At 41.8% G+C, this 72,089-nt stretch overlaps 1 protein-coding gene across 7 annotated transcripts; it reads left to right on the top strand.

Annotated features, from left to right (window-relative positions):
* Positions 1-35,714: 35,714 nt before the first annotated feature.
* LOC124720321 lies at positions 35,715-69,338 on the top strand. Of its 7 annotated transcripts, XM_047245628.1 has the most exons (6): positions 35,733-35,843; positions 36,114-36,230; positions 37,768-37,854; positions 48,931-48,993; positions 58,020-58,112; positions 69,133-69,321. In XM_047245628.1, the coding sequence occupies exons 3-6, from the start codon at positions 37,786-37,788 to the stop codon at positions 69,223-69,225; spliced, it is 318 nt and encodes a 105-aa protein (XP_047101584.1). In that variant the 5' UTR covers positions 35,733-35,843; positions 36,114-36,230; positions 37,768-37,785; the 3' UTR covers positions 69,226-69,321. The 7 variants fall into 7 exon arrangements, with proteins under 7 accessions (XP_047101582.1, XP_047101586.1, XP_047101583.1 ...); XM_047245626.1 differs by lacking the exon at positions 36,114-36,230 and having other exon boundaries at positions 35,715-35,843; positions 69,133-69,318; XM_047245627.1 differs by lacking the exon at positions 36,114-36,230 and having other exon boundaries at positions 35,721-35,788; positions 69,133-69,320.
* The last annotated feature ends 2,751 nt before the right edge of the window (positions 69,339-72,089 follow it).

The raw sequence follows: 72,089 nt of genomic DNA, 5'->3' as shown, positions 1-72,089 counted from the left end.
TTACGTACGTTATTGAAATAATTCGTAAATGCAATGTTGTCAACCAGACTGACTAAGAATTTAAAGACTTCTTGGCCTTGTGTAAAATGAGCAAGGGGATCGAGACCATGAGTTGGGCTGCTCAGCACCGTACTGGTGTAGAAACTGAAGACGACGGGTAAAAGGCGAGACAGAGGGCTACCATCAACGATTCACTCGTTTCCAGAATTCGAATTTTTCCGCAGTATTAGATGTACGAATATGATTGCATGCCATTACGAATTCAGCGCCTTGCCAAAATGCCGACAAGGCAAGGGAAGACTTTTCGTGTGTTGTAACATGCGTGGTATTTGACCAAATGTGGCAGGTGCAAAAAACCGTGTAAGGGGTGGGGGGCTGAACGAGATTTTTGTACGCAGTCCACACAAGTCAACAGCACGCAAAAGCCACGAACTCCGAACGCCGCAGCAAAGTGTGTGGAAGACAGTGCGTCGGCGGTTACACTCCAAACCGTACCGTCCGGATCCCTTACAACAATGAAAAGCGGACTGTTACGGCCGGCGCCTTCAGATTTGAGCCAAATTGGAGGCAGCAACTGAGGATGGACATTTCGCCCCCACGCTGATATTCAGCGACAAAGCAACTAACACTTTTCTGAAAAAGTTTACCTCCGCAATGTGAGAGTGTGCCGTACTGAAAAACCTCAGGTAATTTCGGCGCATGAAGGAGATTCGCCGACGGTTAATGTATCCTGTGCAGTGTGACAGGCGAAGCTGAATGGGCCGTTTCAATACTGTGAGACAACTGTAGCGGGTACATCTTACCTCGATATGTTGCAGTTGTGGTTGTTTCGGCTACTCATTCCTTCAGGGAGCATCGATGTTTGTTGCTACCTAAACGACGAAATTTCGCATCGCTGGATTGGCCGTAGGCGGTTAACGCAAGTACTGACCAGCTTGCAAAAGCACTTAACAATGGATGTTTGAAAATCTGAAACTGGTCACGGGTTTGTGTAATTAAACTGTGTGTGTCGTAATTGCGGTTGTCTCCTACACTTTAGTCATAATGTTTATAATTGTACTACAGCCCTGTTTCTCTTAATGTTTATTTTCGAAAATCTAGCGATTAAAATAGGGTTTCATTGCACTGTGGCTGACTCAAATGAACTTGAAATATTAGCAGAAGGCCACTCCATCACTGACTACACAAAGTAGAGGCCATAATGGATGTTACCGAGAACTCGCGCCACAGGTATGTATGCACGATGATCTTCAGAGCCATTTTGTTTCTTTTTAGACCACTCGGCCAATGGGCTTGCGAAAATTTGAAAGGGCGCGAAACACAGGAACGTAGCAGTGAGACGCAGTACAAAAAACAGAAAAAAACACCGCGGGCGGGAGAGCGCGGTCTGCGCCCGTCCTGAGAGTGGGGGCTGCCGCTGTCTGCCGTGCTCACGTGTCGGCTGGCCGGCCGCACAGGCTGCACAGCTGTGGACCTGACCTGCCCCCACACCACGGGGCAGGCGGCGCCCAGCACCGAACCTGCCGATTCCAACTGTGCGTCACCAAAACGGACATACAACACTCTTCGAAAGCTAACATGCGTGAAGTACGTGCCACACAAAAATTGTTACTGTAACATTCAATTTCTTTGGCTCCGCCGAGTGACAACCATACTGTAACCTGACAACCTGTACCACAACTCTGGCCAAGCAACGGATCACTTTTCCACCACAACACTTTACAGAAAATAATATAGCAGCCACGCGTTCTGTTGTATCCGTGAGTGTGTGTGACGTCACGCAGCACACCATTACGCCACGGGTCTATGTCGACGGCCGCTATCAGCAGCTGCGAGCTGCTCCAGTTTAGGCAACCGCCTGTACTGGAAATACGGGTATTTGCAGAGCCTTGATGCTTTGAGAAAAGTTAAACACACGACGGAAGTCTGAGAAAACTGCAGATTTTTTTAACTGATTAACTACTGAATGGTGTATCACCAAATGGACCACCAAGGCGACAGCGAAATTTTCGCGAACCGTTTTTATTTCTTCATCTGACACACTGAAGTACCGGCTGCTCATAAGTAAAATGCAGCTACTGACCCAAGTCCACTGTGGTCTGTGAGTATGGTAAGGCAGCGAAACACTGTAGACATGCTATTGCGTTAACGAGAAACCAGTTTGCGCCGGAGGAAATCAATTCCAATGTTGGTTAGCAGGTGCGAATCTGTCACTGTGCAACACCTCGCGGAAGTCTCCGGTGCTCATACTGAACAAGTTCTGCAAGTGGCGGTTAACAATATCGACATTCTGCCTTTCTCACTTGTTTGTCCCTTCCTGTCCACATTCCGTTCCCAATGCATTAGATATGGGAACATTTCTTTCCAGTGTAAATCGGTTCCGCAAGGGCGCATTAGCATACCAGGTTTCGCCGCCATACACCAGTTACAGCCCACGATGGACCTCTGTGAGTGGCTCAACTTCAGATTACAAGCACACAGTGGTACAGCGAATGAGTGACATTTGCCACGCTGGACATTTGCCACACTTGCCCCTTCGCCAGGTAGCTTGACTAGCGGTCCCTCAGGTTAGGGACGCCCTTCCTCGTACTACTTCTGTCCGCTTTCAAACCGGCGTCTTCCCATCTTACTCGATGCAACCAGTACGTAAGGGGGAAATACAGACCTGCTTCTCCGAAATCGAAACATTTATAACATTTGGGAAACGAAAGCAATACCGACGACTAAGTCAGTATGTGATTAGTTGTGCCAAGTATAAATACAGATCCCTCTATCTGTACGGGCCGGCCGGTGTGGCCGTGCGGTTAAAGCGACACCCCCGGGATAACAAGGCCATCCAGCAGTGTTAGTGACGTCACACTAAGCGGCCCACAGCCGACGCAGCAGTCCACGGACACCTCCGTACAGACGCGCCTGATGCTAACGATCTTCTGTCCGTCATACAGAAAGGAGCGAACTGTAATTCGAACCAAAGACCAAATTATATATATTCTTGTAAACAGCATAAAGGTTCATAACGAAATACCGATTACATGTACGGGCAGGAATAGGTTCTAGAACTCCTCTGAAAAGTGTTTATTTTCAGGACCAGAATGAACATCAAATTGTCAGGTTTTCTAAATAGAAAAGCATTTTGTTAGTAACAGACAGCAATAATGAGACTTGCAGTTGGTGATTTCTACGTGGAAAAGGAAATAAGCTGTAGAGAGATTGAAAATGGTAAGTAAAGAGAGCCTCAGCCTTTTGCTCACATTCTTACATGTAATGCACTTGGTTGTTTTTCATTTCCTTACCTTTCATAACATTTTTAATATTGTTTCAAGAATTGTATCTTCAATAGCAGAGCGAACTTCAAATTGTCAGGCTTTTCTTAAAGGAAAGAGCAGTCCCTTAGTATCACAGTGCAAGACAGAATCTTGTGTTCAGTGATGTCTATGTTAAAAGGAGAATATTTGATATCTATCTTTTGTTTCCATTCTTTATTACTGGGGATACACTTGTAAAAATTCTTGAAAAGAGCTGTCACCATGAACATATGAGTAAATTCACAATAGTCATGTGTTTTATGAGATAAAGCGAACTCTTGTTACCTTATTGTAAACGAAAGTTGTGAGGGTTTTGCTATGTATGACAGTGTTTAAGATAATTTACTTTCAATGTAATAGCTTGAAAATGTTATGTCCTGCTGTCAGTTGGCATTTGTCACCACCTGTATGCGAGTTTTAAAGCTAAATAGTGTTCTGACAATTATAAAATAGTGGCAAAGTTCCTCAATCGATTAAACTTATTCCTGCCCGTACATGTAATCGGTATTTCGTTATGAACCTTTATGCTGTTTACAAGAATATATATAATTCGGTCTTTGGTTCGAGTTATAGTTCGCTCCTTTCTGTATGACGGACAGAAGATCGTTAGCATCAGGCGCGTCTGTACGGAGGAGTCCGTGGACTGCTGCGTCGGCTGTGGGCCGCTTAGTGTGACGTCACTAACACTGCTGGGCGGCCTTGTTATCCGTTAAAGGCGCTCCAGTCTGGAACCGCGTGACCGCTACGGTCGCAGGTTCGAATCCTGCCTCGGCTATGGATGTCCTTAGGTTAGTTAGGTTTAATTAGTTCTAAGTTCTAGTGGACTGATGACCACAAATGTTAAGTCCCATAGTGCTCAGAGCCATTTGAACCATTTTTTTTTGTCTGTACGGTAGCTTCCTTTCACGCTTACTTATTGAGATAGAAACAGTATTGCCATGGGAACAACAAGAACGGAAAGATGTAAAAGAGTGCGAATGTACGCTAATCATTTCGTTTTGATCACTGCAATGTGCCTACTTTAATTACTACAACTGCATGCCCAAAAGACAATAAGGGAAGAAGAATTGGGTAAGTGAACGTTTGAAAAGAAGAACGACATACTCCATATTAATTTACTCTCTAAAATCCGGTATCTCTTGCGGCGAAACATTAGTTAATAAAGTGTAGCGGGACAATGTTCAAAACATGACTGAAAATACGCTACTAAATAGAGATAAGAACTTCTATGATTGACGTGTCATCTAAAGTCTACGTACAATTTTAAAATGTTAGAGATAAGGAACTGTGGTAATACAGAATGCTATGCTTGTAACGTACGTTGTTCTACATTGTTTAGCTCTGGTATTTACAGAGTCACAGAGAAAACATGCTAGGTTTTGGAGGGAAAAACCGTAATTGTAATGATCTACACTAGAACAGAAACAAGAAGCACAACGTAAGGAAAAATAATGTAATGTGTGTTCCAACTCATAAGTGACATTGAAGCAGATAGTTCCTGTGACAGTGTGGGCAGAGGTTATATTCGACAACCTGAATAAATTAATAACTGGCTCCTTTTGCCGACCCCCAGTATCAGACGAAACAGTTGCTGAACAGTTGAAAGAAAACTTGAGTCTCATTACAAACAGGTACCCTACTCATACAGTTATAGTTGGCAGTGACTTCAATCTACCTTCCGTATGTTGAGAAAAATACATTTTCACACCCTATTGTAGATAGAAAACAACTTGTGTAATTGTTCTAAATGCTTTTTTAAAAAAAATTTTAAGAATTAGTGCACGAGGCCGTACAAATTGTAAATGGTTACGGAAACACACTTGACCTCTTCGCCACAAATAATCACGAGCATCACGACGGATAGAGGGTTACTGAACACACAGTCATAGCGAGCATCAATTCCGTAAAAAAGAAATTCACCAAAACTAAAGGCGAAATATATCTATTTATAAAAGCTGCTAAAAATTCGGTAGACTTCTTTCTAAGAGACACTCCCCAATCCTTCCAAACCATGTAAGTGAAGGCCATATGAGGCTTAAAGGTCAAAGAAATGTTATCAACAGCACTCGAGAGATTCGTACCAAATAAATTAATAAGAGACGGAACTGATACCCCATAAATGTGGCGGAAAATCCAAAGAGATTCTGGTCCTATGTTAAGTAAACCAGCGGAAAGGCTCAGTAAGTAGCTTTACTACGCGGCGGGTGAGGGGGAGGAGGAGGAGGGGGAGACAAGGGACCCAACCCTTCGGAGCAGCTAAAATCGTGGCGGATGTCCGCACACCGGCACAGCACGGTTCCTCCTGCACGCAGGCTACCCTCAGCCACGTGTCAGGGCGACACCTCGCCACCGTCTCCACGTTGAGTCACGTTTACTGCCGGCCCAAGTATCCTGTGAGACACCACAGTGAGAAATTTTATGCAACTATCACATATTTTACTGGTGGACGGAACACCTAATGAATTAAAATCACCCGGAAACACTGTACACATTCCTAAGCCACGAGTGACCTTACTCCCTTATTATTGGATATCTATGTGTGACCTAAAGAGCTGATTCCACACAATCGCGATTAAATGGAGGCCTTTTTAGGAAACTTTTGGCTGCCGCTACTGTTCATCCGTGAACGCCACACTTTTCTACAATTCAGCAAATCTTATCTCGCTACACACGACACGTTTCAAACAGGTCTTTAATACGGCGTGCATGAATTGCGTTGTACATTTTGTGATAGGCGAGTATAAATACGAAAAACACCACACATAGTTCCACGTCACGAAAGTGAAGGGCATTTACAGCACCGATTCCGGGTTACTTATACATAAAATCGCGCAACTTTTATCAAATCATCGTGTCCCTCACGTGTGACGACAGTCACTTTTCCGTGACGTCACGCGTTCTTTGCTGGCAGTGGATGAGGGGAGCACACTGAACAGTCGTCGTGTTGATCTACCTGTTTCCGAAGATAAAATTGTCAATTTTATGGTTTTGGTATTCAAATATGCGTTTTACGACGATGTGCAGTCTAACTGACACATGCCATTTTTGAACTCTTCAAGACGGGTCGTCTTCAGTACTTTGTCATGCCCAAGTGTCGGTAAATGCGACGTCAGTGGCCACCCACGATTCCGAAACTGTGACTTACCATCAATAACGGGTAAGGCTTCTGTAACAGTATCTGGCTAAACGAAATAATGTTTACTGTAGGTTTCTGTCAAACATAATTACCAAATGCCCCCACAAATGTTATAATTTTGACGTGATTCAGCCCTCTGACGGAAACTGAGAACAAATCTACCTCGACTCTCGCAATTGTTGCACTGGAAATGGCACAAATTAAATCTAGATTCTGCCGCCGTTACAGGCTGCACATAGAAATCTACACTGCACTTTAATCGTGTCATTTCAACGTCAAATAAAGAAGCTGGTAAGTGACGGCGTCAGAATCACCGACATTCATTCCTCCCTCACATAATACACGACTGAAGCGCAGGCCGCACAAAACACGGCGCGCCTCACAGATGGCTGACGCGTTGCTTTGTCGACACACCGGGCTCTCATCAGACAAATAGTAACACGAGAACAGCCAAACAAAGCGATGCAGCGTTGTAGAGTGCTAAAAAAAGTTTCATCAGCAAATCACAAACGAGGAGACGTGACAGAGCGATAAAAAATACGAAATGTTTATTTCGTGAAGCACAAACATTACGATAAATTCTCAAGAATTCGCCAACTACTACGCAAATGGTCGCCTCTGTGTAATGAGGGTGTTGGGGAAAGCTACAGATTGCTCGTTGACCATAACCTTAATTCCAGAACATTGTGAAAATACGGAAATGAACGCGAGTGCTGCGTCTCCTCGCCACAAGCGTGTCGGCGTGACGCCACGAGTTGTGATTCGCGAATGGAGTTCAGGATCCGCAACGCCCGCGCACGAGACAGCTTCCTACGTCTGATTATTTTGCAGATGAGTAACATGTGACGTCAAGCATCTAAGCGAGAAAGTTTACAAACGGTTTTAAATTGTTCTTAACGTGTGTTCGGAAGCAAGTGCTCATTCTGAAATACTGGGTGAATACAATCTGGCTAATTTGCGCTCCTTTTTAAAGAAAAGCCCGTCTATCGCGCGTCTAAATTTTTGACACGTCATGTCTACTGATGTGTGGGCCGTACGACGATGTAATTTTTGCAGATACCCTACGGGGTGTGGGGATACTGTCTGCAAACTGCGTCGCGAATAGCTAGGTACCGACAAACTACAACGATACGTCTGATGTCTAAGTTGACTCCATGAACAGCGACAACGTGGCCGGGGTAGGGGGGGGGGGGGGGTAGCGGAAAAATCTCTCCCGTTTTCGTAGTCTTGCGAGCAGTTTCTTGGAAGTCGGTAACTGCCCTCATTCTGAAATACTTTCTGACTAACGTTCGCGTATTTCGGCGCCCTTAGTCACGTTACCTCGCGACGCGCAATGTTTCCAACTGCGGTACTTCTCTTACTGTGTGACGACCGCAATTTAAGATTATACCTCTGAATGAGTACATCTTGACAACATTTCAGATGTCTGAATTCGGCCACATTACGCGAAACATTAAAAAATAAATTTCTGCCACGCCTGCAAACCGCTACACGCCTTGTCGCACTAAAACTCGCTTACTCCAAAAAGTTCTGCGTTTGATGGTTTTCGTAAAATTGCGTCCTGCGAACTTAAGAACGCGAGGTTTTCATTTTAAATGCCTGTTGTACGTGAATTCCGTGGAAATCTACACTGGCACATCGAAACACTAGCCGACTGAATGTGGCGTTATTTTCCATTCGTTCCACGTTATTCTCGGTCAAGTTTTCATAGACTGGAGCAAGGCCATAAGTAACGACCAATAAATCACTGAACACTTAAAACGGTAATTTAACACACTGTTAGCCTCCCCCTTTGTTCGTAGCGGTCGTAATTTTTCAAAGTAAGACAAAGTATTAGACAAGACCAGTAAGTGAGTTACGCGACAAAAACCACACAAAAGCGTGCAGAACATCCGCCGCTCCCATAAATTCCTGCCTTACCTTTCTGAGGTATTCCCGTGGAGATACAAGATACACGAGCTCTGTCTGGGCAGGCAGGACAACGTCGCACGCTGCTTCCCTCCAGGCTGCTGCGTCACAACTGGACCGCACAGACAGCCGGCTGCCCCCCCCCCCCCCCCAGCGCTGACGTCACGGGGCGGCGTTGCCAGCTCGCGCGGCAGGCGAGGGAACGGCTGCAGCAGGGCGTCTACGTCTGTGTCGGCACTGCCGGACCGCCTGCGTCCCACCCACGCCACAGTCAGTTATCTCGAGCCGCGCTATACAGCTGGCAACACACACCCCCTTCGCCTGGCGCCCCAAAAACCGGATTTCGTAAACCGATTTCCCAGTACCGCTTTTGGTGAACGCAAAGATGGAACAAAGACGCTGCATTTTGGTCACGGGATGAGGAGAGGTGTGAACACAACATCTTCCGTCATCGTGCTGAGTGCCAGTGACTTACGCGCGAGCTTCGCGATTCGTATCGATCATTTGCTACTCCAGAAACGACGGACGAGTGTGACAAGTTTTCGTTAAAGAAGGTTACAGGGATATCAATGCTGAGGTCATCGGTGCCTGGGCTCACGTACTACTTTAACTTAAAACAAGTTACACTGAGCACGACACACATTTACCCTCAACGTGTGGACCAACTGAAATCATTCTGTGATTTCGTTGATAATGGATATGGGAAAGTTCTAGGTAGTATTAAAACTAGATGGTTGTCATTGTTGCCAGGAGTTACGAAAGTTATTGAACCTTTGAAATCTTTTTTTCTATCTCAGAATAGGTGTCCCACGTTGCTGAAACAAATTTTCGGAAACCAACAGTCACTTCTTTGGCTTCATTTCACACAATGCCCATTGAAAATGTTTTTAAATTCAATCCAAAAGTTGGAAATAACCACGGTTTCCGCTTGCTTCAAGAAATAATCAATACCATTTTAATTAACTTGGAAAAGGAAGGTACTTACACTCGGTCAAAATACGAGCCTTTTACCAATTCTAAGACACTTCGACACTTTTGTGACTTGTTTGGAAAAGTAGAGTTCTCCACTTCAACCTCTGAAATCATTTCATTGGATAATACCAAAAAAAAATACTGTTTCTTGGGCTGAACTAAATTTTCTGATAATTCTTAAGGTAGTAGACTCATGTGCAACATTTCAGACGAGGAGGATGCGTGAACAGCATTGTATCCCAGAAACTTGAATTGGAAAAAGCTAATTTGGAAACAGATGAGAGACTATGCGATGTATTCAATACACTTAAAAGTACAGGTATTTCATGTAAAAATATAGACACGCTTGTGAGATTTGCTCCTGTTATACCAGACAAATATTGTCGTGGAAAGAATATTTTCAATTGTGAGTTCCCTTTGGAGGGTGGAATCTGTAGTACCAGAACCACTTCATTCCCACAGGTGTTAGTGTGTCTCATATTAGAGGCCAACACCGAGCATAAAATTCTTTGACAAGTACAGAGTAGAGGTGTTCTTATTCGGTAACCACTGTCTAATTATTGGATTTATAGTGAATTCTTGCAATGGGCCTTTGTCCTCAGAAGTTGACTGTCGAAAGTAGTTGCTCTCTGTCCCAGTGTACTTAAAAGCAGAACAAGCAAGCATTCTTCAAAACTATATAATGTATGGATGGTCAGTGTCTGCATCAAGTAAATCCTACCCCATATTTAGCAGATTGGGTTCCGCATTTGGAGGCTGCATTCGAGAGACACGTACCGTATGTAGAAGTTTAAGCACCATTTAATATTTTCGTGTGTTTTAATTCAGACATAAATGTCGAGTGGCTCTTTACGTAGCACGTCATAGAACCACTCTGCTTCCTAGTCAAGCTCCCTAAAATCTTTCAGTTCTTATCTTCCCTTAATAGCGATTAATCAATAAAATTGTAATATGTTGCCTTGTGTATCCAGTACGAGGATATTTCATTCCTTAGCTCATACAACAGCCTGACAGGTGGTGGTTTTCTCTGCTATTTTTCCAGTACATGAACGAATTTCAGCCAAATCTAAGTTTGTGTGTCTGGTGTGTGCTCAATGAAACGAAAATAACCTCTGTTTGCCTGGTGTCTGTTGGTATTTGAAGTCAGGAACAGGTTTCATTCGGAACACCGACTTTGCCATTAAATCTGAATTTTGCGGAGAACAGGTAGCCTTCATAATGGCGAGACCCTTTTGCACAGGATTTCGGTCACCCCAGGGATCTTATGTTGATGCTGTGACATTGTTAGGGTGTACTAACACGTAAATTTTATTTTCTACAGATCTCTCACAATTACTTCATTGTGGTTGATCAGCGTTGTTGCTTGCTTTATGAAAGTGTCGTCTTTGATGTCTGTTTTGAATTTTGTGTGAAGTGTGTTTATGGTACTTTGGGAGCTTTTCGTCGTAATCCTTTTCATTGGGGAGTTTTTTAAATGTAATTAATGCTCGTGTGACGATAATTTTGCGCTGGGAATTGCGTGTGAAGCTCATGTTCATTCTATTAGGTTGCTTGTGATGAATACTCTTGTTTAGCCAGTGTGATGAACTTAGTAAAAATTTAGCATGTTATTTAAGTGAATCTGTTTCATATAGTGTTTTTTCTGTATAAGATTTTCATTTGTGTTATTCGAAAATAATTACGTGTAGTCGCTCCAAAAGCAGTACGAGGAGAAAAGAAAAAAGGTGGTGAGTAGACGAAATGCCCAGAAAAGAGACTTCGAAGGTACAGAGAAGTGTAGGGACATATTCTCCCCACTTTTAGCGACGAAAATGTGCAAAATGAAACAGTAGGTTCCTCCGATGCGAGGCAAATGAGTGAGCCAGACTTCAGTGGTGCAGCGGAGATGTTTAGATTTAAAAGATGTGCACAGCCTGTTCCACTCACAGCTAGCAGTGTTTCAGGTCGAGTGCACAACTTACTGAGTGTGAGTGCGAGCGAGGCTGAAGCAACGATAAGTGAACAGAGGGCAGCAGTGCATGTAGCTCTGAGCAGAACATGACTGGCCAATTTGGCCACGCTGATAAAAAGAATAAGCACACAGCGAAGAGTTGAAGGCACACTTGCTGGCGTCACAGGAGGAGCTAAACTGAGATTTAGTTACCGAATATGGCACCTTAACGACTACAGTAGAATCACTGAGCTCAGAAATTGATGATATAGAAGAAACGTTCAGAACTTAGCAATCAAAATGAAGGACGACACTGCGCAATTTGAAGAAGCTACTAGGTCATCGGTCTCTAGACTTACACACTACTTAAACTAATGTAAACTAACTTATGCAAAGAACAACACACACACACACACACACACACACACACACACACACACACACACACACACACACAAGCCCGTGGGGGGACTCGAACCTCCGGCGGGAGGGGCCGCGCAATCCGTGACACGGCGCCTCAAACCTCGCGGCACTTTGAGAGGTAGGAAACCGGTTAAATGGGATAGAAGGCGAACAGAAAAGAGTGAGCGGGAAAGGCTGGTTGCCAGGTGGCTAGAACAGGAGCATGGGGGATGTGACTGATGGTGATCATAGGGAATTCTTTAATCTACTAAAACGAATGCCCATGTTCACTGGCAACATACAGGGTGGCGCACGAAATGTGTTACCATTTTGTTTTTGAATATGAACATTACTGTCAATACGATCTGAAAGGAACATATACTATAATCAAGAGTCGTCCATGGAGATTTGTTCTAACTCAGCGCATACTCAATATGTCCACCATTTCGTTTCCGACCTTCCTTCAAACGAATACTGAAGTTAGTGATTACCCTACGGCACATGTCTTCCGTAATTTCACTGCAAGCTTGAAGAATAAGTCTTCTGAGCTCCATTAAATCAAGTGGACGTTTCGGGGAAATTTTTTTCTTTAGGAACCCCCAAAGAAAAGAGTCACATGGATTGAGGTCTGGACTATTGGAGTTTTTACACGGGCATTTCGACGTGCGGATCATTTCACTCAGGTTTCCAGCTCGCTTCAATCACGGACAAAATTGGCCCCCCAATGGCAGACATATTGAGCATGTGCTCATTTAGAACAAATCTCCATGGACGGCTCCTCATTGTAGTATATGTTCCTTTCCGATTGTATTGACAATAAAGTTTATATTCAAAAACAAAATGGTAACACATTTCGTGCGCCATCCTGTATGTAAGCCAAGTACGGGCATTATCGAGACACTTGGGAGCGAATAAACAGCAGGAGTTTTGGAACTGGAAAGTACAGTTAAGGAAACGCTCGATGTTGCAAATACAGTACATGCACAGAAGCCTTAGGCAAATCATAACAAATACCTACAGGCAGTCCACTTAAACTGGAATCTTTAACATTTTATAGGAATCCACAGTACTTGCGAGCTGAAATGAGAACAACATTAGGTAATTTTGAAAGAGAAAATGGGAGCTCAACTTGGAATCGACCGAAGTACACGTAGGAACAACTGTGGATGAATAGGCCAGGTCGAGAAAGTGCAGAAGAAATCTACAGCAGAATTCCTGTGCCTGTGATGAAACGAAAATTAAGATACACTGCGATGAAAAAAGAAAATGACAACGAGAATTGCCCGAAACTACGGAAGACGCTGTGATAATTCGATGCTAAACAGCATCTTCTACATTTGCATCTGCATCTACGTCTATATGCTCTGCAAACGACCGTGGCAGAGAGTACGTCCCACAGTACCAGTTGTCAGGGTTTGTTCCTGTTACATTCACGTATGGAGCGCGGGAAGAATGACTGAATGCGTTTGTACGCTTAGTACTTATTGTAATCTTATCCTCACGATCCCTATGTGAGCGGTACGTAGAGGGTTGTAAGTATATTCGTAGCATCACCATCTAAAGCCGGTCCTTGAAACTTTGTTAATAGACTTCCTCGGGATAGTCTGGGTGTGTCTTTAAACAGTCTGGAAGTTCAGTTCCTTGCGTACTTCCGTTACACTCCTACGCGTCAAACAAATCCATGACAATTCGTGCTGCCCTTCTCTGTATATGTTCAGTATCCCTTGTTAGTCGTATTTGGTACTGGTCCCACACACTTGAGCAATATTCTAGAACCGATGGTACGAGTGATTTGTAAGCAAAGTCCTTTGTAGGCTGACTGCTCTCCACCAGTATTCTACCAGTAAACTGAAGTCTGTCACCTGCTTTACCCATAAATTCCATTTCATACCAGATACTTTTTATGTGTCTGCCGATTCCAACAGTGACTCCATGATATAGTCTTAGAGTACTATTTTTAATTTTCTGGAGGCACAGTTTTACATTTATGAACATTTAAATCAAGTTGCAGTCTTTCAACCGCTTTGAAATCTTATCAACATCTGAGTGAATATGCAGCTTCTTTCAGACAATACATCATAGATAACAGGATCATCTGAAAAAACTATGAGGTTAGTATTAATATTTCGTCTTCCGCAGACATAGCGATGTGGTGTGATCTTGCAGCTGTGTTAAGGGCAACCTACAGTTCTCAGGAGTTTCTGAAAACGTGACGTCATTCTGACGCCAGAAGTTTTGCATTCATGTGGACCAGGCTGTGGATAAGTGAGGGATTAAAACGTTGGCAAGAATTAGCTCTGAAACATACTGAAAAAGTTGTGCCAACTGCTTTTGCTAATACGCCTTCGTTAACATCAAAAGTGAGACCACTTACTGACTTACAAGCAAAAAGAATCTTAAGCCAGCCAGCACAGAATCCAATAACCCGCTTATTAACGTTTCTCAAGAAAAGTTACTTTTTTAAAAAAAATCTGAAAACTGACGTGTAGAGCTGGAGTCAGAAAAAAAAAGGGGGGGCAGCCATTCTAACAAGTGAGGTAAACCATCAGCTCACTCACCTTGCGTCCAGTAAGTAAAGCCGTTTCGAAACAACACAGCTAGCATCTCTCGAAAACACGTCACTATCTGCAGCATTTGGTATAATAAAATGAAGAAAAGCGTAATATAAGTGGTTGAAGAGGTACTTTAACGGGAGATTTTTGTCTGGGAAAGAAGTGGCCTAGAAAAACTAGCCCGTAAATTGTCTTTTGTACACTTCACATACGGCTACATTTTATGTATAGCTGAGACTACGCCACCTTTTTATTCTGTTGCAAATGTGTCAGTCAGTTCTATGCTTTTTATTTTGAATGGCAATTTGCTTTGCCAGATGATAAACGTGTGAATATTTATTACCATTTGCGAGTTTCACACTTAATACGTAGATTTGTAAATTGACAATGACAACCCAGAAATGATACGCACACCTCCAGAGAAAGGGAACTACTATATGTACACAATATCGAATATTTAAAAACTAACTGCAATTAACGTAATAAAGAAGTCCCAGAACCTTTACAAACGTGAAGGTGAGATGGTAGGACGCGAAGTCACCTCCATAGCTACCCTCTGCTCTGTAACTCAACGCTTACAATCGCTGCCTCACAATCAACCGCTGGAAGATCAGCCCCCGCACCTTAAACTGAATGTAATGAAGGATTTAGCAGCCGATACTTCCTTACATGACGTCTGATTATAAAACATCGGAAAGAAAGTGACGTTTTTACAAATCTTCCATATACCGTTGCCTTGAAACGGTGCTGTTTCATAATACGGAATTTAGGGCCTCATATCCAGTAGCGGCAATGACAAATGATTACTTTTTTTGATGCATAAACAATTATAACGGTCACGGGCAAATGTCGTCAACTCACGGGGTAACAGTGTGATAAGTTTCTTTTTTTTTAACCAGTCTTGACGGCCCACATGAAGTCTGGTCTTCCGCCATTTCCTTTTTTGTCTTCACAGGAACACAGCCGACCAAGCGAGCAGAACCGTTCTTCCAGCTCCAAGTACTGGAGACACTGTCCAATGCTCTTACTGCATGCCTGGACTGCACAGTTGCGAAGGACGTCTCCGTTTCGCAATACCTGTGTACCCTAAAATGTATCACAGAGTTTCGTGGTGTGCAAATGTCCACATTTCCTCCTCCTCCTCCTCTGTCGTGACGTGCTGTTCTGCAGTTCGCCATCGTTAGGCAGTGGCGCGTCACAAAGCTTCGCGCATTAGTTGCAGTACGTTTGACAGCGTAGTGTCTTGTTATTCTTCGCGACAAATCCCTTAACTCTGCTCCATATCAATTCTGTCGGGTTCAGACTGCAGTGTTACGACCACAACTCTAAAAATAATCCATTTGTACAGCGTGCTCGACGCCATCAAAATTGTCTTCCATCGTTCTGCGACATTTATCACTCTGGCTCATGTGATACCACATCTGTCCTACAAAACAATGGGCATATTCAAACAGTACTTTTTAATTTTTCTCCAAAAAATTTAATCACGTAATGTTTTATCTTCAACCATCTTTTGCAATCTTTTATAATATATCTGTAATTAAGAATGTATACTTGCAATGATCACCAGAAATTTTCGCGTGATACGTAATTGTAAACTACGGCATGTGCATTTTTCTTAAAATTGGTGATGCACAAGTTAATTGCCATATATGGCTCAAACCCATATCAACCAAAACCACTAAAAATAAACGCAAAATATATCTATTTAAAACAGCAGATAAAAATTCGCTTGATGCCTTCCTAAGAGAGTCTCCATTCCTCCCAAGCTAATTATGTAAGTGTAGACCAGATATGGCTCAAATTCAAAAACACAGTATCGACAGCAACAGATTCATACCATCCAAGTTAATAAGAGAGGGACTGATCCATCACGGTACACAAAACACATCAGGACACTGTTGCAGAAACAACGAAAAACGCATGCCAAATTCAGAAGAACGCAAAATCCCAAAACTGGCTAAGTTTCACGGAAGCTCAAAATTTAGTGCGGACGTCTATGCGAGATGCTATTAATAGTTTCCACAATGAAATATTGTCTCAAAGTATGGTAGAAAACCCAAAGAGATTCTGGTCGTGTGTAAAGTACACCAGTGGCAGAAAACAGTCAACACCGTCACTGCGCGATAGCGATGGAGAAGTTACCGACGATGGTGCCACTGAAAAACCACAGCAGCTGTTAGCATGAGTGGCATAAAAGTAGGTATCTTAGGTGTTGCGACACAACTCAAATCACTTAAGAAAGGCAATTCTTCCGGTCCAGATGGTATACCAATCAGGTTCCTTTCAGAGTATGCAGATACAATACCGCCTTTCTTGGCAATCACATACAACTGCTCACTTGACGAAAGGTCTGTTCCTGAAGACTGGAAAGCAGCACACGTCACACCAATATTCAAGAAATGAAATAGAAGTAATCCATTTAATTACCAACCCATATCACTGACCTCAATTTGCAGGAGGATTCTGGAGCACACAATGTACTGTAACATTATAAATCACCTTGAAGAAAATGACTTATTGATACATAACCAACACGGCTTCAGAAAATATCGTTCTTGTGCAACACAGCTGGCTCTTTATTCCGATGAAGTAATGAGTGCTGTCGACAAGGGATGTCAGATCGATTCCACATTCCTAGATTTCCAGAAGGCTTGATACCGTTCCTCACAAGCGAGTATTAATCAAATTGCGTGCATATGGAGTATCGTCTCAGTTGTGCGATTGGATTCGTGATTTCCTCTTCGGGAGAGGTCACAGTTCGTGGCGATAGACGGTAAATCATCGACTAGAACAGAAGTGATATAAGGCGTTCGCAAGGTAGTGTCATAGGCCCTCTGCTGTTCCTGATTTACCTACACGATCTAGGAGATATCTGAGCAGTCCCCTTAGATTGTTTGCAGATGACGCTGTAATTTACAGTCTAGTAAAGTCATTAGACGATCAATTCCAACTACAAAATGACCTAGGGAGAATTTCTGTATGGTGCGAAAAGTGGCAATTGGCACTAAGCAAAAGAAAAGTGCGAGGTCATCCACATGGGTACTAAAAGAAATCCGAGTAATTTTGGATATACGATAAATCGCACAAATCTTAGGGCTGTCAACTCGACTAAATACATAGGACTCACAATTACGAGCAACTTAAATTGGAATGACCTCATAGATAATATTGTGGAAAAGGCGAAACAAAGACTGCGCTTTGTTGGCAGAACACTAAAGAGACAGCCTACATCACACTTGTCCATCCTCTGCTGGAATATTGCTGCGCGGTATGGGATCCTTACCAGGTAGGATTGACGGAGGACATCGAAAAAGTTCAAGGAAGGGCAGCTCATTTCGTGTTATCGCGAAATAGGGGTGAGAGTGTAACTGATATGAGACGCGAGTTGGGCTGAGAGTCACTGAATCAAAGGCAGTCTTCATTGAGGAGAGATCTATTTACGAAATTTCAATCTCCAACTTTCTCTCCCAAATGTTTAAATATTTTGTCGACACCCAACTACGTAGGAAGAAACGATCATGATAATAAAATAAGAGAAATCAGAGCCCGAACGGAAAGATATAGATGTTCCTTTTTCCCACGCGCCATTCGGGGCGGAATGGTAGAGTAGTATGAAAATGGGTCGATGAATCCTCTGCCAGGCACTTAAATGTGAATTGCGGAGTAACCATATAGATGTATATGTAGATGTGATGAGTTTCATATTTATATGCTTTAGGTATTCAAACCTAACAAAGAAAATTACGCACCACGTGGAGTGTAGAACCACCGCCCGCTGGCACACACGATGGTCAGTCTACGACCCTGTCTATCACGCCACGCATGTAGTTAACACCTCCCTTATTTCTGATACATAGTCCTACTCGAGAAAGTCGAAAGCTGATTCTTGTCTGTAATCTTCTGAAGAACACTAACTACTTGTTTCTCGCCATTAACGGTGTTCCACGCGCCTGTTTCACTACGAAGCAGGAAGCAGTGTGGTCCGTTTTCGCGGTACGTATGAACAGCGAGACAATCAGAGCACAAGTACTGGTTACAGAGACACTGACTGTACACAATTTTTAAGATAAAAGTTACGTAGGTAAAGTACGATTAAGATAGACGTTGATGGCTGTTAATACGTCAGAATCTCTGAAAGTTTCTTCCACACTGACATAGTAATAAGCTATCGAACACTTAAGTTGGACCTCCTTCCAAGAGCGGAGCACCACCAATGGTTAGAGAGCTACGGCTGCTGACCAGTCAGCGCGCTTGCGTTTGTTTACATCTGGTTTGCTCTTATGATGAAGTACATGCTACATACGAACCCCGTAGCCCCACCCTTTATTTCGCATTCACTTTTATTCTCTTGTCCGTCTCTCAACCGTATCTGCTTATTGCACACCAACCTACACCTCTTGCTGTGCTACGGAGTACTGAAAGCTTGTTCCAACAAATAAGTAGGATTCTCAGCCACATATTAATTTTTCCACATAGACTGAAATACGCTGTTGTTCAACAACGGCATAACAAAGGGGGATAGGTCTGATGCTAACAACTACCACCCAGTCTTAGTTCTGACATCTTTATCCAAAATTCTTGAAAACTCATGTATTCAGGAGCAGAATCTCCTATCTGTAAAAATGACGTACTAATTAAATGTCAATTTGGTTTTCAGAAAGACTTTTCAACAGAAGATGCTATATATGTGCTTTCACTGATCGAATATTAAATGCACTGAATATCCGAACTTAATCCATTGGAATATTTTGTGACCTCTCAAAGGCTTTTGATGGTGTGAATCATGAATTTCTTCTAGACAAGCTTAAGTATTGTGGCATAAGTGGGACACTGCACAAATGGTTTAATTCATATTTAACTGGAAGATATCAGAAGGCTGAAATTAACAACACAAAGAGTCTGCGAAAACCAGCGGAGTCCTTTAACTGGGGAGTTATCAAGAACGGTGTCCCACAGAGTTCAGTCTGTTTCCTTATTGGTCTTAATATACATTAATGACTCGCCACTATATTCATGAAGATGCAAAGCTAGTTCTTTTTGCTAATGATACAAGTACAGTAATCACACACAAGGAAATTGTAAATAATGTCGTTCACTAAATTAATAAGTGCTTCTCTGCAAGTGGACACTTATTAAATTTTGAGGAAAAACAGTTAATATAATTCTGTGCAGTAAATGGCATAACAACACTGATAAATATAGGCTATGAACGCAAGTCTGTTGCTAGGGCAGGGTATTCAAAATTTGTGGATGTGTACACTTATGAGAAATTGAATTTGAAGAAACATTAATGATCTGCTGAAATGATTAGGTTGAGCTACTTACGCTACTGCGGTTATTGCAAAATATTGGTGATGAACATTATTAAATTAGCCTACTATGCCTATTTTCATTCACTGCTTATACATGGTATCATATTTGGCGGCAATTCGTCACTAAGAGGAAAAGTATTCATAGCACAGAGGGGTGTGATCAGGCTAACAGCTGGAGCCCACCGAAGATCACCTTGTGAACATTTATCTAACGAACTCGCGATATTCACAGTACCTTCGCAGTACATATATTCATTTATGACATTTGTCAATGACCCACCCCAGTTCAAAAATAACAGCAAAGTGCATAGCTACAACACTAGAAGAAACGAAGATCTTCACTACTCTGGATTAAATCTCACTTTGTCACAAAAGGGTGTGAATTATGCTGCCACAAAAATATTTGGTCATTTGCCAAATAGCATTAAAAATCCGGCAGATATCTAAACAAGATTTAAAAGAAAATAAAAGTATTCCTGAATGACAGCTCCTACTGAATAGATGAATCTTTAGACATGAAGTATTACCTATAAAAATTTTTACTATTTTGTATAAAGAAAACTTATGTTAAAGTGACACATCCCACATCATTACGAAATGTATTAATCCTCTATGCAACAAGGATCAATGTATGTATGTATGTATGCAGACCAATTTGTCAACACAACCCATATTTCAGGGAGGTGAGGAGGTGGCTATCGTATCAGCCCTTCTTTGTGGAAGTTTGTCTACAACCATCTGCATTGCTATTTTTCATTTACTTACACAAAAGACGATGAAATTACTCCCAACGTATTAATGTCAAGAGATCCGCTTGCTGTGATATAAACTGTGTATTCCTTTCTCTACGCAACAGCAACACACTTTATACTGTAGGCAACTACAGATTTAACAATGCGTTCTTAAAGCCACAACAGTTGAATAATTCTTTATTTGTCGTAATAAAGTATTACTCAGCAGCACCCGTTTGGTTTGACAAGAACACGTGTGTGAACCTTCAGTTTCTCCCAACTTATTTTTTGATGGAACAGTCCACAGGTGACCTGCCTGTTCGTAGTGTTCGACGTGCACGCTATGAACCGAAAGTACTGCTATGGACTGTTCCATCAAGAATATGTATAATAGTCGAGTTCTGCAGCGAGATTTGTAGCTGATACTCTATACTTTGATATCGTTCTGAGCAATGACAAACACTTGTCAGAAAGGATTCTGAGGATGGCTGGTTTTACTGCCAAAGTGTTTCAGTGCTGGTCCTTTACGTGGGGCACTGCTTCACGCATCCAGATACCCGCTTAGCAGAAAACCGACTACTTTTTTGGTAAGTGTACGGCACAGTCACTGCCTGGAGATGCACGATTATTAACAGAAGTGAAGACTAAGCCCCTAACGCCGGGAATTTTGACAACTTTTCTAGCAAGAGGATCAATTTTAGGTCAACGTAAGAATTCATTCATTTCAGCACTTACACATATAGAACAAAGACGAAATGGACGATAACATTATCTGTCTTACTGACTACCCGACAGACTACCTTGTCACCAAAAACATTACTTTAGAAAAGTGAAAATATCTAAATTCAATGGAACAGCGTTCTGTACTAAAACACATTTGCGTGACTTAACGTGCTGACGATTGCTAATGCAGGACTTGGGGAAAGACGCTAACAGATTAGTTGTGCTAAATTCGGCAGCTTTCGTGGAGCTGACTGCTTCGGGAAATACCGGATTCAGTGCTACGCTATCGAACTGTCAAAATGCGTCTAGCTTGGTTTGATTTCAAACCATTAGGAATAGGATCAGACTGTCCCAAGGTCTACGCAGTATCGTCACAGAAAGTAATTGTTTAATTCCTCAATAGTGGAAGTTGCCATAGCATCTTATCTACTTGCACATGCAGTGTTCCATCATTCTGTTGTGTTATTCCTAACACGCAGAATAATCCTTTTACGGATCACATGTGTATAAATACAAGCCTATATTTCGAGAAAAAAAATTCAAAAAATTGCGCGCATACGAGGAGAAATCTCGTCCGAGACACTATGCTTTTCACTCATGCCTAAAGTCCGTAAAACTGCAGAATTAATAGGAATGTCGGTACCAGAATTTGTAATACGAAATTCGCTAATATTCTGAGAGTGTAATAACCGAAAGCGGTTTGCTTTACTCGCGATAGTCTCCATAGTGAACCTGAATGAGACCTTACAGTTACCGTGGCTTTGCAAAAACAAACCAAAAGAAAACAAAGAAAATAATTCAAAACTGCGGGAACGCATGAAAACAGTCGTCCTTACCTTATTAAGGGTGTGGGTGTAGCAGAAGAAATTCTCGGTGCAGTAAGAGCAGCACGAAATCCCAACGCAGAACGTCGCACAGGACACGACTGGCTACAAATGCGACAGACGCCTGAAGCGGCAGGGCTGTGGCACGCAGTCAGTGCTGCCAACGGCTGCGAGGCCGGCAGGTACCAACTGCAGCCTGCTACGGGGGCCTCACAGGGGGCAGCGCTTCCAGGACCCCGCGCAGAACATGCGAATGTAATACGAAGGCTGTCGCCCTAATTTTGTTACTGCAGATAAATTGAAAAAAGAAAAAAGTAACATGTTTGTGAAAGTACTTTTAACGTAATGTAATCCAATTTTACGCACACTGTGAAACGACTGTGGCCACTGGAGTAGGCTACCTCGCAGAAAATTATTCCCGCACCGGAGTCAAGGGAACCAGGGTTTTTGTGATACCGACGCGCTACACTACTGTTTATTGTCAACACATGGCTGTTGCCCAGGCCTAAATTCGGCTCATTGCTTCTCATCCCCTGTCCGCGCCCATTCTACTCACTGTTGTGTCTAACAATCAAGCGTCACAGACAGTACGTTAGCGTCAGGTTCTAAAAAGCATTACACTCATCATCAGGTACCTAGTTCAACGTAATTTGGCCTTAAAGGGAAGCAGCGAGAAGCCCTATCAAGAAAATAATGGCAGTTTTCATGGTTTGATCGAATTGACAGCAGAATTTGACCCCGTTTTGCATGGACATTATAGGTGGTAAAGGCCCAAGAAAATCATGACCATTTTCTTGGAAAAAACATTCAAAATGAACTCATAAATTTGCTTGCCAACAAAGTAAAAAACAGCATTTTTACTTCTGTAAAAGAAAGTAATTATTTTTCTGACATGCTTGATTGTACTCCTGATACATGCCACAATGAACAAATGACATTGATTGTTAGGTCTGTAAGTTTATCAGAAGACGCAGCGACTGTAGAAGAACACTTCCTCGACTTCCTGAACGTCACTTCAACAACAGGAGAAAGTTTGACTGAAACCGTTTTGTCGAAATTAGATGAACTAGGGCTCGATATTCATGATTGCAGAGGTCAAAGTTATCGAATATGAAAGGTGATCGAACTGGTGTTCAAGCCAGAATATTAAGGTGCAAACCAAGAGCATTCTATAGGCCATGTGCCAGCCACAGTCTTAATCTTGTGTTATCAGATGCGGCGGAATCTACTGCAAAGGCAGCCACATTTTCTGGTGTAATTTAAAGAATATACGTTATTTTCAGTGCATCCACTCAGAGATGGGAAATCTTACTGCGCGGGGCAACAACTTTAACAGTGAAGAATCTTTCAGATAGTCGATGTCGAAGTATGGTGTAGAGTGTCAAAGCTGTTAAAGTGCCAGACGAGAGAAGTCAGAGGCGCCCTTCTTGAGGTCAGCAACAGCGCTGTTGAATCGAAAACAAAGAGCGGAGCTCACTCGCTTGCTGTGGACGATTTGAAAAGCTTCGAGTTTATTGTAGGCGTTGTCGTATAGTACGGCCTTCTCTTTGCCATTAGCGCAGCAATTAAGGCAGTTCAAGCAGCAAACGTTGACGTGAAAGTGGTAACTAAATCCGTTGAAAGTCTAGTTACGTTTATTGAGAATTTCTGCGGAGGACGTTTCGTTAATATGCAATTAACAGCGAAAGAGATACGTGAAAGTTCACAGACTTATGCAAAATTTGGAGAAAGGAGATCTGCCGAGAAGGCGAAGCAATTTGGTTATGGTGAGGACATGGTTTGCATAGCTCAACCTTCAGAGGAGAAATATACAATCGATTTTCTCTAGTCTGTCGTTGAGACAGTGTTAAAAATTTTGAAAGAAAGGTTTGGCCAACTGGCTAAAAATGGTTCAAATGGCTCTGAGTACTATAGGACTCAACTGCTGAGGTCATAAGTCCCCTAGAACTTAGAACTACTTAAACCTAACTAACCTAAGGACAACACATACATCCATGCCCGAGGCAGGATTTGAACCTCCGACCGTAGCGGTCGCGCGGTTCCAGACTGTAGCGCCAGAACCGCTCGGCCACCAGCGGCCGGCCAACTGGCTAAGTATTCCGAAATATTCGGCTTTTTTTTCCTCCAGACAGTTTAAAAATGCGTACAGGACGAAGAACTGAAAATGCTATCTAAAAACCTTGGGAAAAAGCTAAGTTTAAACACAAGTTGTGAATGTCCGAAAGACATTCTTGCACCATATTTCTTGTCAGACATTAATGTGCTCAGACAAACGGTGCCTGGTGACGTGGAAGCTCCTACGTTAATACTGAAGTACTCTAGTGACGCTGCATACCCGTTTCCCAGCATTTACATCGGCCACAGAATTTTGCAGGCGTGCCAGTAACTGTCGCCGTAGTTCCACAATTAAGTTCTGAACATATTATGCATGAACGTGCTCTTCAAAAAGCGTGGAAAAAAGTTCTGTGTAAAGTGTGAATACCATTAATGTTTATAACCTACAACTCATTTAATATCTTGTAAACACAGAGCACAGTGGAGTGATGAAATCATTGAAGCGTATATCTCAAACAAAATTTGTGAAGCTTATCTGATCCTGTAGTAACAGTTCAGATGGTTCAAATGGCTGTGAGCACCATGGGACTTAACATCTGAGGTTAGAACTACTTAAACCTAACTAACCTAACTGTTGTGTTGGCAGAAGAGCCAGCACCGTGTTACTAGACGAGGCCGAAATGCACGCGTTTTAGCTCACGCAGGCTGGCGTGAGGAGGGAAAGACTATACTGACGTGAGGTCTGGAACATGACAAGGAATGAGAATTCAGAAAGTGGGCGACATTAGTTTGATACTTAATTTTAACCCGTTAATGATGAACGTCGCTCTTGACGGTACATGATTCACAATATTATCTGTTCTTATAGTAACTCAATATGGCGCCTTGCTAGGACGTAGCAAATGACGTAGCTGAAGGCTATGCTAAACTGTCGTCTGTGCAAATGAGAACGTATGTAGACGGTGAACCATCGCTAGCAAAGTCGGTTGTACAACTGGGGCGAGTGCTAGGGAGTCTCTCTAGACCGGCCGTGTGGCGGCGATCGGTCTGCAATCACTGACAGTGGCGACACGCGGGTGCGACGTATACTAACGGACCGCAGCCGATTTTAAGGCTATCACCTAGCAAGTGTAGTGTCTGCCGGTGACACCACACTAAGGACATCACACACATCCACTCCCGAGGCAGGATTCGAACCTGCGACCGTACCGGTCGGCGCAGTAACCGTTTGGTGATGCATTGGTACTACGTTAATGACGGAAGTTAGAATTCTTTTGAACGTCACGGAGGTTTGTGACCTGTGTTGGAGGAGGGGCTGAGAGGTAGGGGGGGAGGGTGTGGGAGAGCCCCTCGCAGAACTTGGGCACACGTCCCCACGCCGGCTGAGCCCTTCTCACCCACTGCTGGCTCTGGAATTTTCTGTAAGCAGGCTTTCACGCAAACACTACTTTGTCTATTCGCATTACCCTTCTCTGTACACGTTCAATATTCCCTGTTATTTCTTTTTATAATGGGTCCCACGCACCCGAGCGATAGTCTAGGATGGACCACACGAGTGTTCCGTAAGCTGTCTCCCTTGTAGACTCACCGCATTCATCCAGTGTCTCGTCCACTCTGCCATCTAGTTTACCTACAACTGAGACTATGTGATACCTCCATTTTATATCACCTCAGTGTGCCACACCCATGTCTTTGTATTGGTTGACTGATTCCAAAAGTGACTCACTAATATTACAACAACCACAGAATACACGTTTCTGCGAGTTTTTAAGTGCACAATTTTGTACGTAATTTCTCTGCCAAACAGACTGAAGTGGATGGCAGGGTGTTCGTCTAGCCACCATCACAAGATTTTACATTTCTTCCCGCTTACAGCAATTTCTCAAAGCCTCCTTTACTTTGAAATCATGTGAAAATATGAATAAATATTTGTACAGCTTCTATCAGACACTCCTTCGTTATCTATAATGTATCATCTCCACAAACTGTAACCTTACTGTTAACATTGCCTCCAAGGTCAGTAGCATACGACGTGGACAGCAGTGCATGCAACACACATCCCTGAGGCGTGTCTCAAGCTACTCCCACACCTGTTGGTAAGTCTCCTTCCGAGATAACATGCTGCGTCCTCCAGATACCTAGACAGATAGACAGGCAGATGGACAGAGACGGGGAAAGTGGGGGGAGGGAGGGAGAGAGGCAGAGCTGGAGACAGAAGCGCCTCATTTGCGTGCAGGGGGCGGCCCCCGCCTCTCCACAATGAGGTTCAAATGGCTCTGAGCACTATGGGACTTAACTGCTAAGGTCATCAGTCCCCTAGAACTACTTAAACCTAACTAACCTATGGACGTCACTCACATCCATGCCCGAGGCAGGATTCGAACCTGCGACCGTAGCGGTCACGCGGTTCAAGACTGTAGCGTCTTTAACCGCTTGGCCACCCCGGCCGGCGCGGAATGAGGACTCAGACAGCTGGTTGCCCACTTTTTTGTCAGAGTCTTTTAAACACGAACATATTTGCCTTTATTGTGCTCCAACAGGAGCATTTTTCAGCTGATTATTATGTAGTTCATTTTATAAAGATGAAATTCCAACTAGATGAACTTTGGTGGAGTCATCTGTATTAAGCAACGAATTTTATCATATGTAGACATCAAGAACAACACTCTAGTTATCGAGACTTTAAACGCCTCATCGAACCATAGGAAAATATTCTGTAATTTCTTTCAGATGAACACGCCCATTGTCACGTAAATCTTTATGTAACTACTAACAGAAACCCGGCGTTGCCCAGATATTTATTCATCCCAGTTTTATGTCAGTTTATCCCCTCTTCCCTCATCTCTCTTGTCCACTTAGTCCTGCCTCGTCTCTCTATCCACCTCTTCCTTCCGCCCATCCGTCTCCCTTTCCATCTCCTCCATCTGCCCCCTCTCTCACAACACATCCTCCTCCTCTCCATCCTCCTCTCCTTTTCCATCCATCTTCCCGTCTCTGTCCACCTCCTCTTCCGCTTTTTCTAACAAGACATCAAATTCACAATAACACCCCTTATTACAGTGTTCCATTAGTCATTCACCACCTTCCCCCTTTCTCTGTTTACCTGCTGCTCCCTCTCTCTTTTAATCTGCTTCTCTCACTTCTCTGGATACACCTCCTCCCCCCTCCCCGCCCCCATCACGTTCTCCTCACTCCGTATATCTCCTCCTCCGCCTGTCATGCCATCTCCTCTTTCCCTGTCTATGAAAAAATACGTATATCTGCCAACTTTCATGCTGCCTGACGAAACGATGTTGAATTTATTTAAAGGTAGGCCAACCCTCCGCCATCCAGCATACGTTGGCTTTTATAAATGCCTTCACCACGAAAACATACTTACATGAGCCAACTCCCAAGCTGATCAGTCAAACGGTTTGTAATTACGTTGTAAGGTACCCTCCATCCACCATACACCGTATGAAATTTCACGTAGACGGTGAGGTTCCCCTTGTTTTGAAGATCAAATGTACAAAATTTCATCAAGATCGGAGCAACACTGTGGTTTTTGTTGAAATCCGTAAGTAAAGTACCCTCCACCATGCACTGAACGAAGTTTTATGTAGACAGTGACCTTCCTCTTGGTTTGGGAAATAGGGATTCATTTTTATACGCCCCGCTCGCTCTATGCCGACTTAGTCGCGAAACATAAATAATAGATTCGAACAACAGAAATCATGTAATGAATTCTGTCGTATAAGGGGCAACATAGCTATTAAATAATAGCAACGAGATTACGAGAGCAGTCACTTTTAGTGTTACGTAAAATAACGTCATACGTTGTAAATCATCACGACACAATATGAAGATGATAAGCAATGTGGGACTTCCTTCCGTTTGCGTTTGAAACTCTCGGAGAACTCATGTGTGGTGAGGAGGGTGGGAGGGGAAACCAAGGGGAGCCTCAATTTGTTTTGCCGGCCCGGGCCTCTGACAGGTTTAGTGCGAAACTGCTCCTAGGAAACCCCACGGTAGGAAACCCTACGACACCGCCTGTACGACGCCTGCAGCTCGTGGTGTAGTAGCTGACGTTGCTACGTCTGGATCACGGACCCCCGGGTTCGATTCCAGGTCGGCTTGGTGATTTTCTCTGCCCGGGGACTGGGTGTTTGTGTTCTCCTCATCATTCGTGAAAGTGGATAGACTGGACTGTGTACAGATTGGGAATGTGTACGGGCGCTGATGGCCGTGCAGTTGAGCGCCCCCCAAACCAAACATCATCATCATATCTGTGCGACACGCGGGACGAAGAGTATAAAAACAAAGACAACAAGAGAGAGTCGCGGCGAGCAGTTACTGCAGCAGTTTTGGCAGAAAGGGGGATGGTCTAGATGACAAGCAGAAATCAGATCTTGGCGAGTACTAACAGTAAAATGTTTTTTTAGTATCTATAAACAGTGTACAGATTCACGAATAAAATGCCAACAAGTGAATTGCCACACTAATAAAACTACGTCTTTGTTCGAGGATGTTACCGCAACGATCTTGCAGCGGTACATGTCGAAGCCATGATACAGAAGTAATCAGCAAAACGATCTCTGATACTTTTCCCATTATTATTTCCTTTTGTCTCACGTGCAGGAATACTTTCCATACTGCACGTCAGTGTGTCACTAAAACCGTAGCCATCATGTTTGTGAATTGCGCAACATGCTTGAATGACAGTATCTGCCACATTCGCATTAACTTCGGTTGGACGACGAAAAATTCTCCATTTATTAACTAGAGTCCCAAATGCACGTCCTACATGACGACGTCACCGTGACATCCTCCAACTGAAGACTTTTTGTTTGTTAGTCAGGTTTTTTGTGGGATATGGTCTCATTAAGTTGTTACTCATTGTGAGAACCTCATAAGCTACCAACACGTCACGTATTTTCGGCCACAACGATCACTGAGAAGTGGTGAAGCAGCTGGCAAATTCAAAGTTTGATTCTAATTTTTTTTAGCTAATGCAATAGCTTTGAATATGTTAGAGTCTCCTTGATAACCAAATGACCCAGCGTTTATGAATCTGATACTATAATTGCTGTCTGATATGGCCGTCAGTACAACAGAAAAGTACTTCTTGTAATTGTAATAATCGCGGCCTGATCTGCACGGTTTAACGATTGTGACGTGTTGTCCGTCTATGGATCCCGTACAGTGAGGGAAGTTTGCTGTCTTCTCATGTTGGTCGCTAATATTCTTCCAGTCTTCTGTGGTGAGTTGTTTCAGGTATTCCTCTTTTAACATCTGCCAAATGATCGTGCATGTGTGCCTAATAATGCCAGCAACTGTAAATCGGCCGAGCAGAAATTTAAAATGTAGAGAACGCTTCGAATTCCCATGCCCTAGGTACCTGTAAAATTTGACTTGATGCATTTAAATGGTTGGCGAAAGCCTGCGGATTTTCTTTTTACTAATTTTTTGCGCTTTGATTTTCGGGAAATCAGTCCCATTTTAAAGTGTGTTTTCTGTGCGCTATTGCCATTTATTTGTGATGATTTACATGTGTGATGTGCTAAGTAATTTGTTGTCTTTACTGTAATGCATGAAAGCCAATGAAATTTTTAATTAATGATCGATCTGAATATAAAGACCAATTAAAAATGGCACTTTTTTTATACGTTACAGTAAGGACAACAGAACAATGGAGCACTTCACACATGCGAAACATCACGAATAACTGGCGTATCACAGAGAAAAAGCAACTGAAAATAAGAACCGTTCCCCGAAACACGTTGTGGACAATATAAATAATAAGAACATTGTGTTTCATGAAAGGGCGTAAGGGAGAATTACACATTATTGACGTTGGATGTACAACTCCACTGGTTGAGCTGTAGTAGCTCGTTCAGTTAACATACGAGGTGTACAACCTAGCTTCCGCCGTTTGCCGATAGGTGGCGGGCGACAACGGTAAGTAGCGGTCGAAAGAAACAGATCGCAGACGACAGGCAGTTAGCTCTGTCGACATAACCTCATTCAAACATTGGTCGATTTGTGTCTGCATCATAAAGTTGTTCTTGATTGAAAATGTCAGTTTACGAGCCTAATCCTCGTCATTTGTGGGAGGTGTTACTGTTTGTTCCAATATGAAGGAAACAGCGGCTGAGTCTCATCTAATGCTCTCAAGTACGTACGGTAAGGACGCTATTAGAGAAAGAACGGGTCGCGAGTGGTTTCAACGCCTCAAGAACGGTGATTTTTAACGTCGTAGACCGGCCTAGTGGTGGAAGAGAGAATGTTTTCGAAGATGCAGAATTGGAGGCGTTGCTGAGTGAAGACTCGCATCAGACTGAAGAAGAACTGGCACGATTAGTGGGAGTGACACAGCAAGCCGTTTCAAGCGTCTCATGGTTATGGGCACGATTCAGAAAGAAGGAACTTGAGTCCCGTATGAGCTGAAACCGAGAGACGTTGAAAGGCGTTTGTGTGTTGGTGAACAGTTGCGTCAGAGGCAAAAACGGAAGGGATTTCTGCATCGCATTGTGACCGGGGACGAAAAATGAGTTCATTACGTTAACCCTAAACGCAAACAATCATGGGCATATCCCGGCCATGCTTCCACGACGACGGCCAAACCGAATATTCACGGCTCCAAGATCATGCCCTGCATTTGGTGGCACCAGCTCGGCGTCGTGTACTGTGAGGTTTTAAAACCAAGTGAAACAATGACAGGTGCTCGATATCGAACGCAATCAATGTGTTTGAGCAGAGCATTAAAAGACAAACGGCCGGAATACAGCGAGAGGCGCGATAAGGTGATTTTGCAGCAGGACAACGCTCGACCCCACGTTGCAAAAGAAGTGAAAACGTACTTGGAAACGTTAAAATGGGAAGTCCTACCCCAGCCGCCGTGTTCTCCAGACATTGCTCCCTCTGACTATCACCTGTTTAGATCAATGGCCCATGGCCTGGCTGAGCAACACTTCCGGTCTCATGAAGAGGCCACAAATTGGATCGGTTCGTGGATCGCTTCAAAAGATGAAATATTTTCTCGACGCAGGATTCGTACACTGCCGCAAAGTGGGAGAAAGTAGTGGCCAGCGATGGAAAAAAGTTTGAATGATAGATGTGTAACCAATTTGTTTCATGAAAGCTTCAAACGTTGGGTAAAAAACGGCGGAAGCCAAGTAGTACACCTTTTAATATTCGTTAAATTGTATAAAAAACGTTATTTTTTCACAGCTTGTGGGAATAAGAACACCATTGCAGGTGATCTGATTACAGTGATAACTCAGTCTCCATCTGGAGGAAGTACGCTCGTAAGGCGGCCGCTCAGACTGTCTCCCAAATCCTTTATACGTATAAGGAACAGCAAATGGCCTATAACACTACCTTGGGGAACGCCAGAAATCACTTCTGATTTACTCAATGACTTTCCGTCAATTACTACGAACTGTGACCTCTCTGACAGGAAATCACGAATCCAGTCACATTACTAAGACGATATTCCATAAGCACGCAGTGTCAAAAGCCTTCTGGAAATCCAGAAATACGATATCAATTTGAAATCCCTTGTCAATAGCACTCAGCACTTCATGCGAGTAAAGAGCTAGTTGTGTTTTAATATTACTAAGAACTGCAAATAAAATGTGTCAAAAAAAGGGAAAATCCAGGAATGACAAGTTCGAAACACTAGACAGCTGTATCATTCAGTTTTCGACCCCAATATGGATGCGTTGGAACCTGTGGCATGGGGAATGGTGGAGGGAGGGGCGGGAGGGGGGAGGGAGATTAGCACCCACCAAGGGCGCTCGTAGAGAGGGGGCTCAAAAGCTGACCGCCAAACATTAATACAAACAAGACTGTTTCACCTTGCAGTACTACACCCATGCGCAATCTTCCTGAACTGGGGAACAGTTAATAATTAAATATTAATGAAATGCAGTTGCAAATTGCGAATGCGATTGTACAATTACAGTCTTCTTCGTCTGCTTCGTTGCATCCACATTCGTCTCGTCCTGCAGCGTCACTTTCGTCGTCACAAAAGAGTCAGTCGAGAATCTACTCGTACGGCAATTTTTTCACAGCCATTTGCAGCAAAACTGTTTGATAAAATAAAGAAAAGCTCTATTATTCACCCCTTGGACTTGTGTAGTTTATAATTATTAAAAGTTCCTCATCTTTCCACTTTGCACTTTTCTTCCTTGCGTCCATATGTTTTTAAATTTCAAATTCATTCCTATTGAGTTCTTGGGTATGAAGTTATGTGCTCTGATTTTCTTCTTGTATATTGCACAAGTACTTGTCAGTAGGTCAATACCGATTTCCTGTAAAATCACTTCGGGTGTCTACCAGGCAACGTATTTTAGACAGTCGGATTCTATTGACGATGTGGAGGATTTTCTTGATCAGGCGAGAGTCGTCCACTCTTGCTATATGACCGTAGAATTCCATGCGCCTTTTCCGTGCAAGTGAGGTGAACCACTCCGTCAGCGAATATAGTTCTTCGGAGCGTTTGCGCTCCCAGATATCATTTGAATTTTTGTCTAAATATTTTCTGTTTTGCCGTTTTATTTTCTCCGTGTCTTTGACATCGGTAGGCGTCTCCGTCGCGTGGAGCTCTTCTGTGAGGCGACTGTGTAAATGCGACCTCCCACTCCTTTTTCCGCCATGATGAATCTCGAGCTGTGACGTCACCTGGCAGCTACTGCAGTTTGTTTACAACGGTGTCTCTCAGTGTTTCTATCGAAGGCGTGCATGCGAGTTCGTGTTACACGTTAGTTTGTGTGTAATTCTTGTCCTGCCGAGTGTTCAGCTGGAAAGGAATTGTTCCGTGAGTCTTGTAGCTTCGTTCTTGGAATTATGTCTACAAATACGTCGTATTGTGCAATTGCTGAATGTAGTAATAGTGGACGTAAGACTGAAGGCGTAATTTATCATCGTTTCCCAAAAAATGTTGAACTACAGCGTAAGTGGATTGCTCGTTGTAAACGAGAGGACAAAATTAATGTTAATAGTGCAAGAGTTTGTTCTGAACATTTTTGTGAAAGCGATTACAAACGAGACTTGCAGAATGAATTGTTAGGTCTACCTACACGGAAACTGCTACAGGATAATGCTGTTCCGTCTCTAAAAATACCAAACTGGCACGGAAATGTATTCGAAGTTCCAGGTCCCAGCACCGCGAATGTTACCGGTAGTGTTCTAACAGAGAGAGAACGTCGCTGTGACACTAGAACAGTAAAAAACAGAGCTCTCTCAACGTTGAAAACTTTATCTCCCAAGAAAAGTAAGCTGGACAAATCCAGCAACACAGACGTTTTTACTGATCCGCTAATTTCATTTAAAGACCAGGAAATTCAAGCACTGAAGAAAGAATTGGTTAGTTTGAAGATTAAAAATGTTCGACTGGAACAAAGAATTAAGTCCATGAAAGAAGTTATAAAGCAAGCTACATCTGTAAAACCTAATGTGTCTCACACTAAGAAGCACAAATGTGTATGCTCGGATGTGAGAAGTACACTTTCTCAGTGTTTCACACCAGGACAAATTCGTTGTCTGTTAAAGAAGAGGAAGCAAGTAAAGTGGTGCTCAGAGGATATTGCAAATGCTCTCACATTGAGAGCTTTGTCTCCTAAAGCATATGCCTACCTGAGGAGGAAGAATTATCCTTTTCCCTGCAGGTCAACACTCCAGATATGGACGAAACAGTTCAAGTGCCGACCAGGTATTTTGAAACCAGTTTTGGAGTTAATTAAAAGTAGGTCAGAAATGTTCACATCATTAGAGGCGATTGGTGTCCTAAGCTTCGACGAGATGAGCATTGACGGTCGTGTGACTTATGATTCGTCCGACGATGTAGTACTCGGACCACACAACAATGTCCAAGTTGTCATGGTTCGCAGCTTGTTTTCAAAATGGAAGCAGCCAGTGTATTATGACTTTGATGTTGCAATGTCTAGCGATTTGTTGCAGAATGTCATAAAAGAAGTTGAAACAGCAGGAATCCGTATTGTAGCTGTTACGTGTGACATGGGACCAAAAAATATGAATGTGTGGAAGCAACTTGGTGTGTCTACATCCAAGACATTCTTTTCAAACCCTGTTGATCACAGCAGAAAAGTTTGGGTTATTTTTGATGTTCCACATTTGCTTAAGTTATTAAGAAATCATTTTCTTGATGACGGAATCACTTTGCCTGATGGTACTGTGATTACAAAAATGGTTATAGAAGATCTTCTTCGACAACAGAAAGGCGACCTTTCGATCAATCACCACATATCGGAGGTTCATCTCAACGTTAGTGGACGTGATCGTCAGAATGTCCGAAGGGCTGCACAGATATTTTCACGTCGCACTGCCCAAGCTGTGAGATACGTTCTGCAGAAAAATCGCGAAGGAAGCTTCATTGAGCTCGTGAACGATGTTTTCGATGTGCTGAATTCGAGATACCCTCAAGATGAGAAAGCTCCCCTTAGAAGTGGTTACGGGTTTCATATCAGAAGTCAGGAAAACACTCTAAAAAGATTTCTTGAAATGTGCTCTAGTATGCGAGTAGGAAAAAGAAACAGTCTTCTCCCATTTCAGAAGGGATTCATTGTATCAATAAATTCACTTTTTGGATTGTACAATGATATGAAAAATTCCGGAGCTACTTATATATTGACAGCCAGACTTAATCAAGATTGTCTGGAAAATTTCTTTTCCAGAATCCGTGGCCTTGGTGTCTTCTACAACAACCCCACTCCTTTTGAGGTGAAAAACAGAATTCGTTTATTGATACTGACTGGAAGTGCAAGTGAAATACCTTTGTCTTCAGGTGCTTCGACTTCAGAGGACAGAAATGAGAATTCTGTTTCTGAAAACTACCCGACACCAGCTGATGAAACTGAGGAAGATTTTGCACGTTTTCTCTCGAGTGAATTATGTATAAGAGTAACTGATAAATCATTTGACGTCGCTACAGATGACGAAAACTTGCTCTTACATTTCGAGCTCAGTGATTCAGTGTGTACCAGTGAAGACGTGAATGAGGATGCTCTAAAATATCTAGCAGGATATATAGCATTCAAGTGCAAAAACGTTGACAGTTCTTTGGGAAATACAGCAGGGCAGTGTGTTGTTGATACAGAACTAAGTCTGAAGGAAGACTGGATTACCATTATTTCAAAAGGGGGCCTCATTTCTCCCTCTACTGACTGGTTTGCTAAAATACGTGAGTTAGAAATTATATTTGCTGCTTTTCATGGATCAAATATTTCTCATTGTAATAGAGTGATGGCAACCTTAGCAGGTCATATAAGTGCGAAATTTCCCGAACTTAATAGCAAAATAGTTGAGTTATATGTCAGAACAAGAACTTTTATACCGATTAGACATTTAAACAAAAGAGCCAAAATTGATGCAATGAAACGGAATTCGGCAAGGAAGAATCGGCTCTGGTCAGCGTCGCCTTCAGCATCTTCGACGTAGCTTCTGCATCAGCTTTGTAAGGTAAGTTCGACGATTACTATCTTTTTATTTACAAAAACATGTGTAAAATCGGCAGTACCCAACTGTAAAACATTTACCATAGTCAGATGCCTAAAACACGAGCATGAATGCGGATGCGAACATCGGCCACTAGTTTTGCGTGGCGATATATCATCATTGCTACTAATATTTAACGCGTTTCTTTCGGAAACCTTGTATATAATATTAACATGAAGTGTGTTCAACCCTGTGAGCGCGAAACTTTACGTTATATGAGAAGAGAAGAGACGTGAAAACAGTTATTTTGCAATCACTCATATTCTACAAACGGAGACTGCTGCCGTCTGGCTGCCAGGTGACGTAACAAGTCGCTGACCAATGACAGCGCACTAAGCCAATCTGGCATACCTTTTTTATTCTATGTTCCTTGCTGTAGAGTTTAGTAGTTCATTGTCATGCGGTTGTACGGTATTCTATTGCGTTTTCTGTGTAATATGTAAGTGATTTGATGGTGGAGACAGGAAATCACGGAAAGACGCATATTGAGTGTGGTACTAAGTCAATACTTAATTATCATTACAGCTAACTGCCTCGAATGAAGTAGTTTGCCAATGCCTTGTAACGATGCTATAGTAACTGTTCGTACAGTTATTACAACGGTTTAATTTCATTTATTGGGCACATTTGAACGATAAGTTTGTTCCACATTTAATTCTTGTATCATCTTTGGCGCCTCTGGTTATGGTTTGAGATAGCCTTAGAATTTCGTAAGCGATTATTTCAGGTTATGTGTATCAGAACCAAACACTTGTTATTTTCAGTGAGCTTGTGTTTCCGCATAGCGAGCAGGAGGTGACTAGTGCTTAGACAAACATATTAGTGCACATTACGTACGTGTTCTGTTCGGCAATTATGAAAAATACCAGATCGACGTGTGGGTATGTAATATGCTTGCAGTTTTCTTTCTGTCCGATGAAATTGCTAAATGTTTCCCGTGATTTAGCTAAAGAACCACCAGAAATTTTGATGTGTTGTCTGTAATTACCGGCAAAGTGTCTATATGTGGTGGTTGGAGAAAGTGCAGGTCAATGTGAAATACTCGGTGATTGACGAATAAAGGCCCTCACGAAGTTCACACGTCCGCTGCATTCATATTGTTATATTTACTTGTGCATGCGAAGTTCGGTAACAATATTTGTGAAGGAAGGAATAGGGACAGTAAGAGTTCACTGTAATCTGATCTGTAGTTCGCCCGGGTTGTAGCGCAAACAGTTGTACTGACGATACATCAGATTCGTTAGCACACGTTAATGCAGAGTATCAGGGATTGGTTATGTTGGTATGAAAGAGAATGCTGTACAGGGAATTCATTGTGTTGCGTTTTCCATGGGTTATCAATGTGCCTATGTGCTCCATAGTTTAGTAAATAGTGTTAACTGCTGTTTGTAGTAATGTGCACGTTTGTCTATGGAAGGATATGGGAAATGTAATTGACTCTGTAAGGCCTAATGGGTATGTGTAATTGCCATCGACAAAAGCATCACAAAACCACAGAACATTGTCATGGGTACGCTTATGAGAAAGTAATTTCACTAAGTCTTGTTAGAGGAATGTAATCGGTGTTAAATCTTGACAGTCAAGAATCACTTATTTTTCCATGCAACGTGCAGGCAGCAGTGTGTGTTTTTTAGTGACTGGGTAAAGATTGCAGCATTGCTCTATATTGAGTTGATAACGTTGAATATAGATGACTGTATAAGGAAACAGTTGTTAAAAATACATACTAAACTGACTGAAAAAAAGAAAGTTCTGTCTGTATGGGTGGATTTTCATGTTCTGCTTTTCTGAATACCATGAACAAATATGGGTTTATAGATTGATTGAAAGTGCAGCCAGTATGATTGAGAAATAATTCTTTTCTGTCCTTGCATACGTTGCTAAGAACATAATTATAAACCTCTTACATTATTCTATATATTAAGGAATTTGCATGATACATTGACAGGCTTAGATTTACCTCGAGACACATTTTAATCTTTTATTCTTCATATGTAAAATTGTCTACAGTATATAGATTTGTCTGGTAAATTCACTTTATCTTAGTTGCTTCACATGAGACTTTGAAATTTACGTGGAAAAAGCAAGATAGGTCAGCTACCATATTCAGAATGGGATTGTATACCACAAGCAAATGCTACCAAGTAACAGCAGTAACTGTAAGTCATTTTTTTCCATTGTGTGTGGTTTTTGTTTTCTGTCAAATTGAGTTATGTTTTCCATTAATGACAGTGAGGCTTCAGAGTCTTTATAACTAGCAAGTTGTAAATCAGTTCTTTTTATCAGGTTCTTTGTTCCTCAGCCAGTTTTAAATTTTTAATATGCATTGACTCGTTTGCTGCAGCCAGAAAATGCTGCCTGTGCACTGTTGAATAGTAACAATTTAAACAATATCACTTTTGCTTTCTTGTTTTTCAGTGGATTAGGAGAGCACTCATGGACTCCAAGGGAACTAGTTGGCTGAAAAAAGGGAAGAATGAAGTATATGCTGAACCAGGCTCCTTGGTAAATAGCTTCTTGTATTTTTTACCATTGTTTCATTAATTTCTCTGTGCAATGTGGTGTGTAAACAAGTAGATTACCTTCCCTGTTGTTTGTCAGATGAAATATTTGGTACTGGCTGTTGGTTTTGATTCTTGACCAAATGAAGTTGTGACTCTTGGCTGTGCAACATATTTGCAATGGATTGGTATCTTGTAGTATATAATGCTGCTATCCAATATTTAATTTGTTTTAAAATTTCTGTAGCTTATTGTTAGTGTGATGTTGGCATGCCAGTAGTTAATGATTACAGGTTTGTTGTCTGCTAGGAACTTGTCACATGTTCTTGAACTATTGTGGTGTTTGCAATCACTTGTTACAAATTAATTTTCTACTTTGAGATTTAGTTTGGTGTGTTGTTAATGTCTAGATTTGTTCCTTTCTTAGAAAGTGGTATCATTAATGGATATGATAAAGTAATATATGAGTAGGACTTTACTTGCTAGAGTGCAGGTGATTCAGCTGCTACTGTAGATCAGTTGTACGGCTTGCTGGATGAATTGATCAGATGCTCTATTTGTAGTCAGTTTTTAGGTTGACCATAGTTGCTTTCACAGACAAGAGGGATATATATATATAATGTGGATTTATTGCAGACAATATTTGGCAGTCTATTTGTCATGGTGCCTGATGGAGAAATCTAAACTCATGACCTACAATATTGTTTTCCTGGTGTATTATTTTTGCTATTGCTCATCTAATTGGTTTTATGCACTCAATGTTCTTGTTAGCAATATTACTGTTCTTGATCAGTTTTTGATTTGGGGGTAGGTATTTAGAATCTATTAAATATAGGGAAGTGGTAGGTGACAAATAGCTGTTGTTGAAATCCTTTGAGGAGCTTAAATACTATTAAATGAATGAGCAGTTGGTAGTGTAATTTACAACCCTAAAAAGGAAATGGTGGTAATGCTGATACTAAGAGTAAAGGAGTGGGAAATACGGAAGCGTCCGATCCCGCCCGTCTGCTTTGACCCATTACGTCACAAATATGGCGGAAACAAAAACAAACACACACACTTTCCACAAGAAGCCTAATGACACTAACGGGACAAGCGCGGGAAATGGGGTGTTTTGGGTGGGGGCAAACTAAATATAAACAAATTTAGACGCCTTGCGTAGCTACAACGTGTAAGTGAAGACAGCCATGCATGAATACCCACCCACCTCCCCAGGGGTCGTAATCCCTGCAACCCATAGAAGATAAAGATGCTTCAGTAGCTGATTAGTGTTTTTTGTCTTTTTTTAAAAAAATCTCATGAAATAGAACGAACAGATCAGAAAGATAAATATAATAAAGTAAAACAGAAATTGGAGGAAACAGATAATTAAAATAAGTATTAAGTGTTTTTAAATTTAAAAAAAATCTCAAGAGATAGAACGAACAGATCAGAAAAATAAATAAAATAAAACGGAACTGGAAACAGCCACACTTAAACCAAACTCCGCACTGTCATGACGTCGCACACAACACCCTTACGTCACGGGTCAAAGCCGACGCGTGGGATCGGACGCTTCTGTCGACCCAAGGAGTGTTACAGTTTTAACTATGGAATGTTTGCAATGCTCTTTAACCAGTAGATTTTCACATTACCACTCTAAATATTTGGTAACTCATAAATTACTTAAATGTTAGTATAATCACAGAATTAAACTGTGTGGGCTCAAATATGACACTTCTGTAACACACAACATATGCCTACGGATTTGGTGCTCTTAAAATAAGTAATTATAGCAGAATGTCACTGTCAGCTTCTGACAAATTTAAACATGCTAAAGCTACTGTTAGAGCTCACTTCTTGATTCAGTATTTCTGAGAACAGCAGGATTTGAAGTTGCCAGTGTGTGGCCATCAACATTCTACGGATAATTCTCTCCTCATTGAACTTGTTTTGAAAATATATTGTTCATTTCTTTCTTCATCAAAGTGCTGTAGTTAATTTGTGTTTTTGTAGCTAGATCAAAACACTTGTGACCCTGTAAAGATGTCTTTGCTCTGAATCATTCATCTTGAAAGTTTATCTAGCAGCAGTGAAAACACAAATGTATACCCATGCTAGACAATGTCACGTTATGAAAGTAGCCTTTACAGGTTTTTGTTAGTGTCAACTGCCAAAGTCTGGGTCAAGTAGGACCTTCCTCCCCCCCCTCCCAAAGGAAGAAAACCTTTGTACTTTCAATGTCTCACTTACCTTTCTTTCTATGGTGTGTGTAGTGTCTTGCTCATATTCAGGATGTTAATTCTTCTAGTGGTACTGTAGGTCTAGCATTGATCTCAAAATGTAAGCAGTTGGTAAAGGTAGGTCATCGTAGATTTAGCACACATGCCTTTGGTGTTCGTCGTCTTATCACTTCTTTTTGGAACAACTACAGAAGTGACGACTACAATGTACTTTCATATCATGTGTTACATCTATATTGTAAATGTATCTGTTTTCCCATTAGCTCAAAGCTGTGTGATTGAGCAGTTGCTGTTCCAGCTTTTCATGTGAGGTTGTATCTGAACTGGTCCAACGGTGAAAAGCAAAACTCAGTTGCCGACAACTCAGGTGCCTCAGTTACATTTTCCAAAGAATAGAGAAAGTAAAATCAAACACAGAAAATGTCAGGATAGAATAATGGTATACAAAGGGTACATTTGTACTCAACACATTGAGGAGGCCTTTGGTTGCAGGTAGGTAGAATCAATTGACCGCTAAATATTTAAGCTTTTGGACAAAGTCATTCATATGAAGTACAGAACACTAGAGCATGAATACATCTAATGCAAGCAGAAATCTGTTGGCGTGACTGGTGGCATAAAGAGGTGCTGTGGGGTGGGAAGTGAGGGATAGCAGGGTAGGGGTGGAGGTGATGCTGTGCTGCCTGTGGGATTGGTCAAGGACATAGGGTGACAGAATAGGGCTTCCAGGTGCAGTGAGGGCAGGCTGTATGGGGGGTGGGGGGAGTTGTGGGGTAGGTGTATGCACTGCTCAGTGCTAGAATGAGAGCAGGGTAGGGAATAGGTGGGGCGGAGCATACAGACTAGTGAACATTGAAGGTATGGGGGGTTATGGGGATGAGTGATATGTTGTAGGAAGAGTTTCCATTTTGCACAATTTAGAAAGTGCTATCACCCTCTATGATCACATCCCCCAACACACATGACTTTGTCACTGAACAGTACCTTCCCCAGTGTCTGACTGTCTCCTAACCTACAGCCCATTTCTGGTCGTCATGTTCAACTACATTCTCACAGACAATTACTTCTCTGTTGAAGGGATGGCCTACAAACAAATCTGCAGTACATCAAAGACCAACTGTATGTCACCATGTTCTGCAAATTTATTCATGGCCCACCTCGAGGATTCCTTACTAATCACCCAGAATCACAAACCGTTCACCAGATCAAGATTCGTTGATGACATTTTGTGATCTTATTGGTTTGTTTATTGAACCTGATCTGATTAAGTCCATCAGACCCTCTATTAAATTGGGCCATGGTTTCCCTTTTTATAGCATATTTTTCTGAAACTAAGTTTTAATATGGAAAATAGTATTACAATGACAGTGTCTGAAGTAACAGTGTCAGTGAATAATACTATGAACTAAAAGTTAATACTGGCAGTATTTTTACTACTGGAGTTGCTGCCACTAGTGGTTCTGGTAGTGGTGGTGATGAAAGAATTTGTAGGTGTGCAAGGTAGACTTTTTTCTGATGCAGTGTGTTACGGGGAAGGGAAATGTAAGGAGACTCCACCAGCTAAGAATATTGGGAAACAATGTGGTTTGAAGGAAATACTAAGGGTCACACTGAGGCGTGCATAGCCTAAAATTTCCTTTACAGCCTTCTCCCAGAAACGGAATCCCATGCCTTGCCTTGTCAGTCACAAATACAGAAGCGTCTGATTCCACCCATCTGGTTTGACCCATGCCGTCACAAATATGGCGGAAACGACCATACACTAAGACTCCAATATGGCGCCTATGATGTCATTACATAAACATGACCACTAACACGAAAATACAATTAAAAACCAACACACACGTTCCACAAAAACTTAAGGAAACTAACGGGACAAGTGTGGGAAAGTGGGGGTTTTTGGGTGGGGACAAAGTAAATACAAACAAATTTAGACACACACCACCATACTAAGCCACACAAAACGACAAAAAAAAAGACGGCACAAAACTACTCAAATTCCACTAAACACAATATACAGTGGAAACGGACACTTCGCTTGATCTACATAGCTCAACAGCAGCTCCCGATCCCACGAATTGGAATTGAACATTTCCCTTCACCTCTTATCTTTAAGACGCCTCCACATACAGCCATCCCTGATCAGAGATGCCAGAAGTTTAGTAAGCCGCGTTTCTTCACAACACACTGAACACTTAGACTTCATCCAAAAATCTGAATAGTTGAAGAAATTTTATTAGAGACAACGCACTGTCCCCCATCATCGCCGACAACCGAAAACTGTTGCCCCTGCCAGTCATATCCATCACTCGTCGGCTGATACTCGTATCCGAGTTTTCATTTCTCTCCTGAGATTTCCTTTGTCACGGTTCAGGTGTGGAAGTGTCGTTGATGGCTTAGCAATCCAATCCTAGCGTGGAACAGGTGGCCACAGACATTACAGCTGATGGAAGGTGGAGGACGTGGCTGAGCCTGGAGGAGTTTACGTCTCTGGCGTTTGTCATTCTCCATTCTTCGACGTTCCAGCTCAAAGTTTTGAAGAGCATTTGAGGTAACTGAGCGCCAGCGACTTCGGTCTTCTGCTATTGTGGACCAGTTACTCGGATCGATGTTAAAGTTTTTCAGATTTTTCTTGTACTGATCCTTATAACGTTTGAGAGGGGCACCTCGTGGCCTTTTACCTGTGCTTACTTCGCTGTACAGCATTTGGCGTGGAAGTCTGTCATTTTTCATCCGCTGGACATGTCCGACCCACCTGAGTTGATGCCCAATGATAAGAGCTTCCATGCTACGCATTTTTGCTTTCTCTAGAACAGCCGTGTTGGATATGAAGTCATCCCATTTCAGGTTCATGATATATCTTAGCTTCTGTTGGTTGAAGCGTTCTAGTTTCTTCAGATCGCAGCGATACAACGTCCAGGTTTCGCAACCATATAGCAGGGTGGAAATGACTACAGCTTTGTACACCATCAGTTTGGTATACAGTGTTAGGTCTTTATTCAGGAAGACACGCTTTGTAAGACGACCAAATGCTACATGTGCAGCACGTACTCTATTCTCCACATCTTTTCCACATGAGCAGTTGGATGACAGTATGCTTCCCAGGTAGAGGAAATGGTCCACTTGTTCCAGGAGTGTATCATAGATGGATATGCTGAAGTCAGGAACGGAGGAGCCAGGAGTTGGCTGCGCCATCACCTTTGTCTTTGAAATATTGATGGAGAGACCAAATCGTTCGTACGCCCTGCTGAAGGAATCAACTGACAGCTGCAGCTCTGTCACACGAGTGGTACTGGTGAACCTTTTTGAATGGAGTCTGGACTGGTTGAATAATCCTCCATCAAACCTGTACTTTAGTTCTATTCCTGCATTGTTTACGGTTGTCTCGTAAAGCATAGCTGCCAGATACAATGCAAATAATGTAGGTGCAAGAACGCATCCTTGTTTAAGCCCACTTGTTATTGGGAATTCACCAGTCATTTCATTCTGGCAGAGGACCTGTCCAGTCATATCAACGTGGAAAGCTTCAATCAGGTCAACAAAATGTTCAGGGCAGCCGAAGCGTTTTAAGACCATCCACATGGCTTCTCTGGGAACTGTATCAAAGGCCTTTTCTAGATCGTAGAAAACAAGTAGTAAAGGCTTTTGCTGTTCTCTGCACTTCTCCTGTAGTTGTCGTGCACAGAAGATCATGTCAATTGTCCCTCTTGAAGGTCGAAACCCGTATTGAGACTCAGGTAGTATAGTCTCTGAAAGTGTCTGGAGGCGATTTAAAAGGATTCTTGCAAAAATTTTTCCAGTGACAGAGAGTAGAGATATTCCCCGGTAGTTACCACAGACGCTTCTGTCGCCCTTTTTGAAGATGGTGACAATTGTGGAGTTCTTCAAGTCAGCTGGTACCTTGCGGGTTTCCCACATTAATATAATAAGTGAGAAGAGTCTAGTTTTTAGAGGCAAGCCGCCACCCTCAATAAGCTCCATCGGGATGCTGTCAGGTCCAGGAGCCTTCCCAGGTTTCACACTCATTGAGTGCCTTGCAAAATTCTTGAAAAGTTGGAGGATCAGCCAGCCAGGGTTTTGGAGGGTGCTGTGGGACATTTTTGAGAAAATCTCCAGCGGCAGTAGAAGGGCTGTTTAACAGTGAGCTGAAGTGCTCTTTCCAACGATTTAAGATGTCCTGACTTTCAGTAAGAATGGTGGAGTTGTCAGCAGCTTTAAGTGCTCCTGATGATGAGCGGATAGTTCCATACAGCTCTTTAATACCAGCATAAAAGCCACGCAGGTTCCTTGAATCAGAAAGATTTTGGAGTTCTGTGGCTTTCTGTTGCCACCATTTGTTCTTGATTACTCGTATTTCACTTTGACATTTCTGCTTGAGTTCTAGAAAGTGTGCTTTCTTTTCTGCGCAGGATGGATCTTGAGCAAGGGATAGGTAAGCATCCCGCTTTGCATTGATGATGGCTTGGATTTCTCCGTGGTTGTCATCAAACCAGTCACTTCTCTTCCGTGCACTACAACCAACAACATTCTCAGCAGTTTCTTTGATGTTCTTTAATGTGGTCCATTCTTGTTCGACGTCATCTGTGGTTGCTGGAGCTTTGTTAAGTTGTTCGGACAGTATGTCTTGGAAGTGTGAGCGAACATTTTTGTTGTTCAGGTTGCTTATGTTGAATTTTCTGCGTGGTGGGTTTGAAAAGTGGGATCGTGGCTTGCGATACTTTGGTACTCTCAAACTGCTGACTAAAAGTCTATGGTCCGTCCAGCACTCATCGATGTTTAGTGCTGCTTTTGTGATGAGAATGTCTTTCTTGTCACGCTGTCGCGTAATGACGTAGTCTATAAGATGCCAATGTTTGGAGCGTGGGTGCATCCATGTGGTCTTATAGCGGTTACGCAAACGGAATTGGGTATTGGAGATGAAAAGCTCGTGCTCAGCACATAGACCAAGAAGTAGCAACCCATTTGCATTGCAGTTTCCCACCCCTTGTTTACCCATGACATCTCTCCAAAAACGGTTGTCCCTTCCCACTCTGGCATTGAAATCACCAAGTAAAATTAATTTATCTTGAATGGGTATATTAGAGAGAGTACTGTTCAGTTGGTGGTAGAACTGATTCTTTGTGTCTTCATCACTGTCTAAAGTAGGAGCATATGCAGAGACGAAGGTGATGAATCTGTCTGAACCAAAGGGTACTCTAAGAGTCATCAGTCTTTCATTAATTGAGACAGATGTAAGTCGAAGATCTTTCACTATTTTCGTTTTTACGGCAAATCCTGCACCATGGATGCGTGGTTCTCCTGCATCCTTTCCCTTCCAGAAGATGGTGTACCCTGAACGTACCTCACTAATGTGTCCCTCACCTGAGAGTCTTGTCTCACTCAAGGCAGCTATGTCTATATCTAGACGGGCTAGTTCTTGGGTGATAAGAGCGGTTCTTCTCTCTGGTCTGTAATTGTTCACGTCCAGGAGGGTCCTGACATTCCATGTCCCTATTGTCATAATCATTTCATTCTTCTTTTGTTTACGTCCGCAGTATAAGGAGTGACCTACTGGGTGCGGATTCCCAGCCCGGTTCAAGTGTGACTTCCGATGTTTAGCCCACATTTTCTAGGGCCTTCCCCATTCAGGGTGGGCAGCGGTCATCCTAAATAGGCCTGCCCAGTCGCAGATGCAGGACCGGATTCCCGAGTAGTCACACGGGTTCTCAGGAAGGCGACCATCACACACCTGCCGCCAGTGTGCAGGTCCAGACTAGTAGCTTCCAGCCTCACTCGGAGCCTGCTACCATCGTCCTTATCCCATCGCCATTGGTCTTCAGAGAAAATGACAGGAGAAATTGCCATTTGCGTGAATTTCTTTAAGGTGGATTACAGCTTGCGAGGAAGTGACCCACACACTATAATTCTGGAACAATTCATCACGGCACATATGTATGTGACATGTGACTTCAGGTACCAGAACTGCAACGAACTGCCGCGAGCTCAATGATGGCTGAGCGGCGCCTTTACAGCCAGTTCGTCTGGCATGACCTCTTCCGCCTCCACGATCTTTGAGAACCTGGGATATAAGATTCTTCTTCCGCTCGCTTCGCCGTTGGGTCGGAGGGTAGATAATAGATACTAGAGAGGAAAGTGAAAGACACCCTTGGGCCTCGGAAACCTAATACCGTTGGGGTCGAAGAAACCAAGAGTTGGCCGAGGGGGGCCGGATAGGAAAGGAAACAGGAGAAGCCTGACACAAGTAAGTGGAAGTAATGCCAGGCTTAGCTAAGGGCCCGTGTGGTTGCCACCCACATACTCCCAAGACTTCCGATGTTTAGCCCACATTTTCTAGGGCCTTCCCCATTCAGGGTGGGCAGCGGTCATCCTAAATAGGCCTGCCCAGTCCATCACTACCAAAGGCATAAAAAAAGAAGTTTACCAAAACTCACACACACCAATAAAAAAAAAGTAATATTGACATGACAAAACCAAAATTGTTAACTCCCTGAAAAATATTCCGCTGAAAGCACAGTCACTACCAATACCACACACGTGCAATGCTACCACGCAAATGAACATCATACGCCACGTAACACGCTACCCATAAACACACCACCAGAGAGAACCACCAACCGCAACAATACACCACCTATAAACACGCCACACATGCAAACTAAACCAAAAACATCACCTAACACACAACACATGAACACACCACCAGAGAGCACCACCGATCGCATCAAAACACCTACAAATGCGCCACTCTCATAAACTAAATTCCACACTGCCATGATATCACACACCACAATAGCCTTAAGTCACGGGTCAAAGCCGACGGGTGGAGTCGGAAGCTTTGGTCGACTCCCATCTCCCACATACTCCTAGAGTAGCACTCCCCTTGCAAGTCAGTACTACCCATGACTGAAGTACTGAATCACATTTTCTGCCGAGATTTACCCTACCTCTCATGCCTTGAAATGAGGAATAATCTCTCCACCCTTCCCACAGTTGTGTTTTGTCTCCAATTGGACTGATGAAATATTCTTGCCCATCGCTACTCCAGTCCTGCTTCCAACCTCTTGCCTCATGTCTCATATCCCTGAAACAGAGCTACATGCAGGACATGCATGTTTCCTGCAGCCCTCTCAGACATCTCCAACACAAAGGCAGCGCTACTTGTCAAAGGAACCTTGTGATTGGCAACTACCCGCCTGCAGCCACTGTGCTGTATCCTACATAGGCATAACTAAATTGCTCTGTCTGCAGGAGTGACCACTGCCAAAGTATGGCCAAGAAAGCTGGACCACCCACTTGCTGAAAGTACCCCCAGCATGATGGGGTTCACTTCAGTGACTGCTTCACACCTGGCTCCAACTGGATTCTATCTTCTAACACAACATATTATTTCCTGTAACCCCTCTAGACTCAGCCTATGCTAGTCCATGTCCTCTACACATATCCCTTTTCCCTGCTCTAACTTCACCCCCCCCCCCCCCCCCCCACACACACACACACACACACACACACACACACACACACACACACACACACACACTCTCTCTCTTTCCTCCCAGTGCAATTACTATTTTTCCTTCCTCAATTTCTCTCCTCCCCTTCCCCTCCCCCTCCCACAGTACAGCTTCCCAAAACTACCTTTAGCAACTCATACTGTCTCTGCCACATCCTTGCATGCTACCACAGAGAACACATTATCTTCCCCCCACCCCTCCCACTTTTACACTGCTATCCCTCTCTTGCTGCCCTGCACCTCCTCATATTTCACAACCCACCCTAACAGATGGTTGCTCATACCAAAAGCAGATGGTCATTCCCAGTTCCTGGAGGCAGTGGCCATGTGTGTGTTGTGGTCCTGTGAATGTGTTCTCTATTTCAGAAGGGCTTTGTCCAGAACCTCAATTTTTTAATACTGTTTCATTGTATTTGTCTGCAAGTCAGTATAAAAAGTATACATGCCAAATTTCATGTTAATGGGAAAGTGAACTGGAAAAAACACACCAACCAATTCTGCAAGAAAAGTCCTCAAGATTGTTCTACCTCGTGTGTAAACTGAGAGGAGTGTTTGGTTCAGATATGTGTTAATTCCCCTGATATCAGTAACATAAAAAAAGGTCCGTGTGATATGCTAGGTGGAACATATGGTGCTGTCTGTATTTTGTTTACCAGGCTTAGAATACTAATAGTTTTTGATATCTCTGAATCTGCTGTTGGCATCAGGGAGAGTGTTAAAGAATGTGTTCCCAGAAAGCAGTTTACAAACAAGATACTGTAAGTAATGCAAAAATCCACATCCCAAGTCATAGGCTAGCAAGAACAGGAAACTCTCAGCAAGTGAATGGCCTCAAAAATCTTACTTATTATTCCCTCCCTGCTTCATCCACATCATTTTAATATTTCAAAATAAAACTGTGTGATTGGCTGATAGGAAATTCATGTTGCAATTAGTTGTACTGTATGGGTATTGTTGATTTTAATATTAAAGATTCTAGTTGTACCCACGGATTTCATTACACTATTGTTTTTTTATATGATGTGCATTTCGTATAAAATAGTTAATGATAAGTAAATAAAGATTATGGAAGTAGAAAATATGATTGAAAATAGCAGCATAGGAAAATGAAGTGCAAGATACTAATAAATTTTCAAACATGTTGTCACTGATCATTCATATAACTTTTCAATCATTACCATTGAAATGCACCTTACTGTCACTGAGAAGGCCACTCTCTGAAAAGAATGAGTCATTTATTCTTTAGAAGTGTCATAGACGTTACAATATGTGATACTTCTTTGTAATATATCTAAAATTGTCTTGTTAAAAGAACTCCTTGCAGATATTTTTTTACTATTCACCACAGGTTCAGTTACGCACATCCACCATGAAAGTAAAAGAAGAATTGGATGAGCAAGTGAACCAACAGGTAAGTCTAGAATTTGTGTGACTGTATGAAATTAAGCAGTGTTATGTTATGGCTCAGTTTTGGTGAATATAATATAGATTGACTTGATGCACTTGTCCACATTAGTCTACCCTCTACAAACCTCTTCATCTCTGATGACTGTCACCTACTACATCCATTCGAACTTTCTTCGTGTCTTCATGCCAGTCTCCCTCTACACTTTTTACCCTCACATATCCCTCCATTACCAAATTGACTATCCCTAGATGCCTCAGAATTTTTGCTGTTAACAGGTCCCTTGTGTTAGTGAAATTGGTCCCTATGTTCCTCCCTCATTTGTTTCGTCCACCCATCAAATCTTCAGCATTCTTATGTAGCACATTTCAGATGCTTCCATTCTCATCTTGTCTGAATTGCCTATCATTTATGTTTGACTTCCATACAGGGCTGCACTGCAAATATCTTCTGAAAATACTTACTAACACTTAAATTTACATTAGATGTGAACAGTCCTCTTTATTAGGCACATGTTCCTTGATATTCCTAGTCTTCACTTTATTTCTTTCTTACTTCAGCCATTGTCAGTTACTTTGGTGCCCAAATAGCAAAAGTTGTCTGCTACTTTTAGTGTGTCATTTTCTAGTTGAAACTCAACATTGACTGATCTATTTCAGCTAGATTCTATTGCTTTTATTGATGTTTGTCGTACAATCTCTTCTAGTAATACTATACAATTTTACTCTTCCAGCTTACCTCCCATACATCCCTTCATTGACAATTTCAAGATGCTGGTTTTGTTGATAGAATTACATTGTCATTGGTAAACACACAGTTTCCTTTACCTTCCAGATTTCCTTCATGTCTTCCTTGTACAGAGTGCATATCAGATGTAGGCTACAAGCCTGTCTCATTTCCTACGCAATGCTTCCCTTTCATGTCTTTCAGCTCTTACAACTGGAGTCTGGTTTCTGTGGAAGTTGCAAACAAACTTGGGCTCCCTGTCTATTCTGCTGCTGTCCAAATTCCAAAGAGTGCAGTCAACTCCACATTCTCAAAAGCATTTCAGTAAATCTGCAAAATCTGTAAACACAATTTTCTTTCTTTAACTCGTCTAAGGTAAGCCATAGTATCAGTATTGCCTTGTGTTACATGTTCCTGGTACCCAAAGTGATCTTACTTAGGGTTAACCCTCTAAAAGCTTTTCCATTCTTGCAAGCATGATATATCAATCTGATGGTCTGGTCCGATAGTATTCACACCTGTTAGCACCTGCCTTTCTTCGAATTTGAATGATTACATTCTGGTTGATGTATAACTTTGTCAGCTATCTCGTATCTTGCACAAAAGTGGAATAATTTTGTCATGGATGGCTTTCCCAAGTATCCCAGTAATTCTGAGGGAATGTCATCAACTGCAATTGCCTTGTTAAGACTTTGCTCTTTCAGTGTTGTATCAAATTCTGGCCATATCATAATATCTCCAGTCTTGTCTACAACTACTTCCTTTCCCCACTCTGGAGCAAGTTTGTTCCCCTTTGCCTTACAACCATTCTTGTTTAGCCATATTGCATGTTCTGTTAACATCATTCCAGTAATGTCTGTATTCCCTTTTGTCTGCTTAAGTAGCCACATGTTTGTATTTTCTCTTCTCATCAGTTAAATTCAGCATCTCATGAGTTGTTAAGGTATTCATACTAGGCCTTACTTTTTACCTATGTTTCCTCCTGCCTTCACTGTTTCATCTCAAAGCTGCCTATTCATCAGCCAGTGTATAATTACCCTCTATTTATCACTTGTTGCCTAATGCTCATTTTCAAACTATCAGTGATTTTTGGTTCATTCAACTTACCCAAATCCCATGTACTTAAATTCTACTTTTACCATTTCAACAACATTACTCTGCAGTTAATAAAAACAACTCTAGCCAGAGTCCACATCTATCACTGGAAATGTTTTGTAGTTTACAATCCTGTTTTGAAACCTTCGTTTTTGACATTACATAATCTGCTTGAAACCTTTTGATTTCTCCATGTTATTCCACATACACAAGCTTCTTTCATGATACTTGAAACAAGTGTTTGCAGTGACTAATTCATGCAATGTGCAAAATTCTACCAGGCAGCATCCCTCTTTCAGTCATTTATGCCTTTGGATGTTCTCTTAACTATTGTGCATCTTGTTCCTACTATTGAATTTCATTACCTTCTAGAAATGGCTTTCTTCTCCCTTAGCTATTGAATAATTACTCATCAAACTTTTTCCTATTCCATTCTTCTGCTGGTCTGGTTGCCATACAAATTTCTACCACTGTTGTATTTCCTTCGTGCCTATTTCAGCTATGGTAATTCATTTACATTGCTGTTGATAATAGCTTACTCGTGTTTCTATTTTCTTGCTAATTACTAAGGCTCTCCCTGCATGACTCCTGTTTGATTTTTTGTAGATAATCCTGTACTGACCTGACCGGAAGTCTTGTCCTTTCTGCCACTGCACTTCAGCTCTTACTACAACTGAATACAACCTATCAATTTTTCCTTTTTAAAGTCTCCAACCTTCCTAGGCTGTTGTTGTTGTTGTCGTCGTCGTCATCAGTTCAGAGACTGGTTTCGTGCAGCTCTCCATACTACCCTATCCTCGGCAAGCTTCTTCATCTCAAAGTACGTACTGCACTCTACATCTTTCTGAATCTGCATAGTGTATTCATCTGTTGGTCTCTCTCTTTTTTACCCTCCACACAGCCCTCCTATACTAAATGGGGGATCCATTGATGCCTCAGAACATGTCCTACCAACAGATACCTTCTTCTAGTCAAGTTGCGCCACAAATTCCTCATCTCCCTGATTCTATTCAGTACCTCCTCATTAGTTACATGATTTACCTATCTAATCTTCACCATTTTCCGTAGCACCACATTTCAAAAGCTTCTGTTCTCTTACACACACACACACACACACACACACACACACACACACACACACACACACACACACACACACACACACACACACACACACGCAGGGAGCTGGGACCACACTGCCAAGCTGTGCTCTCAGCTCTCTGAGACTGCGTGCGAGTGAGTGTCTACTGCTGACAAAGGCCTTAATGGCCGAAAGCCTTAATTGTGTGAATCTTTTTATTGTGCCTATTGTGACTCAGCATCACTACTGTATCATGAGTAGCAACTTTCCTTCTCTGGTATTGTTACATTCCATCCTGGATTTTCCATTGTTTGGTGTTTGCTTCTATTCTCATTTTGTTTAAACTGTTTGTCATCCATTTTGTCCACTTCCATACAAGACTACATTCCAAACAAATACTTACAGAAAAGACTTCCCAACACTTAAATCTATACTCGATGTTAACAAATTTGTCTTCTCGAGAAAAGCTTTACTTGCCATTGCCACCCTACATTTTATATCCTGTGTACATTGACCATCATCAGTTATTTTGCTCCCCAAATAGGAAAACTCATATACTACTTTGTGTCTCATTTCCTAATATAAATCTCTCGGCATCACTGATTTAATTAGACTACATTCCATTATCCTCATTTTGGTTTTGTTGATGTTCATCTTATATTCTCCTTTCAAGACACAGTTCCTTCTGTTCAACTGTTCTTCCAGGTACTTCACTGTCTCTGACATAATTAAAATGTCGTCAGCAAACCTCAAAGTTCTTATTTCTTCTCCATGGATTTTAATTTCTGCTCTGAATTTTTCTTTTGTTTTCCTCACTGCTTGCTCAGTATACAGATTCAATACCATCAGGGATAGGCTACAACCCTGTATCACACCCTTCCCAACTGCTCTTTCCCTTTCATGCCCCTCGACTCTTTATAACTGCCATCTGGTTACTGTACAAATTGTTAATAGCCTTTCGTTCCCTGTGTTTGATCCCTGCAACATTCAGAATTTGAGAGAGAGTAATCAAGTTAAAATTGTCAAAAGGTTTCTTCAAGTCTGCAAATGCTAGAAATATAGGTTTGCCTTTCCTTAATCTGTGTTGTAAGACAAGTTGTAGGGTCAGTATTGCCTCACGTTTTCAAACATTTCTATGGAATCCAAACTGATTTTTCCCAAGGTCAGCTTCTACCAGTTTTTCCATTCATCTGTAATGTATTCATGTTAGTATTTTGCACCCATGACTTACCAAACTAATAGTTTGGTTATTTTCATGTCTGTCAACACCTTCTTTCTTTGTGATTGGAATTATTATATTCTTCTTGAAGTCTGAGGGTATTTCACCTATCTCCCACATCCTACCCACCACATGGCAGAGGTCTGTCAGGGCTGGCCTTTCGAAGGCTATCAGTAGTTGTAATGCAATGTTGTATACTTTCAGGGCCTTGTTTCGACTCGGGTCTCTCACTGCTTTGTCAAATTTATCATGCAGTGTCATTTCTCCCATTTCATCTTCATCTACATCCTGTTCTATTTGCATGATATAGCCCTCCAGTATATCACCCTTCTATAGACCCTCTATATAATTCTTCCACCTTTCTGCTTTCTCTTCTTCGCTTAGAACTGGTTTTCCATCTGAGCTCTTGATATTCATCCAAGTGCTCCTCTTTTCTCTAAAGGTCTCTTTAATTTTCCTGTAGGCAATATCTATCTTACCCCTAGTGATATACGCTTATCCTACTACGATAAGTAATACTCCACACTCAGACATATAGACTGCCTGGCCTGCTTTTCCTGATAATATCCTCCTGAATGGACTCTGTCTGGAGATCTGAATGGGGGACTATTTTACCTCCTGAATATTTTGCCTAAGATAATTTCTTGCAGTAGAGCTGTATGCTCTTGAGAAGAAAAACAGAGAGCTACAGTTCGTTTTGCTTTCAGCCATTTGCATTATTGGCACAGGAAGTTGGTTAATGCTACAAGGCCAGGTCAGTTGATAATCCAGACCATTGCTCCTGCAACTGCTGAAAAGTATTTTGCCCCTCTTGAGGATCCATGTCTAAGTTTGATATCTCCTCAGATAATACTTATTTGTGTTTGCACCTAACACTGTTTTCAGTGTTGTTGACATGCAAGCAACCCTGCCTTAGCAGTGTCCATGGTTCATTTGGGGTGGGGACTGTGGACTATTGTTTAAAGTGCTGTCTTTGAGCAGCATGTATATGTGTAGAATTACTTCATTATCTATATGAAGATAAATAACAATTCTGTGAGACTGCATTGATACACATACAAACCAGCAGATGAAAACTGTTGCTAGGTCTCAGATTTGAGGCTGTAACTCCTAGTTTCAGGATCAGTTACTTAAACAATTAGCCTAACCAAGCATGCCTCCACCAAGGGGATTTCACTTGTGTGTCCTCATAGATTTTTGTCTTAGGTTCAGGATTTGAAGGTCAGTGGCCAGTCAATTATTTGGTAAAGCAGTAAGATACCATTCTCCATAAAAGTAGAAACAAGAAATGCATTTGGCACTTGGGTGATTTGTGAGTGCTGGCAAGTGTAAAAAATGTATTGTATAGTTGTCTGTAGCTGAGTGCATAGGATAATATTATAATAATCATAAAATTGGTGGTTCAGATCTCACTAAGTGCTACCAATTCTTTTAGTTTTACTTAAATTCCATATGTAAAACAACTGGTAATTTTAATTCATGCTGAGTCATACTTTTCTAATAGTTATTTTTAGTTAAGTTACATAAAAATGCGAGTTTTGTTAAAAAATTACATTTTGGTATAAAAATGGAGAGCATAAAATTGAAAATAAATAAATCTCGCGTGAATGTATCAAAATTTTTGTTTTAATATGTCGGATGATGAAAAAATATGTAATTTTTACCAAACCATTACAATTCAGTACTTGTTAAATTTGCAGTTTGTTAGTAGACATGGAAGTTTTTAAAAAGTAGTAGTTCCTACTAGGAGATTCGAACCAGCAACTTTTTCATTAAGGCACTTTTATGCTATTCTTCCAATTACCAGCAATTGTGTTAATAAATAGGAAATGTTTTGTAGTAGGCAGCACTCAGAAGTCTTCTGATCTTCAAAGTCAAATTTTTTTAGTTTGGTTGCTGCCTAGTGCTGGTTTAGGAAATTGATGTTCCAGCACTAAACTCCAAATACTGTAAATCTGAAGGAAATTGAAGAGGATGATCTGCAAGATACCCTTTTCAGTCAAGTTATTATTGTCGCAGGAATGTGTCCATAATTGTTAAGGGGGCGGCCCATAAAATGCAAGAAATCCAGGTTTAACTTATCAGCGCAGCCAAAATAAATTTTTACATCTGTTGTTAGACAAATCTCTAATATTAGACAATCACTAGACCACTATGTGAATGTTTCTGATTAGCTTAAATCACCCGGTATTCAAAATTGTATTTGCTGATTGCTTTCAGCAGAACAGTGAGTGAATAGAGCAGTCAATTTTACTTGATCAATGACTGTAGGATTCATTTTCATTCATGCAGAGGAACTGTTTTCTTTCCAAAATCATATAGGAGAACAAAATTATCTGATGTTTAGGTCTTTAGCTCCAAATATGTTCGCTGTGCCTCTTCTTACAACCTGAAATTACGTGTGCATTTTTCTATTCCCATGAAACACCACTGTTCCATAAAATAACAGTTCCATTGCCAGAGGTGATCCTGCAACATCCACTTGTTTTATTTCATCTGACGGCTGCCCCTTCAGGTCTAGTGGTCAATTGTGTAGAAAAAGTTTGGTTTTTCCTTCTCCCTCCTGTCCCCACTTTAGTCAATTATGTATGTCATTTTAGTATCTGTGCTGTAGTAAGAAATGTGAAATGCATTTTTATGTTCTTTAGTGGAGAAACTTTCTAAGGCAAAGCATTGTAATTATGTCTTTTCTGTTACTGTCTTCTGTTTTACTACCATCTGCATCATTGTCAACTATCAACTGTAGAGATGTCTTTGATCCCTTTTCTAACATTTTTGTTCAGAAGTTCTGGGGTTTTCATTTTTTGTTTCATGTTTTGCAAGATATGATGTTGCTTATAAATTAATGGAAGGCTTCTTATATAAGCTGTCTTGGTGGTTCTCGTATGTTCAACTTTTGGTTGGCCATGGGGATTCAGGGGATTTAGCTTCATTTGAATTTGCTGTTCAGATATCTGCTGTCATGTAACTATGTAATGTTGTTAACATTTGCAGGTCCTCACTGTATTCCACAACATTCCCCATGCTGGGTGTATTGGCTGTTATGTCATGTCTGATCACTTTATCAGGTTTGTTAGGCAAAAGTATGTTCCTGTCTTCCAGAGTTTGTTTTTAACAGTAGCAATCTGTGATGCTTCAGTAGTCCAGTGCTCATGTTCCAATCTCCGTATTTAGAGAATTTATTATTTTGGGCATGTCTATTACTAACAGAATAAATATTTTCCTGTTGTGTGGTTTTTCTAAACAGTTACACAGGCTAATTTTGGGAAAACATGTTTCATAGATTTTCACAGGAATTTTTGTTTTCACAGCTGTGCTAATGTCACAGGACATGGTTTTGAGATGAGAGTTCAGATTGTCCTCTCAAAATGTAGATCTACGTTTTCCATGGATTCTCTAAATCTCTTCAATGAAATGGATGGACAGCATGGCTCATGTTATCTATATTTGGTCAACCTCATGTCATGTTGTACTTTTCTGATGTAATTTTCCTCCAAATCTTTTTCACTGTTTGAATTCATGCATCTTCAATTACGTAGCTAACAAGTATATATATCCTGTCACTGCAGTATGATAGAGGATTTTGATTTGAATACAATATTTACCAGACTATTTCTTAAGCATTAATGTACTATGGTGGGTGGATGTTGGAACTCAAGTAGTTACTTTTTCCACATCACATTTGACACTTCAAAATTATTTTTTCCTCATATTTGATACTTACCTGCCTGCAGATTCCCAATTCCAGTAACATGCAATGAGATAAATGCAGATTTATCTCATTGTCCAATACTGATTTTTCATAATGTATTACTGCCTGTGTTCTGTGGTGCATCTTTCTAGTGGGTCCTTGGCATGGAATATCTGATTTTGTAGCTAATTATTTCAATTTTTCCTTCCAGTGTTGTGTACAATTCCACTGTTAGTTAATGAAACTCTGGATCTTGTCTTGAATGCATATGCACTTTTCTAAGAGTAAGAGGATTGCTTATTGAATGGGTGTGAGGCTACAAATTCAAGTGTTCTGGGTTCCATCCCAGGCATCATCTGTCATTTTTTCACATGGAAATTGTCTATGTGGAAAATGACAGTTTCCATTCCAGTGTGGAGCTCTAGGTCCTCATGTAACTTTTTACTGTGTCAGTGAGTTCAAAAGTTGGAGGAAGCCAGTGGTGTACCACATCCAGTAAGACAATGTCTAACAGAGCACTAAGGTGTTAATAACTAACTCCAGATAGTTGAAAGCTTTACTTTTACTTCAGGTTTGCATTAGTTTTTGTGACATTAGACATGTATTTTCCTCAGTACCAAACTTTGGTGACCCACACTTAGAGCTGCATTTACCTGCTTATTGTCTTTACAGGTGGTTTTATGACCTAAAAAAATGCATTCTGCATATAACCTGCTAGTTGCTTAGTTTCTTCTTGACCATAGTGCCCTCATTGGCTTTGCAGAGGTACCCTATCATCTTCCACTGAATAACATAGGTCAGAAAATAGGGATCTGAGATCATCATAAAATCAAAAAATGTTCTTATTGGAGCCTTCACCTTGGCACATTCATACGGGGGGGGGGGGGGGGGGGAGAGAGAGAGTAGTAGTACTAATAGTAGCTACTTGGCAAGGATGAAACAATTTCTGTTTGGTTGATATCTGATGTGTCTACCTCCAAAGTAAACAGAACTTTGATTTCAAATGTTTGTCATGTTTTTCTGACATTTCCTACATCCTGTAGGACCTCCTCAGTATGAATCAATTGGAATGAAAGTAAATCTAATTTAATGTGACACATTTTCTTGTTGCCTAATGCTAGTAAGTGAATACATGTGACAAATAGCTTTTTAGCCCCACTTGATGTGTAACACAAGCACAAGAACAGAAGCTTTGAATGTGCCATTCTTTCTTTTTTCAGTTTCTTCAAGATCCACCAAGGATTGTAATGCCTAGTCTTCGTATAAAGCAAGACCTAGAACTGAAACGGGATTTAGATGGCATTGAGCATGATGTAAGTTTTCAGTTCAATCATGCATTGTGCATGAAGTACTGTATGAATATCATGAAATGCTTTGGGTGCAGTAAATTCCAGTGACCATAAATGATGAAACATTAAAACCGAGGATATTAGCACTTCTCCAGAATTTTTATAATATTTCAATTGACTGTAGGTATATTGTTCTGTTGTGTGTAATGGTATTTGAATGAAACTTGTAGGAAACATAAGTTTATTAACTGTAACACATGGTAATTTTATTGTACATGTAAATAATAAATGTCTCAAATTTGTTCATGGAACAAATGTACCTAATAAGACTTCTTTGCAGCAGCTGTCAATTTATTTGTCTCTGTCAGAGTTCTGTAATAGAAAAGATGTAAGAGGTAAAGCAATCAACTGTAAGCAGTATGTTATCAGATAAGTATGGTATTTGTCATACTACTTCTTTTCTGTGAAGTATTTAATGAAAAACATACTGCATTACTGGAATTATGTTTGCTCTGTGTAAAGACAATGGGTTTATCCAGTATGCATGACATAAATTTACAGTGTAATGGAACATTGCTTATCCCAAACTGCTTGCAAAGAGAAAACATTGTGATAGCAAGAATTCTTGTAAACAGCATTAAATTTAGCACGTTACAGTGATAGTGTGTGAAATTCCATATTCATTTAATTAACTATCACCATAGTGTACTAATTTTAATGCTGATGAAGGTTTCTCAGGTCTTAAGCTGCATGGTAGTGTTGATATCTCGCAACGTTTCAGGAATTGTCATACTACCCATCTCCTGGCGAAGTGTCAAGATTGGCTGAGAGAGGGTTATTTATATGTGTGGTCACCCCGCTCCACTAGACCTTGGGTAGCCGCGGTGGACCAGTGGCGTGCACACGGTGATGGTGATGAGTCGCCCTTGGCAGCCATGTTTGGTTCTCGGTGTAAGCATCCTGTCTACGTCCCTGGCGGAGGACGTTGATGGGTAAGCTCCCGATGGACTGCCGCTATTGCAGAGTTCCATGCTGCTCCAAGTTGAGATCCCTCATCTCTGTTGACCAGATTGTTGTAAATCCTTATTTCTATGGATTCTTTGATAATGATTTCCCAGAAGCCAGATGCTCGGCACTGTACCTTTGTGTTTTCGAAGTTGAAGGTGAGTTTTTCATTTATGCTGTATTTTGCTTTGGCTGATTTTTCTGTGTGGCCTAGTCGCACACATCTGATACGTTCTTCACAGTGTTTAGATGTACAGTGCTATGTTTGCCCAATGTATTGTTTTACGCATTTGCGTGGTATGCTTTATACTCCTGGTGTGCTAAGGATCAGCGGGTCTTTTGCAGTACCTAGGAGCTCCCTGTCTTTGGTGGTGGTTGGAGAATGGTTTTGATATTATATTTGCCCAGAAATAGTACAATTTTGGCTGAGAGCGTAACTGTGTATGGAAGGAAAGCGAGTCGTTTGTCTCCGTCTACTTCATCATAATCTGGGGTTCTCGCTGCTTCCTTCTTCCTTTTAAGTGCCCTGTTGATCTGCGTTTCACTGTAGCAATTTTCGAGGAAGACTTACCTCAGGTGTTGCAGCTTGGATGGATGGCTGTCTTAGTTGCAGATGGCATGCACCCTGTGTACCAGCGTGGTAAGTACTGTTTGGCCGGCTGGAGTGGCTGAGTGTTCTAGGCACTGCAGTATGGAACCGCATGACCGCTACAGTCGCAGGTTTGAATCCTGCCTCGGGCATGGATGTGTGTGATGTCCTTAGGTTAGTTAGGTGTAAGTAGTTCTAAGTTCTAGGGGACTGATGACCACAGCAGTTAAGTCCCATAGTGCTCAGAGCCATTTAAGTACTGTTTGTCTTTGTGCTGGATGGTGGCAGCTTGTTGCATGAAGTGTGTCTCTTCTTCTTATGTACTGCATGGCCGAGTGACCATCTGCCTTCCTCTTAATTAAAATATTAAGGAAGGGGAGGCATCCATTTTCCTCCATTTGCATTATAAATTTGGTGTTCGAATGGATGCTGTTGAGGTGTTCATGAAACTCATCTAGCACCTGTTTGCCATGTCCGCATACAACAAAAGTGTCGTCGACATAGCGGAAGAAGTGCTTTGGTTTCTGTCTGGCACTTTGAAGGGCCACCTCCTCGAAATGTTCAATATAGAGGTTTGAATTCACAGGAGCCAGTGGGAAGCCCATGGCCACATTGTCAATCTGTTCAATGAATTCCCTGTGGTGCTGAAAGTAGGTTGTTAATGCTTGTTCGAAGAGGCTGACTTTGTGGTTCAAAGTGCTGGGCTAAAAGTGTCAAGGAGTCTTGAAGGACACTTTCGTGAAAAGCGGTGTCATGTTGAAGCTCACGAGTAGGTCCTCGATTTGTAGTAGCATGTCCTTGAGTATTTTTACGAATTTGGCTGAGTTTCTGACATGGTGGCTGCAGTGTCCCATAAGGGGTTGGAGCAGTGTTGCTAGGAATTTCACAAGTCCTTAACTGTGAGAGTTGGAGTCTGCAATTGGTTGAGAGGTACCCCTTCCTTATGGATCGTAGGGAGTCCATAGAGGTGTGGTATTGCTGGCACTCTAGGGTACAGCCACTTCTTCATTGGCTCAGGTAAGCCAGATTTCTTCAGCAGAGCTATCATCTTTCTACTCATCGTCGGGGTTGGATGCTTCTTCAGCCTCTTATAGGCCTCGTGCTGTGGCAGCAGGTTTATTTTCTACTGGTACTCAGCAGTCCTTAATAGCACTGTAGCGTTCCCTTTATCTGCTGGTAGGATCGTTATATCACGGTCATCTCTAAGGGACCAGAGAGCTGCTCGTTCTTCCGCAGATACATTATTTGTAGGCAACTGAGATCTGTCGATTGTTCTGGAAGTTTCCCACCTGACTTCCTCTGCTTCCTCCTTTGGAAGCCCTTACTGCTTCTTCCACACCACTATAAAGTCTCGTTTCGGGTTTGTTCTGGGGATAGGGGCAAAATTCAGTTCTTTCTTGAGGACTGCGATTGTGGCAGCATCCAGTTCTTTACCAGCCAAATTGATCATGGCTCCTGATGTCATTCATCTCCTTCTTTGTCAAAAACGTTGTAAGATATCAATGCTACCACCCGGCTGGAGACCCAAGAAACCTTCAACAGTCTTTGCCGGGAAAGCAAACAGTCAAATTTAATGCTGTTTACAAAAATTTGTAACACTTAGTAGAGATCTATTCTTTGTAACGGTATCCAGCTCTGTGGACTAAGATCAGTTGTGCTGAATATTGGAATTTTTACTGGGTAGGCGTGATTGGAAAATGAAAAGAAGAGAGCTGAAACATTTCAGATGTGGGATTAGAGAATGCCACTGAAAATTAAGTGAACTTACAAGGAATATGGAGTTCTCAGTAGAACTGTTAAGGAAAGACATGTACAGAAAATGCTGACTAAAAGAAGGGACAGGATGATAGGATAAGTTTTAAGGCATCAGGTAGTGAACTAGTCAGATGTGTTTCCATCTCACTTGGGGAAAAATGCTAATATTACACATATCAAATACGAACTTTAATAGAGTGTAGTTAAATTTTATGTTGGTTACATAGTCAATAGTGGAACCTCATCGCACACTTGCAACTCTAAACTAGTAGATAAAGAAGTGCTTTTTTGAGGAGGATGTAGTGTAATTCAGTACACAGCAAGATTTGGACAATGTACTATTTATTCCAATATATATCTTGCAAAATGAGTGTGGCAACAAAATAGGAGGCATTAGAGCTAATATAGGTGCTTCCTGGCAATTGTTCTCCCCAAACACCATCTTGATATGGATTAGGAAAGAGTGAAGTAATGGATGTAGTGGTACCAGTTGTACCCTCTTCCATGCACCATTGGGTGACTAGTCTGGTGTAGATGTAGGTGTACAAAGAATTGGATATTAATAGGCAGGGTTATGGATTGTAATCACACATTTATTGTGAGAGAATAAGGAACCCATTTCTTAAAGATCACAGTACTCAGAGACAATGATTGCACAGCACTGTGAGGGTGTTTAAAAACATCATCATTGTTCAAGTGTGTTCAACATAATACTTGATAAATTAACAGTGATACATTGAATGGGAAAATCTGTGCTTGGCACTGTCATAGTAAATTCCAGAGCTAAAATGGTTGTCCATAGCATGCATGAAAGTTGGTCTGTAGAGCATTACCTGAGGAAACAGGTTGAGGACTGTTGACACATGAGTACAAGCTACAGCTGAATTCAAAGCACTAGAACATTAGTAGATCAATAACATTGAAATTATGAAAATGTTTGTGTGTAAAATCACAATCTACAGCAAAATTAAAACTGAGGCTTGTAACCTATACTGTCCTCAAAAGTACTTTGGTATTGACACTAGAGCAGGAACACATGGAGATGCAAAATGCAGTTGCCTCACTCTTCCTTGACTGTTCGTATGATCTGGCATTTCATTGATCACACTCTAATTTGCATACTAATCAGTGTACAAAGGTGGAAGTGGGTTCTGGAGGAGTTGCACTACATTCTCATTTTAGATTTGTTTGTGGCAATAAATTTTTAGTTTTATATGCAGAATGTTTTCGAAAATCCATTATCTAATGTTCCTGAAAATTTGACTCATAGGGAAACTTTGTTACTGAGTTTAAATGACCAAATTGTGCTAACAAAATACTTAGAATATGTCTTATTTTCAACAGCTCCAAACTGTCAGAGATGTCTAACATAAGATTAATTTAAATTAAACATTATGTGTGATGCTCTGGTCATGTGATAAGGTATCAGTCATCTGTTTTGTTGAGAGAAACACAGCACAGGATTTACTATTAACATGACATTACATTTTATGATCAAACACTACAAATCCATGTAACAAGAAAGTCACCCATTTTGGTAGAGGTAAGGAAATTTAACAGTTTGAAAGTAAGAAGAGTAGTGATAACATCATTCACTACCTTCTAATTACAACAATGAGGAGTCAAAAAATTAAGATTTTGTTAGTGTCAAACTGCTGAATTCCTGAGTTGCACTTCATTTGATTGTAGTTGCCAATAAAAGCCTTCTTAGTAATGAAAATACAATCTGCTCTGCAGGTAAATACACCACACATTCTGTGGTAATTTTCGTAACAGCTTTATTATAGAGTTCCCCAACTGGACAGTGTACCTTTTTTACTTGTTTCATCAATGTTTTGCAACATAATCTTCAATTTAGGCCCATATCAATTCTGTTGGGTTGAAGTGCCAGTGAGAAGTTATCAGCCTAATTATTTTATGCCTGTATGTTTTTGTCAACCTGTAAGTTTTTGTATGTGGCCAACTGGTTTATTGAGAGGTATTCGATTTGTGCGCTCTATCTTTACAAATTTTTAACTTACTTCCACTTCCGGATGCTGAAGCCAATAATTTCCTCTTTTTACACTCCTGGAAATTGAAATAAGAACACCGTGAATTTATTGTCCCAGGAAGGGGAAACTTTATTGACACATTCCTGGGGTCAGATACATCACATGATCACACTGACAGAACCACAGGCACATAGACACATGCAACAGAGCATGCACAATGTCGGCACTAGTACAGTGTATATCCACCTTTCGCAGCAATGCAGGCTGCTATTCTCCCATGGAGACGATCGTAGAGATGCTGGATGTAGTCCTGTGGAACGGCTTGCCATGCCATTTCCACCTGGCGCCTCAGTTGGACCAGCGTTCGTGCTGGACGTGCAGACTGCGTGAGACGACGCTTCATCCAGTCCCAAACATGCTCAATGGGGGACAGATCCGGAGATCTTGCTGGCCAGGGTAGTTGACTTACACCTTCTAGAGCACGTTGGGTGGCACAGGATATATGCGGACGTGCATTGTCCTGTTGGAACAGCAAGTTCCCTTGCCGGTCTAGGAATGGTAGAACGATGGGTTTGATGACGGTTTGGATGTACCGTGCACTATTCAGTGTCCCCTCGACGATCACCAGTGGTGTACGGCCAGTGTAGGAGATCGCTCCCCACACCATGATGCCGGGTGTTGGCCCTGTGTGCCTCGGTCGTATGCAGTCCTGATTGTGGCGCTCACCTGCACAGCGCCAAACACGCATACGACCATCATTGGCACCAAGGCAGAAGCGACTCTCATCACTGAAGACGACACGTCTCCATTCGTCCCTCCATTCACGCCTGTCGCGACACCACTGGAGGCGGGCTGCACGATGTTGGGGCGTGAGCGGAAGACGGCCTAACGGTGTGCGGGACCGTAGCCCAGCTTCATGGAGACGGTTGCGAATGGTCCTCGCCGATACCCCAGGAGCAACAGTGTCCCTAATTTGCTGGGAAGTGGCGGTGCGGTCCCCTACGACACTGCGTAGGATCCTACGGTCTTGGCATGCATCTGTGCGTCGCTGCGGTCCGGTCCCAGGTCGACCGGGCACGTGCACCTTCCGCCGACCACTGGCGACAACATCGATGTACTGTGGAGACCTCACGCCCCACGTGTTGAGCAATTCGGCGGTACGTCCACCCGGCCTCCTGCATGCCCACTATACGCCCTCGCTCAATGTCCGTCAACTGCACATACGGTTCACGTCCACGATGTCGCGGCGTGCTACCAGTGTTAAAGACTGCGATGGAGCTCCGTATGCCACGGCAAACTGGCTGACACTGACGGCGGCGGTGCACAAATGCTGCGCAGCTAGCGCCATTCGACGGCCAACACCGCGGTTCCTGGTGTGTCCGCTGTGCCGTGCGTGTGATCATTGCTTGTACAGCCCTCTCGCAGTGTCCGGAGCAAGTATGGTGGGTCTGACACACCGGTGTCAATGTGTTCTTTTTTCCATTTCCAGGAGTGTATTTTAGCATAAGTTTCTCATCAACAATTGCACATTTGGGAGCACTATCAACAAAAGGTGTTGATGATGTAGGCAGATTATGCACAAACCATTTCTCTCAACTGATTTTATATCTCAATGCCTTGAACAAGAGTGATATTGATATGTTGTTGTTGTGGTCTTCAGTCGTGAGACTGGTTTGATGCAGCTCTCCATGCTACTCTATCCTGTGCAAGCTTCATCTCCCAGTATCTACTGCAGCCTACATCCTTCTGAATCTGCTTAGTGTATTCATCTCTTGGTCTCCCTTCACGATTTTTACCCTCCACACTGCCCTCCAGTACTAAATTGGTGATCCCTTAATGCCTCATAACATGCTCTACCAACCTTATCCCTTCCTCTGTTCAAGCTGTGCCACAGACTCCTTTTCTCCCCAATCGTATTCAACACCTCCTCATTAGTTATGTGAGCTACCCATCTAATCTTCAGCATTCTTCTGTAGCACCACATTTCGAAAGCTTCTATTCTCTTCTTGTCTAAACCATTTATCGTCCATGTTTCACTTCCATACATGGCTACACTCCATACAAATACTTTCAGAAACGACTTCCTGACACTTAAATCTATACTGGATGTTAACAAATTTGTCTTCTTCAGAAACTCTTTCCTTGCTATTGCCAGTTTCATTTTATATCCTCTCTACTTCGGCCATCATCAGTTATTTTGCTCCCCAAATAGCAAAACTCCTTTACTACTTTAACTGTCTCATTTCCTAATCTAATTCCCTCAGCATCACCTGACTTAATTCGACTACATTCCATTATCCTTGCTTTGCTTTTGTTGATGTTCATCTCATACCCTGCTTTCAAGACACTGTCCGTTTCATTCAACTGCTCTTACAGGTCATTTGCTTACAATGTCATCAGCGAACCTCAAAGTTTTTATTTCTTCTCCATGGATTTTAATACCTACTCTGAACTTTTCTTTTGTTTCCTTTACTGCTTGCTCAATATACAGATTGAATAGCATTGGGAAGAGGCTACAACTTTGTCTCACTCCCTTCCCAACCACTGCTTCTCTTTCATGTCCCTCGACTCTTATAATTGCCATCTGCTTTCTGTAAAAATTGTAAATAGCCTTTCGCTCCCTGTACCACCTTCAGAATTTGAAAGAGAGTATTCCAGTCAACATTGTCAAAAGCTTTCTCTACGTCTACAAATGCTAGAAATGTATTGATATATCCACTGAATAACGTTTGCTGAAGTGGTCCACAACTGCTAAGAGTAATGACAGGTAACATTGCAACTAGAAGTATACGAAATGAATGCAAACAAAATACCATAGTGCAGTGAATGCTTCCATAGGACAGCGAGCTGCCTAAAACTGAACTGTACTGCACTTGGGAAATGTATTGGCAGTGTGGTGAAGGTATATCCCTTGGGATAGACTGAATGTGTGCTCTGAAGTCTTTGCATGTATCACCACACTATTTCATTTCTAGTTGCCAGTCCTAAAGTAATTCTGAATAGTGTTCAATTAAAGTACCCTGTTGCTTTCTAGAACCAGGTCCTTGGTTGTCACACAGGCAGTCAATGCAAAATAATTTTGGCAGGCTGAAAATCTTGGATGTTATCTTGGGTCCAGTGCAAGACACTACTGTTGATTGGAGAGGAGGAGAAGTCAAAGATTACTGGAACAATAATACATTGCCCAGAAATGGGTGTCAAATGCCTGAACTCATTTGCACTAAGGCTATGAGTGTGAGAACAAGTTAATTTGATAAATGCGGGCAACAATAGGCAGGTGAAGGCTGAAGACGAGTGATAAAAGTTGTGTGGATAGGAAAAGCACAACACTGCAATGTGAGGCAAACTTTTGGGTCACCAGACGATGGTCAGTGTCAGTATGTGCTATGCTGTGCTGTGCTGTGAAGTAACAGTGGAGCAGAGAGCTGTTAGTGTCTCTGCAAAGAGCACAGTGAAATGTACCACAAGGTGGAATCATGGGAATGTGGGTTAGAAAAACTGATCAGCAAATTATATCTTTGTATTACAGATTTGCACAAGCTGTATTAATTCGAACATATTTGTCATTTTTTTGAAGTTCTGTTGGGAGTATCTTGTCACAGTGATTGTATCAGTGAGGATCCCAGACTACATTTGGTGTGGGATGATCTCGAAAATATTGCAAGCATTTACATCACTAATATTGCATGTAGATTGAGAAAAGTTATCGGCTAGTTGAAAGCTAATTGAAATAATCATAGATTGTGAGTTTTCTAGAGATCAGCAGTATATTAGTAACAAGCTGAGTTCGTGGCATTGCCGGGGTAGGTATTTATTCCGATCTGTTAGTCCATCTTCTCCTCCCATGTTCATTCCATCTCCCCCTTTGCCACTCTTTTTGTCTCCCCCTCACCCACTATTTTTCCATCTTGTCACCTACTCTCTCTGCCTGTCTCATCCTTGCCCTTTCTCTCTGCCCCTCAACTTCTCCTCAAGGTGTCCAGTACACCTATGAGCTCCTTTGCAGGCAGAATGGCATACCTGTCTAATTACAGTGTCATGTAGCAATTGTATTCCAGCTACCACCTTGAAAAATAATGTATTAGTCAGCAATATGAAGCACATACCAAGCAGTAGTAGGAATAAACTATTTCTTATGAGTAGACACAGCCATGTTCCAGTTAAAGTTGTGCTCAATGCTATGGGATGTTGTTATTAACAAAATTAAATTTTTTTGTTGATGAGAATGCAATGACATTGCAGAGGCAAAGGGTGAAAGAATACACAAAAATATTAAATGTCCAATATTCTGTTTGCAAGTTGCGGCAAGAAGTATGTAATACTGAGATGAGTGGAATCGGAATATCTATGCCAAAGGAAAAGCAGTAACATGTACACAGTATAAATGCCTGGGAAATGTGATAAATGTGTTGTATGGCAGAAATTCTGTGAGCTTATGAACAATGCAAAAAAAGTACCAACTTCGCTAGAGGTTAACAGCTTATGTTGAAGAGAAATGGATAGCAGAGCTAGCAAACAGTCCAACGGGATAGGAAAACAGACTGCGGCTGCTGTTATTTAAAGTGCTCGGTATCCCATCCAGAAACCATTTGTCATGGTGGCATTTGTTGCACATGTATCGACAAATTTAAATCTGTTTAAAAGATTACACCTCATTTAGTATAACAGATGAGGTTTGTGGTTCAGATCCTACTACACAATGAATTTTCCTTCTCTTTTCCTCTAAGGAAAATCAGTAAGATACGTTTCATTGCACCATGAACGTTAGATGGACAGCTTGCCACAGGTGCATTTAATTTACAATAAATTTAAGAAACAACTTACTAAGGACATTATGCATCATTTGTTTTTTTATATTAATTTTACAGCCATTAACCAGTATAAGATTTAAATTCAGCTTTCTTAACCATTATTTTCAGTCATATATGCCAACACATGCTGTCATCAACAAAAATATAAAAGTAAGTATGAAAGTAGCATCAAACCTACGAGCTGTGGAGCCCCATTGTGATATTACAGCACTCTTACCGATGTTAATGCATTTACTGTTCTAGTAGGTGGTAGGTAATTCCATCTCATGTGGTTACCATGCATGAAGTTGGTGTACAACAGCTCAACAGTGTGAACAGCTTCACTGTAAGATAGCTGACAGCTTAAGATAGGTTACCACTATTCTTCTTCAGCCCCAATATGATGTACATCCTCCACTTCTGAGGAAATTTGTTCCCTGAATGAAATTCCTTTTTTCACTACACTTGTGTGAACAAATTATCATGCGTAAACAATGCAACACAATTTCCAAATCTACTTATCAAACAGATTTTTATGAAAATGAGGCATATCACTGAAGTGGCAAGTGGATTATTTTCACAAAGCATGGATTTATGTATATTGTCGTATGATTTGGTACTGCCAGAGCAATCTTGTCTAAAGAACATTGCCACAGTGCCTGTCTTCATTTGTGTTCTGCAGTGATTGACATGCAGATGTCTAGGGTGTTGCATGCTTTGCTTTTTACGGATACCACAGTTTTCATCGTTATGTTCACACAATTCAGTTTCTAAAGCATAAACGTGGCAGTACTGTGGAATAGCCTATGACATAACTAGATCTCTCTTTTCTCAAAGGTACTAGTGCTGTAGACACAGTGCCTGAACAGTTGCTTGCATATTAATGAGTACAGAATATGGCACTGCGTTTCCAGGCGACCGACATTGAACTGAGGATGACAGTATTTCCAAAATGCAGTGCAACTGTGGCTGTGATCTGCTATGTGCTGCAGACAAATAAGAATTGAATATGGGAGTACACAGTAAGTGGACCAAACATTGAATGTAAGATTACAGTTATTGGAAGAACTGTCATCATCTGTTGGAGATTACACAAGATTTGGGGTTTTTGACATGAATCGCATTTAGGGCAGATACTCACTATTACCAAGAAATAAATGTAAAGGTGACCTCAAGTGTTCAGTGAAGAAATGGGACCTAGAAAAGGGCTATGTGGGGTGATAAACATACTACTGTGAGTCAGATGATCACCAGTTTGAATTTGAAGGCAGCAGGGTCTGTTGCTATGAGAACTTTACTGAGACAATTGCAATGCATAAGACTTGGCACTTAACCACATCCAATGCCTACTCATGACTCTTAAGCTACTCAGCATATATGAAGATACCCATTTGGTAAAATCTGTAACAAGGTGTTCTTGTTAGTGTTCAATGTAAAATAATTGCCTTTCCTATATTGTTTGTGTTGCAGCCATCTGGTGCATGTACATACCCATGATTAATCTTCATTCTGTTTATACATCTGTATCTGTACTCTACTACATATGAGTGGCAGTCTTTAAAAAAGTTGGTTACATAATTAAATTTTGCTTTGTTTGCAGGTACATATCGGCCTTGCTGGTACCCTTTTTAATTTCCGAATTACAGTAGGCTGCTTTATGACGAAAAAAGAAAAATTATGGAAAAGCTTAGTGTAGAGTAATTCATTTCCGGCAGCAGCAGGAACGGTTGAGCTGTGTCCAGCTTATCTTGGTGACTGACTTAGCTGTGTGGATTGGCTCCCTTAGTGAGGAGCCCCCCCCCCCCCCCACCCACCCACCTGGGTCTTGCCACTTGACCCCACTTGCCACTTGTGCTTGACTATGATTGGACCCCAGTCTATACAGCATCTTTTCCCTTTGGTGCTGCATGTCTATCCTCTTGGTATTCTTTTTCTGCTCCTGTGGGGAACAAGTCTGCTGTGTTTCTGGTAATGTTCCGCACTATCCACAGCTGACACAGAGACAATCTCACACTGTTTTTCGTTCCCTTTTCCGTTCATCATTCACCTTCGCCTATCCTTCTCCACTTTGGCATTTGAGGCTCCTATTGTTATTTTTCTTCCCAGTGTGCTCCTGATGCCGGCCCATCTGTGTGACACGTAACAGGTGACTTGATAATGTGTAATTCCCAGCCCCGGTTCAACATGTAGGGTTCAGAAGTACAAGCCAGGCTCAGGGAGGGGAGATTGCCTGAGCTGCTAACTTTCCAAATTGCCAGTTGGTCGTATGTTTGGGAGGCGTGACCTGTTGGGAGGTGTGACCTGAGTGAGGTATGAACAATCACCTAAGGCGAGTGTGCCCACTTGTGAAGGGGACCTCTAGTTGAAAAGAGTGTTCCCTTGGAGGCACTTGCAGTCATGGGGGTGGGGATTTCCTCACAATGAGCCAATCATCTTCACAATAAATGTCTGTTGTTTGTTGTTGTCGTCTTCACTCCAGAGACTGGTTTTGTGCAACTCTCCATGCTAATCTATCCTGTTCAATGTTTTTCATCTCCCAGTACCTACTGCAACCTACATCCTTACAAATCTGCTTAGTGTATTCATCTCTTGGTCTTCCTCTGCGATTTTTACCCTCCACACTACCCTCCAATATTAAATTGGTAAGCCCTTGATGCCTCAGAACATGTCCTGCCCAATGATGCCTTCTTCTAGTCAAGTTGTGCCACAAATTTCTCTTCTCCCCATTTCTATTCAGTACCTCATTAGTTAGGTTCTCTACACCTCTAACCTTCAGCATTCTTTGTAGCACCACACTTCAAAAGTTTCTATTCTCTTCTTGTCTACATTGTGTATTGTCCATGTTTCACTTCCATACATGGCTACGCTCCATGCAAATTCATCAGAAAGGACTTCCTGCCACTTAAATCTATACTTGATGTTAGCAAATTTCTCTTTTGCAGAAAAGCTTTCCTTGCCATTGCCACCTTACATCTTATATTCTCCCTGCTTCGACCATCATCAGTTATTTTCCTCCCCAAATAGCAAAACTCACCTACTACTTTGAGTGTCTCATTTACTAACCTAATTCCCTCAGCATCACCTGATTTAATTCGACTACGTTCCATTATCCTCATTTTGCTTTTGTAGATGTTCATCTTATATCCTCCTTTCAAAACACTGTCCATTCCGTTCAGTTGCTCTTCCAGGTCCTTTGCTGTCTCTGACAGAATTACAATGTTATCGGCAGACATCGAAGTTCTTGTTTCTTATCCATGGATTTTAATTCCTACTCCAAATTTTTTTGTTTCCTTTCCTGCTTGCTTAATATGCTGATCAAATAGCATCAGGGATAGGCTACAACTCTGTCCCACTCCCTTCCCAACCATTGCTTTCCTTTCATGCCACTTGACTCATCACTGCCATCTGGTTTCTGTACAAATTGTAAATACCTTTTTGTTCCCTGTATTTGACCCCTGCCACCTTCAAAATTTGACAGACAGTGTTAGTCAACATTGTCAAAAGTTTTCTTTAGGTCTACAAATGCTGGTTTGCCTTTCGTAAATCTATCTTCTAAGTTCAATGAACACTCTGCCAGGCACTTAACACGTGATTTGCGGAGTATCCATGTAGATGCAGGTGATGCAGATTTGGATAAGTCGTAGGTTCAGTATTGCCTCGCGTGTTCCAACGTTTGTATGGAATCCAAACTGATCTTCCCTGAGGTCAGCTTCTACCAGTTTTTCCATTCATCTGTAAGGAATTCGTGTTAATATTTTGCAGCTGTGACTTATTAAACTGATAGCTTGGCAATTTTCAAACACTTGCTTTCTTTGTGATTGGAATTGCTGTATTCTTCTTGAAATCTGAGGGTATTTCACCTGTCTATCAG

The sequence above is a fragment of the Schistocerca piceifrons genome, chromosome 11, assembly GCF_021461385.2.
Source record: "Schistocerca piceifrons isolate TAMUIC-IGC-003096 chromosome 11, iqSchPice1.1, whole genome shotgun sequence".
Classification (NCBI taxonomy): domain Eukaryota; kingdom Metazoa; phylum Arthropoda; class Insecta; order Orthoptera; family Acrididae; genus Schistocerca; species Schistocerca piceifrons.
This window is presented reverse-complemented; position numbering and strand designations above follow the sequence as displayed.

Excerpts from the sequence above, each read along its gene's own strand:
- LOC124720321 (XM_047245629.1), top strand. The coding sequence starts at position 37,786 with ATGGACTCCAAGGGAACTAGTTGGCTGAAAAAAGGGAAGAATGAAGTA. Across the intron at positions 37,855-48,930 it reads ATGCTGAACCAGGCTCCTTG|GTTCAGTTACGCACATCCAC; the intron begins GTAAATAGCTTC and ends TATTCACCACAG. Across the intron at positions 58,113-69,132 it reads TAGATGGCATTGAGCATGAT|GCGACCGACATTGAACTGAG; the intron begins GTAAGTTTTCAG and ends CTGCGTTTCCAG.